The sequence below is a fragment of the Somniosus microcephalus genome, chromosome 1 (assembly GCF_052327205.1).
Source record: "Somniosus microcephalus isolate GS21.2 chromosome 1, FLI_Smic_1.0, whole genome shotgun sequence".
NCBI classification, from domain to species: Eukaryota; Metazoa; Chordata; class Chondrichthyes; order Squaliformes; family Somniosidae; genus Somniosus; species Somniosus microcephalus.
In genome coordinates, this window is record NC_140987.1 from 233,025,310 (window position 1) to 233,097,398 (window position 72,089).

Consider the following 72,089-nt stretch of genomic DNA (forward strand, 5'->3'; position numbering starts at 1 on the left):
AACTAGACAATAGCAGAAAGGGGCAGAAATTAGATCAGAGGACAGAGAGATATAAACAGTATTAAAATTAGAAATATCCCAAAAATTGCAGGAACCAGATTGAGACAAATAACAAAAGTGATGAAGGAGTTGTTAAATTGTATGTACATCAATATCTGTCGTGTAACAAATAAGGTTGGTGAGTTGCAGGCACAAACTACGACATAAGATTATGATGTGGTTGCATTAACAGAGACATGGCTCAAACAAGGCCAGGAATGGGTTCTTAATATTCCTGGTTAATATGTATTCAGGGATTATACAAAAGGAAAAATAGGAGGGGGCAAGGCAGTATTGATTAAGGATGATGTTGCAGTTCTAAATAGAAAGGGTATGCTAGATGAAATTGAAAAAGTTAATACGGTGGCAAAGAAAGGCTAAAAGAAAAGATTAGCAGGCAACATTAAATTCAGCCATAAAACATGATATAAACATATATGTGTAATATGTGTAAGCAGTTTGCTAGGAAAAAAGTTGGGCCTATTACAGAGTCAAATGGAAATCTTCATGTAGAGTGTAAGGGGTTTTCTCTCTCTAGAGATTTGCAGATCGCAGAGGTTTCTCTCTCTCAGAGGCCTCTCTCTCTCTCTCCCTCACTTTTGCACTGTAAAACCTTGAGTGGTTCGACCCACTCGGCCCTTAGATTCTAGACACTGGACTTAGGTGCAGGAACTACAATGTAGAGAATACTCTTATAGACCAGGTTTAATGAAAATGAAATGATATTTTATTGCATAAGGAAAAACAAATCAAATGTAAGCAAATAAGAGGGTACATGGGAGGGAAAAACAAATCATAACAATACAGTGCTAGCTACAATGGATACAGGCATTTTATACTTTACAAGAGTCATCAAGAAATGGGGAAACACACAGAACATCGAGGGACAACAACTCATGTTAATTATACCCAAAATGCCCACCCCCTTAATCCTATCTAGATCTGATTGCAAAGGGCCAGAAACATGCTCACCAGCCCAATTGGAAACGTATAGAGTTTTGAAGTATTGCGTCTTGATCCTTTCAGGCGTCCTGTCTCCATGTGGTTCATGGAGCCCCAGCGAGCTGCGCCACACCTCTCTCCTGAGGTGGAGGTCGGGGACGGCTGGACGCCGGCTGGCCTGGATGTCGGTGGGGTCGGGGATCATCTGCTCGATCCCGGTTAGAGGAGCCTCGGGCTGGCCCCCATTTCAAAGGTTTCTTCTGTAGGCTTTTATTGTCTCTTCAACGGTCCGGGGTTGGTCAATGACCTCCCGACGATTACCCCAGGCCAGGATCCAGACTACCTTCTTGATGGCTGCCTTGTTTTCTTCTTCTTCCTCTCCGATGATGGAGCCACGCTGATCTCTTCAAAGCAGCACCTCTCTATCAAGTTCAAGAAGCTACGTGTCTTCTTTCTTCCTTTCCTTTTCTCTCTACCCCGGGTGTCTCCCAGTTATACTTCTCAATCGAGACCTTATCTCCCGCTAAATCAGGTTAGTCTTTTGTTTTAATTTTGGCAGGCTGGTTGCACAACGGGGTAGTTATTATATTTAAAGTACATTCGGGATGGCCGGTAAAGGGCATCTCTGGTCTGGAATGACCGTCATTGTTTTTAATGCCCTGTTGATGTCCTTAACGGGTCCTTGATGCTCTTCTCATGAATGTGTAGCTGTTTTCCTTTGTCTGGGTAAACATTTAGATGGCCTTTATTTACAGGCCGATCTGTTTGGATCTGCATCCAATCTATATGTATATGTGTTCATGTCTGGTTTCGTTTTCTCAGAAACGGCTTCCAGAACTTACTGTGGGTTGAATCCACAAAGCTCTCTGAGGACTGCAGGAACCATTTTAAAATGCCCCAATAAGTTGTTCACAGGGTCTGGTGGCCATTTTGAATGCCCCTTTTTCTGGGCTTCTTTTAAAACAGTCTTTAAAATCATGGCGTCTTCTGCCATTCGACCCTTATAATACAATATTCAATTTTGCGAATCTTACAAGAGGCAGAGGACATGGTTAAAGTATCAAATGAATACTTTGCATCTGTCTTCACAAAGAAGTTATGGACAGGATATTAATAGATAGAGAAGATGTACTAAAAAGATTAGCATTACTGAAAGTTAGTAAGTCACCTGGTCCAGATGGAATGCATCCTAGGTTTCTGAAAGAAGCAAAGGTGGAAGCATTGGCCACAATCTTTCAATCCTCATTGGATACAGGAGTAATGCCGGAGGACTGGAGGGTTGCTAAAGTTATACCACTATTCAAGAAAAGGAAGAGGGATAAACCAGGAAACTACAGGCTAGTCAGCCTAACATAGATGGTGGGGATATTATTGGAAACCATTATCAGGGGCAAAATAAACTTTCACTTGGAAAGGCATGGGTTAATCAAGGAGAGTCAGCCTGGATTTGTTAAAGGTAAATCGTGCCTGACTAACTTGATTGAATTCTTTGATGAGGTAACTGAGAAGGTTGATCAAGTTAATGCAGTAGATGTTGTATATATGAGGGGATAAATTCGGTATCGCCCCGTTTGGGGCGCAATTATCGGCCGGGCGCAAAGTTTAGCAAATTATCATCTCCGACTGCAAACTTGGCTTCTATCACCCTTGGAGGTGATTGGAGCGCTAAATCAGGTGCTACACACCTGACTTAAGGTGCGAAGGCTGCGGAGCGAGGCGCTAACTCAGAGCGCGGGCGAAGCTCAGGTGAGGTCAGTCAGCAATGGAACACAGACACACTGGCGCTGGCCAGTTCTTAAAGGGGAGGGTCGATGTTGCTCTCCAGCCACACTCTGCTCATTGCAGCCTTGAATATCGGCCTGGACAGACCTCAACCTCAAAGCTGCTGCAAAGAACTATGGCGAGGGGCAGGGAACGAGCTCAGCGCTTCAGCGACTGAGCCTTGGTGGCTTTGGTTGGTGCAGTGGAGCGCCGAAGATTAATACTGTACCCAGAGAGTCGCAGGAGGCCATTGCCTCGCGACTATAGAAGAGTGTGGAGGGAGGTGGCTCCAGGATCATGGTGCCCAGGACCCACATACTATGTCGGAAAAAGTTCAACGACCTCACTCGTGTGGTCAGTGTGAGTGGCTGCTTTTCAATACCTCTCCATCCCTCCATCTCAACTTCATTCTATGGCCAGAGGGTGTAAAAACCCCAGTGCCCAACACTCATCCAAGACCTATGGCCATCTCACGCACATTCCACAACTTGCATACATTAAGGGCTGTTCAACTGTTGGAGGCACATCAGGAAAGCACATGGCAGCATACATTAAGGGCTATTCAACTATGGGAGGCACATCAGGCAAGCACCTGGCTGCAAGCATTAAGGGCTATTCAACTATGGGAGGCACATCAGGCAAGCACATGGCTGCATACATTAAGGGCTATTCAACTATGGGAGGCACATCAGGCAAGCACATGGCTGCATATTTACTCAGACGCCGTCTTTTTTCTTGCAGGCCAAGCTATCTCATAATAGTCAGCAGCAGCAATGGACGGATGGAAGGCGGCCTGAACTGCAAACCCTCAACAATCTGGAGGCATGCGTCCACGGGATCGTCGCAAGCCAGGTGATAGGTTCTGTGGCCGCTGGAGAGGTCGACTCCCTTGGGGACAGCAATGGTAAGTTCATCAGCTTTATCTCCTCTCTCATTCCACTTGTCCCTCACAACACCAGACTTTTACACTTTCAATCCAACTTACTAAATCACTCCAGTCCTTGCTCTCTTACTGCCCCCCTGTCCGGATGCTAAAGCCACTCTTGTACCTCCCTGCTTTCAGGTGGTGATTCACCAGCTGAGGAGATGGACCATCAACCAGCTAGTGGGAGCGAAGCAGCAGGCGAGGAGGAAGAGGAAGCTGGAGCATCACCGTCTGCATTTTCTGAGGGAGCCCATGCCCACACTGGGACCACGTCTTCACTGGAGGGGAGCAGGGGTGAAGGGTCTGATGAGGGTGAAGCTCCGGGACCCAGTGGGCTGCAGCAACGCGAGGGGGGTAGGGAAGCTCAGGGGCCATCTCTCCGGAGGGAGAGTAGGCCAGCGAGTCCTGCTGCACTGAACTCAGAGGAGGAGTGGCTCATCATGGAAATCAACACCCAGGTGGTAGACATGCACATTCAGCTCATGGGTGCATTGATGGACTGGCAAGGAGTGTGGAGCACTCTGCCGCAGCACAGGCGGACACAACACAACTGCTTAGTGCTGCAATTCATTCACTGGCTGCTGTGATCTAATCTCAGACTGCTCTCATGCAGTCTCAGATTGAAGCAACGCAAGCACTGACTGCTGACATCATCGCTGGTTCAGACACATTTCCCCGGGGCTCTCACGGCGCCACAGCAGGCCAGCAATCTGTGCTCGAGCAGATTGCTCCAGATGCTCAGGTGTTGCCCCGTGAGAGTGCCAGTATGTAGGTCGAGTAGGAAGGTGCTGTCCTCTCACAAGATGACAGCATTCCTGTTCCCACCACAACAGGTACACGCAACTAGACGCCTACCCACTACCCCGCATATCAGAAATGGTGAACCAATTCGCCCAATACCGGGTGTTCTCCACCATCGACCTCAAGTCAGCGTACCACCAGCTCCCTATCAGACCAGAGGACCGCCCGTACACCGCCTTCGAGGCGAACGGACGCCTCTACCAATTCCTCAGAGTCCCCTTTGGGGTGACGAATGGGGTCTCGGTCTTCCAAAGGGAGATGGACCGCATGGTCGATGACCACCACTTGCAGGCAACCTTCCCCTACCTCGACAACGTCACCATCTGCGGTCACAACCAGCAGGATCACGACTCGAACCTCGAGAGGTTCCTGAAAACCGCACAAAAACTCAACCTCACCTACAATGAGGACAAGTGCATTTACAACACCACGCGCCTCTGCATACTAGGCAGCGTGGTGGAGAATGGGGAAATCGGACCAGACCCCGACCGATTGCGCCCCCTATGGGAGCTGCCCCTGCCCAACACTCCCAAAGCCCTGAAAAGATGCCTGGGGTTATTTTCTTATTATTCCCAATGGGTCCCCAACTACTCCGTTGGCTGCTGCCGCCCATGCAGAGTTGGTGCAGTCTGCAGCCTGGACCTCCAGGCCCAGAGCTGGTCGAGGGCGTCCTTCAAGGGCATCTGTAGTCTCAGGATCTGACATTCAGCAGCCTTCCGCCAACCTTGCTGCAGCAAATGGGGCCCCATTATGGAGGAGATGTATGGTGGGAAGGGGGGAAATGCGCAAGGGTTGCGATCACCCTCGAAGGGAAAACAGTTGGAGGTTTTAAGATATGTTGGGAATGTTTTTATTAAAGGCCAAGGTTCATCCATTAACTTTTATTCAGCATTTTGGCCATTATCTCCAGCTTGTGAGAACCAGTTATGTTAATTAATGATTTGTTGTGTTTGTTTCTATTAGTTTGTCATGAATAAATGACACACACAGGGTTTATAAAATAAAAAAGTTGTTGTATTCAAAATGTACATGTTTGGCCTTTGGAATCATTTCTGCCTTTGCCGGCTATAGGGGTTGCGGGTTGCTTTCTATGATGTTGTTCTCCATGCCAGAAGCCATCTTCTGAGTCGTGGCCTCGAAGCAGCTTATTATCAGCCGTTGACGGATGGCCCTTGCAGTTTCAACATTGTGGGCCTCCCTCCTGCCTTGGTGCTGCTGCTGATCATCCTCCTCATCTTCCTCCTCCTCTCCCTCCTCCTCTTCCTCCTCCTCCTCCGGTGGTGCACCAATCCCTGGTGGCATTGGCTGGGGGCGGAGGATTGCCAGTTAATGAGGCTTGCAGCACACAACTATGAAGAGGGAGACTCGCTCAGGAGCATACTGCAGGGCTCCTCCTGAGTGGTCCAGAGAGTGGAACCATTGCTTGAGCATGCCGATCGTCTGCTCAATTATGTTCCTGGTGGTGATATGGCTCTCGTTATACCGCAGCTCGGCAGGGGTGTTGGGGTTATGGGGCGGTGTCATCAGCCAGGCGCAGAGTGTATAACCCTTGTCCCCGAGGAGCCAGCCACTTGGTTGATGCGGTGCCTGGAAAAGGCCTGGCATACCAGTCTGGCGCAGGATGAAAGCATCGTGGCTGCTCCCAGGATAGCGGGCATTGACGGCGAGTATCAGCTGTCTGTAGTCACAGACCAACTGGACATTTAAGGAGTGGAACCCCTTGCGGTTTCGGAAAATGTAGTGTATGTGCCTTTAAGAGCCTCATGTGTACTGTAATGCCGGTAATGGCCACTCGGGCTATATAAGCCTGTATATTGTGTTGTATCAGTTAGTTCCCCTCCAGACTTTGTTTAGTAAACACCTGTGAAACCAACTCCTGTCTTCAGTGTCTCTATCAACACACGGACACAACAGTGGCGACAAAGTGGAAACGGACTTACCTGCAATTCGGCAGCAACTCAAGGACATCAATTCCTCTGGCATCCAAAGTTGAAAAGAAATCAAGAAAAAGAAAAAGCTATGGTTTCACCAGCTAGCCAAGCTGGTGGCAGGTACTGCAATAATCCTTCCTGGGCATCGGGCTGGGGCTCCAGCGGCTGGCTCTGCAGCTAGGCCAAGCAGCGAAAGCGGAGGCAAGCAGTAACAGACGGGGAGGGAGCACTCGGGAGACGGCCGGCGCTGCAAGCAGGTCGGCATTCAGACCTAGAGAGAGAGTCCGGCGGGAACGAGTCTCCAACTGTAAATAAATAAATAAAAAGAACGGAAACCGCGGGAAACAGCGTTGTCATCGGCAGCAGTGGCGGGGAAGCGCGGGAAGCGCCATATCTTTTCTGCAGAAAAGAAAGAAAAGCGCGGGAAGCGCCATTTTTTTTCAAGGATGCCTAAGTCTGGCAATATTGATGCTTTTGATCACAAGATAGAGGATTGGACCACATATGTGGAAAGAGTGGAGGTATATTGCACCTCAAATGGAATAGAAGATGAAAAAAAAGCTTCAGTACTTCTAAATCTAATGGGCGCAAAGACATACAAGCTGTTATGAAACTTAATCACTCCAGCTGAACCGATAGACAAGAATTTTAAGGAGATTGTTGATACCCTACACTGCCAATTCGGGGCAGGACTGGCAGATTCTCGACGAGACAAATTCGTCTGCGGTCTCCTAAGTGAAAGAACACAAAAAAGGCTACTTTCTGAGAAAGATTTGACACTGGACAAGGCTTTCAGTGCAAGAGGAGCTGCAGAGATACAGCAAAAGCCACAGGACTTCGGCACCCATGAAATGACACGGGGTTTCGAGAGATGTTATCGCTGCAGCAGATCCACCCATGACCAGAGGGACTGCTGGTTCAAGGACAAAGCATGCAGGCAATGTGGAAAGATGGGACACATTACACGTGTATGCCGATCTGGAAACAAAAAATCCACTAACAGAAAAAAAATCAATAAGGAAAAGCACAGAAAGGTACAAATGATGACGGACAGTAGCTCCGAAGACCAGAAGAGCGATAGCGACTCCGGAAGCAAGAGACTAAGCTCTCTCAAATTACATAATGTAATTGCAAAAGAAGATTACCAGACCATTTGGGTTACCCTCAAAATAGCAGAGTCCCCAGTTAAAATGGAGCTAGATACAGGATCAGCTCTGACCGTCATAAATCGACGGGATTACGAGTGGCTATTTCCGCATATACCTTTAAAAGACACATCCATTATCTTGAAAACATATACGGGGCAGAAAGTATACCCCAAAGGAAAAATAAGGGTGCCTGTTGTATACAACGGCAAGGAAATACAGAAGTTGTATTTATACGTTCTACAAGATGGTGGTCCACCACTGTTGGGACGTGAATGGAACAGGAAAATACGTTTAGACTGGCACTCCATTCAGGCACTGACGGTGACCAGTAAGGAAAAAAATGATGATGACGTCATACCTGAACGATTAAAAGACATCTTGGCCAACGCCAAGGAAGTGTTTCAAGAGAAACTAGGAACCTTGAAAGGCATCACCGCCTCAATAAAAGTGGAAGATGCGGCAATTCCCAAGTTTTTTAAGGCAAGACCGGTGCCATACGCAATTCGTCCAGCAGTCGAGGCAGAGCTGGAGAATTTGGAAAAGGCAGGCGTATTATCCAAAATAGATTGGAGTGAGTGGGCAACACCCATCATGCCAGTCATGAAGAAAACGTTGAATAATGATAAACCTGAAGAACAGAGAAAAATTTTCATCTGTGGAGACTTCAAGGTGACTGTAAACCCGGTCCTTCACATGGTACAGTATCCTCTTCCGAGGATAGAAGATATTTTCGCCTCACTATCCGGAGGGAAACGTTTCACCAAAATTGACTTGGCTCAGGCATATCTACAGATGGAGGTTGAAGAGGCCTCTAAAAAGTATCTCACGATAAATACACACAAAGGCCTGTACCAGTACAATCGACTGGTTTTCGGAGTAGCATCCACTCCAGCTATCTGGCAAAGAGCTATGGAGCAAGTCCTCCAAGGGATTCCAGGGACTCAATGCTACCTAGACAACATCCTTGTAACAGGAGAAAACAACAATGAGCACCTTGCCAATTTGGAGCAGGTGCTCACTAGGCTGAGAGAACGGGGCCTACGAGCAAATCGCCCCAAGTGCGAATTTTTCCAGAATCAAATATCATATTGTGGCCACATAATTAATAAGGAAGGGTTGCATAAGTCACCTGAAAAAATTGAAGCAGTCATAAAAGCCCCAGCACCTGTAAATGTTTCACAATTAAGGTCGTTCCTAGGATTAATAAATTACTATCATAAATTTTTACCGAACTTATCAACTCTTCTACACCCTCTTAATGAAGTGCTACAAACAGGAGTAATTTGGAAATGGAGCGAAGACTGTAAACGTGCCTTCCATAAATGCAAAGACTTAATCACGTCCAAAGAAGTTTTGGCTCATTACAACCCATCACTGCCAATCAGACTGGCGTGCGATGCATCCCCTTATGGCGTAGGAGCAGTATTATCACATAAATTCCCTGATGGCTTGGAATGGCCGATAGCTTTTGCGTCATGCTCATTGAACTCAGCTGAGCGTAACTATGCCCAAATCGACAGGGAAGCACTCAGCCTGGTATGGGGAGTGAAGAAATTCAACCATTACCTACATGGACAAAAATTTACCTTGCTGACTGACCATCAACCACTCATCTCCATATTCAACCCTAAAAAGGGTGTTCCCATTATGACAGCGCAAAGGCTACAGAGGTGGTCCCTTTTTCTAGGGGCACACCAATACAACATAGAATACAAAGGATCAAAACAGCATGGGAATGCTGATGGGTTATCGCGCCTACCGTTGCCAACGGTAGAAGAAGCACCTACCGTAGACCCAGTGGCAATTTTCCACTCTACCATAGTCGAATGTCTACCAGTAACAAATTCTGCCATTGAAAGGGAAACTAGAAATGAACCAACTCTCTCACGAGTCTACGATTTAACAGTGAAGGGATGGCCAGCACATGGCGAACCACTGTTGCCAGTATTCTCGCAAAGAAGAGAACAGCTGTCAGTGTGCCGAGGAATCTTGATGTGTGGATCCAGAGTGGTGATTCCACCCAAACTCCAGGATAAAGTTCTAAAGGAGCTTCACGAGGGGCATCTGGGTGGACTGAAAATGAGGAACCTAGCCAGGGCGTTTGTATGGTGGCCAGGTATCGATGGAGACATCGAAGAAATGACCAAGAGCTGCCTAGGATGCCAGAAGGTCCAAAACGCTCCACCACAAGCCCCTCTACATCCATGGGAGTGGCCCTCATCCCCCTGGCAAAGGGTACACATCGACTTTGCTGATCCATTTATGGACTCAATGTTCTTAATCGCGGTTGATGCACACTCCAATAATAAAGATGTCCTCCACCACCACAGAAAAAACCATCACAGTATTAAGGACCATATTTGCCAGGGATGGGCTGCCGGAACAGATCTGTTCTGATAATGGACCGCAATTTGTGTCCGAAGAATTCAGGAAGTTCTTAAAAAACAATGGGGTTAAGCACTACACGTCCGCCCCATACCATCCCGCCACCAATGGATTGGCTGAAAGGTTTGTCCAGACCTTCAAGAAGGCCATAAAGGCCATGGGTAATGAAGACATAAAACTTCAGCACAGGGTGGATAACTTCTTGTTCGCATACAGGAATGCAACACATATGGTTACAAACCAAACTCCCGCCATGATGTTCTTCAATAGAAACCTAAGATGCCGGCTGGATTTGATCAAGCCAAACATCAGAAGGGACGTGGAGAACTGGCAATTTCAAGGCACGAATGAAAGGCCAACTAGAACCTTCCAGATAGGTCAACAAGTTTTGGCCCGGGACTACCGTACCGAGAAATGGCAGCCTGGAACTATCTGCACACGACTAGGACCGCTGATGTATACCGTAGACATCAGAGAAAGCATAATAAGGCGCCATGCTGACCAAATCATAGAGTCATCCGAAAAGGGACAACCTACACCACAACTCTATACGCCTGATGATGAAGCAGAGATACCCATATCTACCTCCGATCCGGTGATACTGGAACCCGATGAACCCGACACTGGCATTCAAGCCGAATCAGCCTTGCCAAAAGAACCTACTACACCACCAGAAACTACTACACCACCGAGGCGTTATCCGGACCGAGTCAGGAAGCCTCCAGAGAGACTGACTTATAATTAATTAACTGCCGCAATGTGTAGATTATTTTTCTTGTAACATGTAATTAATTATTACTTAAAATATTATGTACTGGTTGGCTAAAAGGGGAGGAATTGTAGTGTATGTGCCTTTAAGAGCCCCATGTGTACTGTAATGCCGGTAATGGCCACTCGGGCTATATAAGCCTGTATATTGTGTTGTATCAGTTAGTTCCCCTCCAGACTTTGTTTAGTAAACACCTGTGAAACCAACTCCTGTCTTCAGTGTCTCTATCAACACACGGACACAACAGAAAACCTCTGCATTTTCATGCGGTGCCCACAATGCCACATGCGTGCAGTCAATGGCACCCTGCACCATGGGGAAGCCCACTATCCTCGCACAGCCACATGCGTGTTCACACTGTTTGGCCCGGGTCATGGGGAAAGAGATGTACTGGTGTCTCCTTTTATACAGGGCAATTGTCATCTCCCGGATACAGCAATGGACAGCGAACTGGGAGATATTGGCGATGTCCCCAGTAGCTGCTTGAAAGGAGCCGGTGGCATAAAAAGTCTGAGCAACTGTCACCTTCACTGCCACTGACAGAGATGTCCTGGTCCTCAGTAGAGGCTGCAGATCTGTTTGCAGCAGGTGGCAGAGCTCAGTGACCACCTCCTTGCTGAAGAACAGCCTGCGCAAACAATGCTCCTCAGACAAATGAAAGTAGGGGAATTGTTCCCGGAATACCCTGGGAGGGTAAGGTCTCCTGTGCAGAGGTCTGTTGGCCCTCCTCCCTCTGGCCATGTTTGCCACTCACTCTCTGCTTCTTTAATGCCTCCGATTCTTCAGGCGCAGGTCAATGCCCCAAATCAGTGCAGTCCCCATCATCTCTTGACAATCGAAGCAATGAGGGTCAAATCCAAAAGAACCTGCAAAGTGCTGCTCAGTAGCCAAAACTACTTCACAAAGTGTTAAATCTCTCCAGATGTCTCTCTCTCTCTCTCTCTCTCAGAATCTCTCTCTTTCTCTCAGAATGCGTGGTGCAAAAATGCTTCCGATAAAAAAAGGCAGGAAGAGGCCACCTTTAAATAGCGCTCCCCCAGCCCCTTCCCGACTGCAAAACGTTCCCCTCTACCTGTCATTGCTAGCGTCGGGCGGAAAGGAGGGGAGCGTCACTCAATATCCAGTTCGGGGCGCTACCGGGGCGTTGCACACTCGACTGATGTCACGATCTGCGGGTGCAGGAGATCGTGGTGGTAGAGTTTAGTGCTGCCACAACAACTCTGGTCAATTTTGCGAGCGGCGCAAATATCGCCGTGCCCGGGCGCTAGTTGCTTTGCACCCTGTTAGCACCCACTTAGGGCGCAAACGGGAGGTGCTAATCAACCAAATTTTTCCCCCGTGGACTTTCAGAAGGCATTTAACAAAGTGCCACACAGGTGGCTTAATGAGAAGATGGTAGCCCATGGAATTAAGAGAAAAGTGGCATTATGGATACAAAATTGTTCAGTGACAGGAAGCAAAGGGTGGTGGTGAATTGATGTTTTTATGACTGGGAAGTGGCTTGCAGTGGTGTTCTCCAAGGATCAGTTTACACTTTTCAATTTTTATAAACATCCTAGACACCGCCGTAAGGAGCAGCATTATAATGTTTGCAGATGATAGGAAATTTCACAAAGTCATAGATCATGATGATAATAGTTATAGGCTTCAGAATGACATTGATAGGATGGTGAAACGAGCAGAAGCATGACAGATGGCGTTCAATGCAGAGAACTGTGAAGTGATGCACACTGGGAGGAGAGCTTCAGGTGCTCGACCTGGGGGTCTATCAACTTCAGATTGCCCGATCTCAATAAAGGCTCAGTTTCTTATAGTTACTTTGTCAGTTCCCTCTGGCAAACGTTTAGTAGGGACTTCTCATCACCATAGAAGTTTTTGAGAAGTTTGGAGGCTTTCAAACAGAAACCAGCAGGATGGGAGGTGCCTTGGATGTTTTTGACATCAGAAGAGGAAGACCATCACCATCGACAGCAGCAATATCGTGCAGTGGTGGGATCAGCAGGTGCATGGGAGAGAGATGCATGGGAGAGAGGTGCATGGGAGAGCGGTGCACGGGAGAGCGGTGCACGGGAGAGAGGTGCATGGGAGAGAGGTGCATGGGAGAGCGGTGCACGGGAGAGAGGTGCACGGGAGAGAGGTGCATGGGAGAGCGGTGCACGGGAGAGAGGTGCACGGGAGAGCGGTGCATGGGAGAGAGGTGCACGGGAGAGAGGTGCATGGGAGAGAGATGCATGGGAGAGAGGTGCACGGGAGAGCGGTGCATGGGAGAGAGGTGCATGGGAGAGAGGTGCATGGGAGAGAGATGCATGGGAGAGAGGTGCACGGGAGAGAGGTGCATGGGAGAGAGGTGCACAGGAGAGAGGTGCATGGGAGAGAGGTGCATGGGAGAGAGGTGCACGGGAGAGCGGTGCACGGGAGAGAGGTGCATGGGAGAGAGGTGCACAGGAGAGAGGTGCATGGGAGAGAGGTGCATGGGAGAGAGGTGCATGGGAGAGAGGTGCACGGGAGAGCGGTGCACGGGAGAGAGGTGCATGGGAGAGCGGTGCACGGGAGAGAGGTGCATGGGAGAGAGGTGCATGGGAGAGAGGTGCACGGGAGAGAGGTGCATGGGAGAGAGGTGCACGGGAGAGAGGTGCACGGGAGAGAGGTGCATGGGAGAGAGGTGCACGGGAGAGCGGTGCACGGGAGAGCGGTGCACAGGAGAGAGGTGCACGGGAGAGCGGTGCACGGGAGAGCGGTGCACGGGAGAGAGGTGCATGGGAGAGCGGTGCATGGGAGAGAGGTGCATGGGAGAGAGGTGCATGGGAGAGAGATGCATGGGAGAGAGGTGCATGGGAGAGAGATGCATGGGAGAGAGGTGCATGGGAGAGAGATGCATGGGAGAGAGATGCATGGGAGAGAGGTGCATGGGAGAGAGGTGCATGGGAGAGAGGTGCACGGGAGAGCGGTGCATGGGAGAGAGGTGCATGGGAGAGAGGTGCATGGGAGAGAGATGCATGGGAGAGAGGTGCATGGGAGAGAGATGCATGGGAGAGAGGTGCATGGGAGAGAGGTGCACGGGAGAGAGGTGCATGGGAGAGAGATGCATGGGAGAGAGGTGCATGGGAGAGAGATGCATGGGAGAGAGGTGCATGGGAGAGAGATGCATGGGAGAGAGGTGCATGGGAGAGAGATGCATGGGAGAGAGGTGCATGGGAGAGAGGTGCACGGGAGAGCGGTGCACGGGAGAGCGGTGCACGGGAGAGAGGTGCACGGGAGAGCGGTGCACGGGAGAGCGATGCACGGGAGAGAGGTGCACGGGAGAGCGGTGCACGGGAGAGAGGTGCACGGGAGCGCGGTGCACGGGAGAGCGGTGCACGGGAGAGCGGTGCACGGGAGAGAGGTGCACGGGAGAGCGGTGCACGGGAGAGCGGTGCACGGGAGAGCGGTGCATGGGAGAGAGGTGCAGGGGAGAGAGGTGCACGGGAGAGCGGTGCACGGGAGAGAGGTGCATGGGAGAGAGGTGCATGGGAGAGAGGTGCACGGGAGAGAGGTGCACGGGAGAGAGGTGCATGGGAGAGAGGTGCATGGGAGAGCGGTGCACGGGAGAGCGGTGCACGGGAGAGAGGTGCATGGGAGTGAGGTGCACGGGTACGAGGGGCACGGGTGTAGGGGGGCATCTTTTAACTGATTTAAGGTAATTTACCTGGTCTTGCAGCCTCTGCCTGCACTCTGACCAATTCCAAACTTTTACCTGGTTTACGGTAATTCACCTGGTCAGGCAGCCTGCTGCTACACTGTAAACCAATTTCCAATAAACCAATTTTCAAACAGCGGTTTTGAATCGCTACCCCACCTTCCAGTTCTGACTGAAGGACTTATAATTAATTATATTAAAATGGACAAATGGTCTGGATGAGAGAAAAATCAAGCTTTATTAACTAAAAGAAACTATACCACACAAACACAGTAATTACAGTAAAATTACTTAAATGGAGGAAGACAGATGGCAAAAATGAGGGGTAAGTGGCTACAATGTTGATTTAACAATCTTAGCAATACCCCCTTAATTACCACCCCTAACTCCTTACTAGGTTGCCTTGCTGAGGAGTCAGAAACTTGCTCACCTGTGGTCCAGCGAAGTAAGAGCTAAGAGAGAGATAGCTTCTCAGCAGCTATCTTTATACCTGGAAAAGTCTGTCTGCAAAATTCGCGCCCAAAGTTCCAATACACAAGAGAAACGCTGATGATTGGTTGACTCAAAGTGGTTGGAATGGGTTAATGTTTCTGCACTGTGGGGCCGAAAACTTCCCGCCCACATCCGGAGCTCACCTGGGCTAAAGCAAAAGGGAATGCAACTGCCCTATTGTCCAGAATGATGGGTGCTTCAAAAACCCATTCAATTCCTAAACTGTTGCATAAAAAATCCATCCCATGGTTTCAGTATCTCATTGTCTGTGAGTGCTTTGAATGGCTGTGTAAACAGAAGCAGTTTCAATCGATTGTCCTGTGGTTAGTCTCAAGTGGGCTAATCTCTTATGTCAATAAGCAACTTCAAGTGCTTCTGAAGGGAACCTCCCTTTGATTGACAGGTCTTTGACTGCCACTGTATCCTTCCACTTTTTCACAGACAACTCGAGCTGCTTTTTTTTCAAGCCCCATTGTTCTTGGCCAATGCTTTCTGTGGACATTTTAAAACCTTTTGTGATTACCCAAACTCCAGGGAACAGTTTTATTAATAAAATTACTGCCTTAAGGTGTGTGAATATTTTCCACAGAGCTCCACGAATCCAGTGTTGTCCACTTTCTTTCCATCTCAGAGCAGTCTTTTGCAGTTCTAGGCACATTTTAAAACATTGTAGACAAGTCACATCACCCAATTCTTCGTCCACGATGTGGACCAATATTTTTCAATCTTCAGGGAAAAATAGGGGAATTTTGCGAAACCCCTACATTCCCACTTTTGATACTCCCAACTTGCTTGTAGTATCAACTCGAAGGAGTGGGCAAAATTTTCAGACCCCCCTCACAAACAACCATCCCCTGTATTTACCTAATAGCTATCTGCCACTGATCCCCTGAACCGTCTATTCCCCTAAAATTCGAGAAAAAACCAAGGTACGGTAGGCATCTTACAGATACATCAGTTTACAATAAGGGGTCTCATACCCCTACACGCTTGTAAAATTACAATGCAATCAAAATTTACAATCACCTTTTTACATTATAACTTATTACAAAATTTTGCAATCTTAGTTACACGATGTAATCAAAATGACCACAAGCACAGAGAGGGTCCTCTGCCTCTGCTCAACTTGGGGCTGTAACACAAAATACAAAAAAATCTTCATTAAACATTTGAAACAACATGCTTAAATAAACCCCGACCATCACGTGCCGATGATGCGTCACGAAAATTCGAGTGGGTATTGCTCCTCCCACCCGAGCAGTAAATGTACCTTCCACCCCCCCTTTGATTGCCTTAAACTTTGAAACAGGCAGAATGGATTTACAGACCAGCCTATTCCGCCAGCCCAGAGCCGTTCCCTTGTCCCTTTGTGGAGGCAGGGTACCCCTCATGTTAAAGATTACCTTGGCACAGACCGAGACCGGGGAGTATGGGATCGCGACTCCCAGTCCCTCCCCCTCCCGTCTACCCTTGACTGGCTGCAGAAAATGATGGGTGCCTGTGTGGTGGCTCTCGCTGGCCCCACACTCAAACTTGGATCCCAGATCCAGCCACCCATTCATCCTCCCCAGCCACACTTACACTAACCTTACCTGTGGACCCCGGGTGAGCTCCTCCCTCCCCCGAACGCACCCACGCAACTGTTGGGCCTCCCCCTCCCTTTTACAATCTTTCCCGGGCCATCACCACCCACTCCCGGGGAACGCATCCTATCTAACAAGGCGCCCGCGCTTCCCCACCATGGCTCCTCAACAGCGAGGTGTCCGGCAAGTGAACTTTGGTCAGGATAGTAGTGGGTTGGGGGCCGTGCCCCACCCAGCTGGGGCCATCTGTTCCGCGTAGGAGGGGTAGGCAAGTTCCTCCGGACCCTGTCCGGTTTCTCCCGAAGGTCGCTGCGAGATTTCCCTCTGGATTCATCCAGTGACGAGGTGATCCCCAACATTCTGTATCCATATCTTCAATCGATGCCCAGCTTTGGCTGGGTGAACAGGGCTGCTTCACGGTCCAATCTCCTGCAAAACTTAAATGGACATGCAGCCAGGTCTCACTGACCTGCTGCCTTAGGTGGAGACATGGTCGGGTCCCTCGACCTCGGATCAAAATACAAACATTTGGCACACTTATAAACTTAAACTTTAAACTTAAACTTACAAAACTAGTTATATCAAACTAAAATACACCTTAATGCATGCTATATTCACACCAAAGCTATAATACAAATGCCGCCCATCTCCAGACGGCCAGGCTAATCTCTGGCACGGTCACAGATTACTGCTGGCTGCAGCGAAGCTGGACTGCCTCCTGTCTCTGGTCCCTTGCAGCTTATGGCCGCTGGTTGGGGACTGTGGGGGACTACCGTCTCCCGCATAAAGAAATAGGCAACACAGCGAACTACAAGAAATAGGTCTTTACTCCAACTCTCACAATACAGTACTGAATTTGTGAAGCCCGCAAACCTGTGATGACTCATGGATTGGTCACCTGCTGGAACCTGATTGGTTTTCCTTCTCTCAGCAGCAGGCAAGTCTGAACGTGCCTTATTCCTCTCAGCTTGCAACTGTCTTGCGGGGGGAGGGGAATACAGCATTTAAAAGGGGATTATACAGGTTTATCTACATACACACAGTGTTTCCCCAATGTGGCAACGCCACATACGTCCCCCCAGAATCCTCGTTAACTGTAAAAGTCAGTCTCTGCGGAGGTTTGACCAAGCGGCCGTAGCGGCTGTAGTAGCCATCTGGCGTGTGAGGAGGGCTGTCTGGGAGGTCGGCCGGTTGGTTCGTCGGCTGGTCTGGCGGCTGGTCTGCCGGTGGGCTGGCTGGACGGGCTGCCGGCGAAGGTGGGGCGGCGGCCGGGAAGTAAGGTTCTGGCATGTCTTGGTCCTCTTGTGGGGCCGCCGCCAACGCGGGAGGTCTGCCCCGCCGTGGGGGAAGAGCCGGCCAAAACGGGACGCTGAGGTCCAGGTGCGCCGGTTTGAGGTGGTCTACTGAAATAAGGTCCGGCTTCCCGCCGACGTCGATAAGAAAAGCTTTGTCCCCCGTCTCCAATACTGGGAAGGGGTCGGTGTATGGTGCCTGCAGCGGGCCTCTGTGCGCGTCCCGGCGCACGAAGATGAACTCCGCATGTCGTAAGTCTCGAGGCACGTAGGATGGCTGCGGGCCGTGTTGCGAAGTGGGCACTGGACGGAATTGCTGGGCCACACCCTGGTGCAGGGAAAGCTGCCTGGTGGCTGACCATGGCTCCGTTGTCAGGTGGAGGAAGTCGCCTGGTACTCTGAGCGGTTGGCCGTAGACCATCTCGGCCGCGGAGGCGCGGAGGTCCTCTTTGGGCGCGGTGCGCAATCCCAGGAGAACCCAGGGTAGTTTGTCGATCCAGCTGGTGTTGGCCAGGCTGGCGCGGAGGGAGGCTTTCAAAGAACGATGAAAGCACTCGCAGAGCCCGTTGGCCTGCAGGTGGTAGGCTGTTGTCCTGTGCAACTTGGTGCCAAGGCCGGCGGTGATGGCATTCCACAAGTGGGAGGTGAACTGGGGGCCTCTGTCCGAGGATATGTCGGTCGGCATGCCAAACCGGGCCACCCATGTCGAGATGAATGCTCACGCGACGTCGGTCGTACTGGTGGAGGCGAGGGGAACCACCTCGGGCCATCTGGTGGTGCGGTCGACGATCGTGAGCAGGTGTGTAAAACCGTGCGACGGCGGCAAGGGGCCTACCAGATCGACATGGACGTGGTTGAAACGCCTCTCGGGCACCGGGAAACACTCCAATGGCGCCTTGGTGTGCTGCTGGACCTTAGCGCGCTGACACGCCACACATGTGTTGGTCCAGTCTCTCACATCCTTGTGGAGTCCAGGCCAGACGAACTTGGCGGACATAAGTTTCTGAGACGCACGCATCCCTGGATGTGAGAGGCCGTGGATGATGTCGAAAACTCGCTTGCGCCAGGCGGATGGGACGACCGGCCTAGGCGAGGGGACTGAGACGTCGCACAGGAGGGTTGTGCCGGCTGCGTGGAAGTGGATGTCGGCCAGTGTGAGGCTGGTAGTTGACGTCCTGAGGGCCTGGATCTCCGCGTCGGCGGCCTGGTCTCTCGCCATGCTGGCGTAGTCGACGCCCAGGTGCACTGCGTGGAGCGAGGGTCTTGAGAGGCAGTTGGCCACCAAATTGTCCTTGCCGGCGATATGGCGGATGTCCGTGGTGAACTCCGAGATGAAGTTGAGTTGGCGCTGTTGGCGCACGGACCAGGGTTCGGTTACTTTGGCCATGGCGAAAGTGAGCGGGTGAGCGGCTTGTGGTCCACGAATGCGGTGAACGGCCGGCCTTCCAGGAGGAAATGGAAGTGCCGGATTGCCAGGAACAGGGCCAGGAGCTCTCTGTCGAACGTGCTGTAGGCCTGCTCGTTCTTGCGCAGCTGTCGGCTGAAAAATGCCAGTGGCTGCCACGCGCCTTCGACCCACTGTTGCTGGACGGCGCCGACGGCGTAATCCGAGGCGTCCGTGGTGAGGGCGGTCTTGGCGCCCGGGATGGGGTGGGCCAGTAGTGTGGCATTGGCCAAGGTGCTTTTGGTCTGGTGGAAGGCTGTCGCCATCTCGCTGGACCAGGTGAGTTGCTCTTTACCCGTTTTGCCCCTGGTGGCTTCGTAGAGGGGGCGCATGAGTGCGGCGGCCTTGGGCATGAACCGGTGATAGAAATTGACCATCCCCAAAAATTCCTGCAGCGCCTTGACCGAGGTGGGCTGGGGAAAGTCCGCCACCGCCTGCACCTTGGAAGGTAGGGGAATGGCTCCCCTTGGCGAGATTCTGTGGCCGAGAAAGCCAATTTGGGCTGCTCCGAACTGGCATTTGGCCGGGTTGATGATTAGCCCGTGTTGGCTGAGGCGCTGGAAAAGGGAGCGCAAATACACGATGTGCTCGGCCTTGCTGGTGCTGGCCACGAGGATATCGTCCAGATAGACGAACAGGAAGCTCAGGTCCCGTAGGACGGAGTCCATGAGCTGTTGGAAGGCCTGTGCGGCATTCTTAAGCCCGAAGGGCATGCGCAGGAACTCAAACAGTCCGAAGGGGGTGATGACCGCCGTCTTCTGGACGTCTGCGTGGTGGACAGGGATCTGATGGTAGCTGCGAATCAGGTCAACCTTGGAAAAGACGGACTTTCCTGCTAGGTGTGCCGAGAAGTCTTGGATGTGTGGAATGGGGTATCTATCGGGTGTGGTGGCGTCGTTGAGCCGTCTGTAGTCGCCGCAGTGGCGCCAGCCACCGCCCGGCTTGGGCACAATATGGAGGGGGGACGACCAAGGGCTGTTCGAGCGGCGGATGATGCCCAGTTTTACCATCGTGGTGTTTCTTCCTTGGCCACCGCCATCTTGGCTGGTTCCAGGCGTCTGGCTCGAGCGAACACTGGTGGTCCCGTAGTGGCGATGTGGTGCTCGACCCCATGCTTGGCTGCCGCGGCTGAGAAAGTCGGTTGTGTGAGCCTCGGGAAATCTGCGAGTAGGCGGGCGTAGTCGTCATGCGCCGGGGCGGAGCAGGACCCGACGAGGGCCGGGCTGTTGCTCTGCTGGCAGGCCAGTGAAGCGAAAGTTGCTGTGTCGATCAGGCGCCTGTCGCGGACGTCGACCAGGAGTCCGTGGGCGCAAAGAAAATCGGCGCCCAGCAAGGGATGTGCCACTGAGGCCGTCACGAAATCCCACGTAAATCGCTGGCCGTTGAAACAAACCTCGGCCCGTCGTTTTCTGAAAGTAGCGATGGCTGCGCCATTTGCCGCCATGAGGGGTGGGCCGCTGCGGCCTGCCTGGATGTCGAGCTGGGAGGCAGGAATTATGCTGCATTGTGCTTCGGTGTCGCAAAGGAATCTGCGCCCTGAAAGAGAGTCGGTTATGTACAGCAGTTTACCTGCGGTGCCGATGGCCATCGTGGCGGCAGGGGTGCGGTCGAGTGGGCCAAGGTGGCGGCGCGAGGCTGGTGCGTTGGTCCGGGCGGCCATCTTGGTTTGATCGAAAGAGCAGGGTGCTCTGCAGCATTGGGCCTTGTGGCCGAAACGTGCGTGGTAGTAGCATAGTTCTGCGGCCTGGCGTGGCGGCGCGTGCTCGGTGGTGTCGGGGAGCATCACGGCTGCACAGCCGAGTTGGGCGACGGCGAAGATTTTGTCCGCGGCGGCTGCCAGTTGTATGCAGTCCGTGATTGGGGACCCCGCGAGGGCAGTCTGTACCTGCTGAGGAAGCAGGCTGAGGAAAAGGGCCCAAAACAAGAAGCACTTCGGTTCAGAGCCCAGGACCGCAAGTATCCGGCTCATCAACTGGGTCGGGGTAGAATCGCCGAGGCCTGGTAGTGAGAGAAGCCTGCGGGCCCTCTCCTCCCCGGACAGGCCATAAGCCTGCAGCAAGCGGCCCTTAATGGTTGAGTACTTGCCGGTCTGTGGTGGGTTCCCCAGCAGGTCGAGAACTTCAGCGGCGGTAGAGCTTGCTAGTGCTGAGACTACGTGGAGGTACCTTTCTGTAAAGTCTGTGGGTTGTGCAGTTAATAAATACACAGACTTCAGAAGTAACAAACAAACAGGTCTTTACTATTCGAAGGTCCGGGCGAATCTGCCCCAGCAATCATGCCACAACACTTATATACTGGTGTGGTCACTATCGGTATTACAGTATACAGAAGCCAAACAAATAGTGCCACCCGAAAGTAGTCCTCTTAAAGGTGAACGGTTACATTCAATAGTTCCCTTAAAGGTAGACGGGTACATACACTACAATCCTCCCTTTTTAGCTTATTACTTACTAAGTCCATAGTGAACATACATTCTAACATATATACAGGTTTATGTAAGACAGTTCATAGATTCAGTCTTTCCGGGGGTTTCCGGATTCTGTCAGGGTAACGCCGCAGTGGTGTCGTCATTTCAGGCGGGCTAGGAGGTGCTTCTGGCAAGGTCGATTCGGCTTGAAAAGCCGTGTCAGGTTCAGCTGACTCCAGTATCACTAGATCGGAAGTAGGTGTTCTGGGTATCTCAGTTTCAACATTACCCGGATAAGGTGGTGAAGTCGGTGGCCCGTTTGTGGTGGACCCTATGATTTGGTCAACATGGCGCCTTATTATATTGTCTCCAATGTCCACGGTGTACATCAATGGCCCCAGCCTTTTCCCAATAGTTCCAGGCTGCCATTTCTCAGTACGGTAGTCCCGGGCCAAAACTCGTTGACCGATCTGGAAAGATCTAGTGACCCTGTCGTTCATGCCCTAGAATTGCCGGTTCTCTACGTCTCTTCTGACGTTTGGTTTTAGTAAATCCAGCCGGCATCTTAGGCGTCTATTACAGAACATCATTGCGGGAGTTTGATTTGTGACCGCATGTGTCGCATTTCGGTATGCCAACAAAAAGCTATCCACCTTATGTTGCAGACCTATATTTTCATTACTCATGGCCTTTACGGCCTTCTTGAAGGTCTGGACAAACCTTTCAGCCAATCCATTGGAGGCGGGATGGTATGGGGCTGACGTGTAATGTTTAACCCCATTGCTCTTTAAGAATTTCTTGAATTCTTCGGACACAAATTGTGGTCCATTATCAGAACAGATCTGTTCCGGCAGGCCATTCCGAGCAAACATAGTCCTTAACACTGCGATGGTTTTTTCCGTCGTGGTGGTGGTCATCTTAATTACTTCCGGCCACTTGGAGTGGGCATCCACCGCTATTAGAAACATCGAGTCCATAAATGGACCAGCAAAGTCGATGTGTACTCTTTGCCAAGGCGATGAGGGCCACTCCCATGGATGCAGAGGAGCCTGGGGTGGCGCGTTCTGAACCCTCTGACATCCTAGGCAGTTCTTCGTGATCTCCTCTATGTCTCCATCAATGCCTGGCCACCACACAAACGCTCTTGCTAGATTTTTCATCTTTACTCCCCCCAGATGTCCTTCGTGCAGCTCCTTTAGCACCTTCTTTTGGAGTTTGGGTGGAATCACCACTCTAGATCCACACATCAGGGTTCCTCGACACACAGACAGTTGTTCTTTCCTCTGTGCAAATGCTTGCAGTGTTGGGTCGCTCTGTGCTGGCCATCCCTCCACCGTTACATCATAGACTCGTGAAAGAGTCGGGTCATTCCTTGTCTCATTCTCAATCATTGAGTTTGTTATCGGTAGACACTCCACTATGGATGAGTGGAACAACTCTACTGGGTCCACTATATTCGCTTCTTCTACCATCGGCAATGGCAAGCGTGACAACCCATCAGCACTTCCATGCTGTTTAGACCTTTTGTACTCAATTTCGTATTGGTGTGCCCCAAGTAACACGGACCACCTTTGTAACCTTTGTGCTGTCATGGTGGAAACGGCCTTATTTGGGTTGAATATGGACACCAACGGCTGGTGGTCTGTCAGCAATGTGAACTTTTTACATTGTAGGTAATGGTTGAATTTCTTCACGCCCCACACAAGACTGAGGGCCTCCCTATCTATTTGGGCGTAATTTCGCTCCGCGGGTGTCAATGATCGGGATGCGAAAGCCACTGGCCTTTCCGAGCCATTTGGTAGCCTGTGCAAGAGTACTGCCCCAATTCCGTACGGGGAAGCATCGCAAGCTAGACGAAGGGGTAATGCTGGGTTGAAATGAGCCAACACTTCTTCAGAGGTAATCAACTCCTTGCTCCTGCGAAAAGCCTTTTTGCATTCTTCACTCCACTTCCATGGTGTTTCTTTCCGCAACAGGTCATTCAGCGGATGCAGTACCGTGGATAAATTCGGCAGAAACTTGTGATAGTAATTAATCAACCCCAAGAATGATCTTAACTGAGATACGTTTCCTGGAGCGGGGGCCTTCACAACCGCTTCAATCTTTTCGGGTGACTTATGCAGTCCCTCTCGGTCAATGACATGACCGCAGTATGAGATCCGTTTTTGGAAGAACTCACACTTCTTGCGATTAACCCGAAGGCCATACTCCTTCAACCTGGTGAGTACCAGTTTCAAATTCGTGAGGTGTTCTTCCTCATCTTTTCCCGTGATTAAAATGTCATCTAAGTAGCACTGCGTGCTTGGAATTCCTTGTAACACCTGTTCCATGGCCCTCTGCCAAATTGCTGGCGCCGAAGCTACCCCAAAGACCAGTCTATTGTAGCGATACAAGCCTCTGTGAGTGTTGATGGTGAGGTACTGGCGTGACTCTTCCTCGACCTCCATCTGTAGATATGCTTGAGCCAGATCTATTTTCGTGAAATGTTTCCCTCCAGCCAACGAAGCAAAGATATCTTCAATCCGCGGAAGCGGGTATTGTACCGTGTGAAGCACCAGATTCACAGTAATCTTGAAATCTCCGCAGATACGGACCTTCCCCGGTCCCCCTGGCTTATTACTCGGTGAGGACTTCATGACGGGAACAATGGGCGTGGCCCACTCACTCCAGTCCACTTTTGACAGAACCCCTGATCGTTCAAGTTCTTCCAGTTCTGCCTCCACAGCTGGTTGTATTGCGTAAGGTACTGATCTGGCCTTAAAAAACTTTGGGCTTGCATTTTCTGCAATCTTAACCTTTGCTTTAATCCCTCGCAGTGTTCCCAGTCCCTGCTGGAATACCTCCTTAGCTTCGTCCAATATTCTGGACAACCGTTCAGCTTTGACATCCTCTTTTTCGGAATCCACCGTCATGGTGTTTAGTGACTGCCAGTCCAATTTTATTTTTCGGATCCACTCCCGTCCCAGAAGTGGTGGTCCTCCCTCAGGCAATACATACAGGTCCAACCGGTGATGATCTTTATCCTTGTATCTCACCTTGACTTCTATCATGCCGATGGGGAATACTTTGTGCCCCGTGTATGTCTGTAGTACTAGTTCCGTATCCCGTAGTGGAATATGCTTGAAAAATTTCTTATAGTCATGCTTATTCATGACCGTCAACGCCGATCCGGTGTCCACTTCCATTTTTACTTGGACCTTTGCAATCTGTAGCGTTATCCAGATAGTTTGTCGGTCAGCTTCATTGCTCACGTTGTGAATTCTCAGACTGTCCAGTCCTTTGCATTTGGAGTGTGAGACCGACTTCTGTTCCCTCAGACTCTTCTTAGTCACCTCTTGTACCTTCCCGTACCATTTTTGTGGTGACTTTTTATTGTTGTACGTTGCTCCTGACCGGCATACCTTAGCTATGTGCCCAATCTTGCCACATTTCCTGCATTCTTGGTTTTTACCCCAGCATTGATTCTGGTCGTGTGTTGTCTTCCCACAACGGTAGCATTTTGTTGTGCTCGAAGTAATTTGGTCCACCCCTAGTGCCGCCGCCTTTAGCTGCATTTCCGCCGTTCCTTTCGCTGCGGCTTCATGCGATGCAGCTATGAGGACAGCCCTGTCCAGTGTGAGGTCATTTTCTTCCAGTAGTCGCTTCTGCGTTCCTTCTTTGGACAATCCGCATACGAACTTGTCACGCAGTGCCTCTGTCAGATTCCCTCCAAACTGGCAGTATTTCGCTATCCTAAGCAGTTCGACCAAGTATTCCGCATTGCTTTCGTCTTTCCTCTGCGTTCTTGCGTAGAATTTGAATCGTTCAGCCAGCATCAACAGTGTGGGGTTCAAGTGATCCTTCAGCACTGCTACAATATCATCGAAAGTCTGATCTGCCGGTTTAGCTGGTGAGAGAAGATTCTTCAACACCCCGAATGTTTTTGCACCCATCATGTTAAGTAAGGTTAAAGCTTTTTCCTCCTTAGCTATTTTGCTAGCCTTACAATGTATCTCAATACGTTCTACGTACGTGGCCCAGTCTTCTATCTCCGAATTGAACTCGTTGATGTCCGCCCGCTTAGGCATCTTTCTTTCCTTGGGTACAACACAAGTATTTCTTCAAGTATTCTTATTTATTTGTTTATTTCTAAGATGGCGGTTTTCCCGCGAAAATGGCGGTTTCCCGCTCTTTCCTTCTCGCCCCGCCCACTTCAATCGTCTTCCCCGCCTAATGGCAGCTTCCCGCGTTTCTTCCCTGGTGGAAGGGGTACGCTTTCCCCACAGCGGACAGGTTCAGCCGCTGGGCTGGCTTCCGCACAGCTCCCCTTACTCGGCTCTGTCTTTTCCTCCCGCCCGCACGGCTCTACCGGCGCTGGGTACACCCCGTTAACGGAGGACAGTTCAGCCGCTGGACTGGCTCTCGCGCAGTCTCTCACCCCGTTTTCGGCTGTGTCTCTCTCTCACTCCCGCACGTTCGGATTTGCCGGCTCTGAGTACCCCGTTGGTGGAGAACAGCTCAGCCGCTGGACTGGCTCCTCGCAGTCTCTCTCTCCGCACCCGGCTCTCACCCGCACGGTTCCCGTTCGCCTCCCCAGCCCTCTCGCAGACCGGTGTTTCCCTCCCCGGCTGCGGCTGGGTTTCTCTTCCTGCGCCTACTCGCAGGCTCAGCGCTTCGTGGCTGCGGTCGCTGCCCGGATTGTTCCCGCCGATCGCGGTCCGGCTGTCACCCGACGCCGTTGGACCCGACTTTTGGCCGGCACAGCTCCCCCTCGACCGAGGTCGAGTGCTCTGCCCTTATCCTCCGGATACTTCTACACCTCCCCCTACTCACAGTCTCTTCGGCCGCCTTGTTTCTTGCTGGTCGGCTCACTCCGCACCGTGGCAGAAGGGTAGTCAGTGCCTGTTGCTGATACGCTTTTGTTGTTAGACTTCCTGCTTTCTGATGTTGCAGCCTCGTGTTTTCTTTTGGTAGCACGACGAGGGCGGTTGTCTCTCTTCGACACTCTTCGTTGCTTTTGGTAGTCTTGCCGCAGGGTACGATCGGACTCGTCGCCACTGTAAAGTCTGTGGGTTGTGCAGTTAATAAATACACAGACTTCAGAAGTAACAAACAAACAGGTCTTTACTATTCGAAGGTCCGGGCGAATCTGCCCCAGCAATCATGCCACAACACTTATATACTGGTGTGGTCACTATCGGTATTACAGTATACAGAAGCCAAACAAATAGTGCCACCCGAAAGTAGTCCTCTTAAAGGTGAACGGTTACATTCAATAGTTCCCTTAAAGGTAGACGGATACATACACTACACTTTCTTCATCATCTTGAACCCTGCGAAGGGTGAATTGGGCCTCCGAGTGCGCGAACCAAGCTGGTGCTTGGTGTTCCCAGAAGGTGGGGAGCTTCAAGGACGCGGCGCCGGCAGACATCAGGCTGCTGCTGGTTGCCATCGGGTTGTTGCTGGCCTCTGTAGGGCTGCGTGAGTCGGGGGCTTCGGCCGCCGATATTTGGGGTCACCAATGTGGGGGACTACGGTCTCCCGCGTAAAGAAATAGGCAACACAGCGAGCTACAAGAAATAGGTCTTTACTCCAACTCTCACAATACAGTACTGAATTCGTGAAGCCCGCGAACCTGTGATGACTCACGGATTGGTCACCTGCTGGAACCTGATTGGTTTTCCTTCTCTCAGCAGCAGGCAAGTCTGAATGTGCCTTATTCCTCTCAGCTTGCAACTGTCTTGCAGGGGGAGGGGAATACAGCAGTTAAAAGGGGATTATACAGGTTTATCTACATACACACAGTGTTTCCCCAATGTGGCAATGCCACAGGACCTCTGTTCTTTGGCTTCTCCCTTGTTCGGGAGACCGCCTTACTCCACTGTAAAGTGGGTGGCCATCTTATCTCGGGCTTGCGGACCCGCTGAGACCTTCTGAGGGGCGTCTCTGTGGGGGAAACTTTGGCTGACAGACCCTGAGCCAGGGTCGCAGCCCTAGCTGGCTGGGAGCCTTCTCCCCCTGGTGCCAACAGCCTGCACTGTATAAGATACCGGGCAGCCTGCTGGTACAAATCTGCCTCTCCCGATCCAAAACCTGGTGTCAACTACCTCCCTGTGTCTCCTGCAAGAGGGATTGCCATCCCTGCCTCCCCAGGATCCCACATCATGGGGGGGACCACTCTGGAAGCGGGCTGGGAAGCTGGTCCCTTTAAACAGGCGATTGCGCCTGCGCAGATCTCCTCCCTGGAGTGCCTCGGCAGAGGCTGTGAAGCCTCTGTATACAAGCAGGCGAGTTCGCCTGCGCAAACCTCCTACTGGGAGTCCCGCGGCAGAGGCTGTGAAGCCTCTAGCTTCAAACAGGCGATTGCGCCTGCGCGGGATAACTTAGAAAGAGCCGCTGGGGTCCCGCAGGCAACTGCGCCTGCACGTTCAGTTACTTTAAACAGGGTTGGGAGAACGGCTGGGTCTTCCAAGTAGGCCTGTGCGCCTGCGTGTACAAACTGAGCAGCAGGGATCTTTAAATGGCCGACTGCGCCTGCGCGCTCGGCCTCACTGTGAGCAAGAGCCGCTGGGGGTTCCGGGTTCGCGACGGCGCCTGTGCGAACCTGGTGTTGAGAAACCCTTTTCCTTGGCCCTCCTGTTGGCAAAACTCTTCCCTCAGGCGCGCGACTGCGCCTGCGCGGGAAAACTGAAAAGGATCCGCTGGGGGTACCGGCTGGGGAACTGCGCCTGCGCAAACCTGGTCTTGGGAAACTTCTCCGCTCAGGCGCGCGATTGCGCCTGCGTGAACCTGCTGTTCAGAAGACTGGGGGATTCCTGTCTCCAGACCAGTGACTGCGCATGCGCGGGCAGTCTCCAAGCGATCTTCTGTGAATGGATGGGCAGCAGCCTGCTGATTTCTGATCCCAGGCTGCTGCTTCTCCATTTCTAAGCCACATAACCTTTTCAAATTTAAACTTAGGTTTGAATTTAAGCTTTTGCCAAAATTTAGGTCCCACTGGGGTGGGGAAGTGTCCCAATTTGTGGGCTGGACAACTTTACTCTGGAAACAAGCCACAACGCCTTTTTTTACAGTCTGTGGATTGAACTTGACTTGTACAATTTTTCTGAATTTCTCTGTGTCCCATCCCTGCCTGTAATCACTGCCACTGGCCCGGACCCATATGTGTCCCAGAAAATGCCTGCACGTGCACCCTCCTTGGCCAGCATACCGGCCAGTCATTGTGGGGAGGCAGACGTGGGCGAGGGGACTGCAGCACCACTGATGGCTGCTACCTTTCCCTGGTTGGTCACGAGAGACCGCATTACCTCCAGTAGCGACTCGACTGAGGCGGGGGAAATTCCTGTCTCTGCCCTTTGGACTGGGGCTGTGGGATTCTTTCCCTTGCTATCCTTCCAGGGATTCTTACAGTCTTTTCTCCAGTGACCATCTTTCCCACACACATAGCAATTTAACCTAGCCTGGGAGGGACTGTTCCCCTCCTGGTGCCACTCTTTCTTATACTGAGCCCCAGGTTTAACCTCGTGGACTTTACCCTTTTGCTGGGGGCTCTTACTATTCCTCCCGTTCCTAAATGCTACCGTGAGCTGGCGGATTACAGTCTCTTCGGTTGCTAGGGGGTCTCAGGAGTCAAACCAGGTATCAGCTTTTACCTTTTGTTTGTGGCAGGCAATTGGACACCAGGCAACGAAGCCATTGGGTCTGCTGCTGTTGGTTCAGTCATGCCCTATCTTGTCCCCCTGCACAGGCACGATTGTAGACTGGCCACAGCCTGTCTGCAAATGCCTGTGGGGTCTCCCCTTCCTTCTGCAGGGTTCTCCCTATGCGATCGAGTGGATTGCCGTCGTTCGCACCCATGGCTTCCATTATTTCCTCCTTCAGGTCCTCAAAACCCTTCTGCCCACTCGTGGCCTCATCCGAAAGGGTCTGATAGAGCTTGCTATCCACAGAGAAAAGCATCAATTTGGCTTTCTCTTCATCATCACAGCCGTTAACGCCGGCTGCCTGGTCTATTTGTTGGAAGTGCATTGAGCCTCCCTTTTCAGAGAGCATGGGAATATGTTTCACCATGCCTCTGAGCTGTGGGCTTTCATAGGGGACCAGATAGGTATTCTGAACAGCCCCTGGGTCATTATTGTTCATGGGCAGACCGTACCTCCGTTGTCGGAGGGGGTACACTGGTCCTTGTCCCCACCTGCCTAGCGGGACCTGCTGGCTTTATCCTACCACCCCATTGTCCACCCCTCCTTGCTGCCAGAGCTCCTCCAAACCCGGAGCTGTGGGCTGCTGTCTTGGGATCTCTAATTCCCTAGCCAGCCTTTCCATGGGTGTTGCCTGTGGGGCGGTTTGATTTGGGCTGCCAGTAAAATTCAGCTGACCTGCCTTTGGGCTGATCACACAAATCGTCCCCTTTGCTGCTTTTAAAGCCATGTTAAGGCTTTCTATCTCTGCTCTACAGGGGCCACGACCTGCTTCATTAAGCCTTTGGGCGCAGGCCAGCTCATAGGCTGCCTTTACTTCCCTAACCTTTTCCTCCTGCTCTGTAACCTCTGACATGAGGTGGACATTCTCTTCCCGCAGTCTCATCTCGCTATCTCTGGCCTCAGTGACTTCCTGCACCAGGCACTCTATAAATACCTGGCATTTTTCAAACTGGGACTCTCGATTCTTGGCCTCTTTAGCCTCCTCCTGTTCCATCATCTCATCCTTCTTAACCCAGCCACCTATACCATGAGAGGTCAGCCTACCCGCTGCCGCTAACATCCACAGGGCTAGCCACATACTGAAAACAAGAGAAACAAGAGCTAATGCTTTCTCCAGATCCAGACCACTTATCCAATCAAAAACGGCCTCCAGTCCTGCCACAGTCACCATTTTGTAGGGGGGCATCTTTTAACTGATTTAAGGTCATTTACCTGGTCTTGCAGCCTTTGCCTGCACTCTGACTAATTCCAAACTTTTACCTGGTTTACGGTAATTCACCTGGTCAGGCAGCCTGCTGCTACACTGTAAACCAATTTTCAATAAACCAATTTTCAAACAGCGGTTTTGAATCGCTACCCCACCTTCCAGTTCTGACTGAAGGACTTATAATTAATGATATTAAAACGGACAAATGGTCTGGATAAGAGAAAAATCAAGCGTTATTAACTAAAAGAAACTATACCACACGAACACAGTAATTACAGTAAAATTGCTTAAATGGAGGAAGACAGATGGCAAAATTGAGGGGTAAGTGGCTACAATGTTGATTTAACAATCTTAGCAATACCCCCTTAATTACCACCCCTAACTCCTTACTAGGTTGCCTTGCTGAGGAGTCAGAAACCCTGCTCACCTGTGGTCCAGCGAAGTAAGAGCTAAGAGAGAGATAGCTTCTCAGGAGCTATCTTTATACCTGGAAAAGTCTGTCTGCAAAATTCGCGCCCAAAGTTCCAATACACAAGAGAAACGCTGATGATTGGTTGATTCAAAGTGATTGGAATGGGTTAATGTGTCTGCACTGTGGGGCCGAAAACTTCCCGGCCACATCCGGAGCTCACCTGGGCTAAAACAAAAGGGAATGCAACTGCCCTATTGTCCAGAATGATGGGTGCTTCAAAAACCCATTCAATTCCTAAACTGTTGCATAAAAAATCCGTCCCATGCTTTCAGTATCTCATTGTCTGTGAGTGCTTTGAATGGCTGTGTAAACAGAAGCAGTTTCAATCGATTGTCCTGCAGTTAGTCTTAGTGGGCTAATCTCTTATGTCAACTTCAAGTGCTTCTGAAGGGAACCTCCCTTTGATTGGCATGTCTTTTACTGCCACTGTATCCTCCCACTTTTTCACAAACAATTCGAGCTGCTTTTTTTTCAAGCCCCATTGTTCTTGGCCAATGCTTTCTGTGGCCATTTTAAAACCTTTTGTGATTGCCCAAACTCCAGGGAACAATTTTATTAATAAAATTACTGCCTTAAGGTGTGTGAATATTTTCCACAGAGCTCCACGAGTCCGGTGTTGTCCACATTCTTTCCATCTCAGAGCAGTCTTTTGTTGTTCTAGGCACATTTTAAAACATTATAGTCAAGTCACATCACCCAATTCTTCGTCCACGATGTGGACCAATATTTTTCAATATTCAGGGAAAAATAGGGGAATTTTGCAAAACCCCTACACGGGAGAGTGGTGCACGGGAGAGAGGTGCACAGGAGGGAAATGCACAGGAAAGAGGTGCACGGGAGAGAGGTGCACGGGTGAGTCATGCACGGGAGAGAGGTGCACGGGTAGAGGTGACCACAGAGAGGCCAAAGTCGCAGGAGGCACTACCCGTGTAACAGGGTCTAGAGACTGAGGCTCAGCTCCCTTGACCTCTCAAAAGAGCAGTGCTTCCACAGGCTGAGATTGTTACCCTCCCCACCACCCCCTGCCGGGAAGCCACCTTCTCCCTAATCTCTTTATTTGAATTGAGTTACTTGCGGGGGGGGGGGGTTGTGGATGTTACCCTAAAAAAATGGGTGTGTTGTGGGTGTGGGAGTAGTTAAAGTGTTAAAAATCAGATTCCCGACCTGAACCCGCCTCCAACCCGCCCACTTCCTGCCACAGACAGGTGAGGGCCTCATAAATATGGGGTGTGATTACATCATTTGGACCCCAATGTGAATTTAATCGGCAGTTGCGTTTGCCACTGATTGCGGACCTTGCCAGCACTTATCTTTTTTGTTTAATTTATTAAAAAGTTTTCTTGTGGTTCATGAGGAACAGGAGTTGTCTCCGGGCCGGCAAGGAAACGTAAGGCCTCCTCTGCACCACTTTCCCTTCCCTTCCCCAATTGTGGTTGCCTGTGAATCCCCCTCCCCCGACGACACATTTACCTTACTGCCGGGGACTGTTCCTGCAGATCCCCGGCGGCAGCCTATTCTGACCCAAAATCCCACTCCTGCCCACTGGCCAGATCCTCATCCCCGGCAAAATTGGGCAGGAGACTCACCTGGGTGATGGAAATCAGGCCCAGGGATTAAAATTGCCTGGGACTCACTCCTGCGTGGCCGGGCGAGCTTGATGCTCCCTCCTCCATCCCCACATCAAACTTGTGTTCCGAGTTAAAATCAGGGCTATAGATTCAGTAGAACTGCTCCATAAGTTCAGAGTGTTGATTCACATGTGCTGTGGAACATAGGTGAAAGTATTTATCATTTAGATTCTGGGACCATGCACACCTGAATAGATGACAGAAGCCATACTAACAAAACAGGTTCATTTGAGCTCTGGAGCACAAGATGAATGGACTTTCACCAGAAACCATCAGCATTAAATGTACTGGCGCATTCAACTACTCCAGGATATCACGATATGTATGGATCCTAGACGAATATGAAATATTTCTTCAGTTTTGCACACATTCATGGTGTCAACTTGGGTGCAAAATGCAACACTAAAATGAATATAATAAAAATTTGGGCTTATAAAATATAGTCCATGATATGTTTTATTTACAACTAGTGTTTGTGTAAGTCACAGAACACATAAATGGTTGTGCTTGGGCGATTTTGTTTTACTTTTTAATTCAAAAGAGCCACGAAGGCACCAGTTTTCTGGTTGTACTGCATACTCAACTAATAATGCACTTTCTGGGGTCGGCCAGCTCCAGATTGACTTTGAGGCCAGTACAAAGACTCTTGGTAAAATGAATTAAGCTGCTCTGGGATACACAAACAGCCAAGGAGTTCTGAAGTGCTAAGTATCCGTTGAGGTAAGAAATTTGATCACATTATTTTTAATAGCTTATTTATTATGGTTATGTTTATGTTAATGTATTACAAGCCAAATGTATGTTGAATGTTTAAATGTCTTAATCTAAATGTACACTCTCGGGAGCCGCAAACCTACATTTCGTTGTACTGCACTTGTGCACTAACAATGACAATAAAAGTTGATTTGATTTGATTTTGATTTGATTAATTGTGTTTGTGTAAGCTTTTACTCCCTCCTAAATTCCCCATCTACTTTAAATGATTACTTTATGTTGGGATTATTTCTTGTTTATGAATTTATGTCTCATAATTTTGTGGTCTAGCAGTAACATTTATGATATAACATAGGAAACATTCTATAATCCATCTACTGAGAACAGTGATAGTCCTATCTATGCATTTTTTTTTACAAGAAACATGTAAACAATTATATTTTCTAAATCCCAACTAACCAGACATTGGCTGTCAATTTGCCACAATACATCTGCAGCTATCAATCTTCTCAACCACTCCCTCACATCCACCTTGATGCCCTTGGATGTCCCCAGCAAACCTTTACTCAATTAATCCCCCTGGTATGCTCCACATCTTCACTCCCTCAAATCAAGTGCGCAGACTTGAGTACATTTGGCCCACAACTGGTTAGTTATCCATTCTGGACCATACCAGTGGGATGGCCTCACTCTCCTCTGCTAAACTGTCCACTGTTCCAGGATCATTCTGGAGACCAATGATAATCCCTGGCTTCTTTACTGTACTACCAACCATCTCCTTAAACCCCTCTTCCCTCTCCATCAATAAGGTCAGCTGTCTCTGTTGCTTCCCCCCTTCCGCTTGCCCACAAATCCACTCCCAGGCTCCCCTCTGCCCAACCCTTAACTCACGTCTTTTTCTAGTTTCTCTCCTAACTCTCTTTATGCCCCCTTCAAGCTCATCTCGTCCATGAGACTCAACTCCTACTTTCTTGATCCTATTACCACTAAACTGCTGAGCATAAAATTTCTTTCCTGCCCCCTTGCTTGCTGATGTTGGAAATGGTTTCCTGTCCTCAGGGACTGTACCCCTCCCTGATCATCACCATCAACCCTGCCACCCCTCAAAAAAAGCACCCTTGATGTCCTTGCAAATTACCTCCCAATCTTCAACCTCTGTTTCCTATCCAAAGTTCTTGAATGTGTTATCATCTTCTAAATTCATGCCTATCTTCCCTTCAACTCCATGTTTGAATTTCTTCAATCAGGTTCACAGAAACAGCACAGTACCAAAATGGTCCTTATCAAAGCCACAAATGACATCCTCTGTGACCATAACCCTGGTGCATTATCCCTCCTCATTCTTACTGCAGCCTTTGACACAGTCGACTACACAATCTTCCATCAACTCCTTTCATCTGTTGTCCAGCTCAGTGGAAGTTCTGTTGCTTGGTTTCAGTTTAACCTATTTAAACATAGCCTAAACATAACATATGGGCAGCACGGTGGCATAGTGGTTAGCACTGTTGCCTCACAGCGCCAGGGACCCGGGTTCGAATCCAGCCTCGGGCGACTGTCTGTGTGGAGTTTGCACATTCTCCCTGTGTTTGCGTGGGTTTACTCCGGGTGCTCCGGTTTCCTCCCACAGTCCAAAGATGTGTGGGTTAGGTTGATTGGCTATGATAAATTGACCCTTAGTGTTAGGGGGATTAAATACGTGGGGATAGGGTGGAATATGTGTTGGTTGCGGGGATCGGGTGGGATATGTGTTGGTGCAGGCTCGATGGGCCGAAATGGCCTCTATCTGCACTGTGTGATTCCTGTGTTTCTGTGTTTTCTGTGTATAACCGGCAAAGCACCATTACCTCAGGAGTCCCCCAAAGATCTATCAATGGCCACCTCCTCTTCCTTATCTACATGTTTCTCCTTGATGGTACCACTTGCAGACATGGAATCAGCTTCCACATGTCAGCTGACAATACCCAGCTCTACCTCTCTGCCACCTCTCTCAACCTCTCCACTGCCTCTTTATAGTCAGACTACTTGTTTGATATTCAGTTATGGATGAGCTGCAATTTCCTCCAGTTAAACATTGAGAAGACTGAAGCCAATGTCTTTGGCCCCTGTTACAAACCCTGTACCCTCACCACCAATTCCACCCCTCTTCCCAACCATTGTCTCAGGCTGAACCAAACTGATCGCAATCTTGACCTCCTATTTGACCCCGATCTGAGTTATGATTCCATATCCTCTCCATCAGAAAGTGCACCTACTTCCATCTCTATAACTATGTCTGCCTTTGCCATTGCCTCAGCCCATCTTTGATTTTGTCACCTCCAGACTTGACTATTAATGCTTTCCTGGTCAGCCACCCATTCTCCATCCTCAGTAAACTTCAGCTCATCTAAAACTCTGCTGCCTGTATCCTATCCCACACCAAGTCCCACTTATCAGTTAACCCTCTTCTTGCTGACCTACATTGCCTCCTGGTCCCCCAATGCCTCAAATGTAAAATTCTCATGCTTATGCTTAAATCCACTCATGGTGTCATCCCTCCCTATTGTTGCAACCTCTTCCAACCCTACAACTCACTCCCAAACTCTCCATCCCTCTTGACTCCAACATTTTCTGCATTCCCCCCTCTATTCACTCTACTTTCAGCTGTCTAGGCCCCACACTCTGCAATTTCCCCCTAAACCTCTGCCTCTCCATCATATTCTCTTCCTTTAAGGCCCTTTTAAAAACCCACCACTTTAGACAAGCTTTTGGTCACCTCTTCTGGTAACTCCTGCTTTGGTTTGGTTCTTGTTTGTTTATGTCTCTGCAAAGCGCCTTGGGTCATTTTTGAGCGTTTTACGCACTATATAAATGCAAGTTGGTTTTGTTCATGAAGATTTTCCGATCTGTTTTCTAGACTTCTAAATGTTTTGATATATTTTCTGCAAATAATGTTGAATTTTTAGAACAAATATAAATTGTGAAAAAACTGCAAAAAAGTACTATATTATAGGAGATCAACAAATCTACATTGTGGTTAGACTAAACTAGCAGCTCTCTAACATTGTTGTTACAATGCACTGCCTGGGAGCACATCAAAGATATTTTTAATTAATAACAGCGCAATAGAAACATTTTCACCTTCAAGAACTACACAGTCAAGTGTTACACTGTCACTATCACATTCAAGAACTACACAGCCAAGTGTTACACTGTCACTATCACATTCAAGAACTACACAGCCAAGTGTTACACTGTCACTATCACCTTCAAGAACTACACAGCCAAGTGTTACACTGTCACTATCACATTCAAGAACTACGCAGCCAAGTGTTACACTGTCACTATCACATTCAAGAACTACACAGCCAAGTGTTACACTGTCACTATCACATTCAAGAACTACACAGCCAAGTGTTACACTGTCACTATCACATTCAAGAACTACACAGCCAAGTGTTACACTGTCACTATCACATTCAAGAACTACACAGCCAAGTATTACACTGTCACTATCACATTCAAGAACTGCATCAAATATTTACCTTAGAAAGAGTATGCATTTTCTAAACAGCTAGTGGAACACGTCTAAACTACTAATCTGCTTTCCCCAGTGTGAACATCCCTTGGATCAAAGATCATAAATCTTTAACTGCATGCTCTGGAGAGCGAACTATGAATTACATTCAGAATATGAATCAACCCCAGTTATTTCAATTAACAAGCACAGTAGGAGCATGGGAACACCATCACTTCCAAGTTCCCATCCAAGCCTCACACCATCCTGATTTGGAAGTATATTGCCATTCCTTCATCGTCGCTGGCTCAAAATCCTGGAACTCCCTTCCTAACAGCACTGTGGGAGTCCCTTCACCACACGGACTGCAGCGGTTCAAGAAGGCAGCTCAGCACCATCTTCCCAAAGGCAATTAGGGATGGGCAATGAATGCTGGCCTTGCCAATGACACCCATGTCCCAAGAATGAATAATAAAAAAAAATCCAACTGTATTAACTAAACTCTACAGTTTCCGAGTTCAGAGGAATCTGATTTGGGTCTGCCTACTTCTTTAAGTAATTGCTGCAAATGTGAACTGTATCTAGCTACTTTCTCTTTTTTCACTGTTCTGCACATACACAACTGAAAATTGGCACGATTAAAAAAACAGTTTGTTTGCTTCCACATTTTGCACATTTCTGATATTGAAAAGAACTGACCAGTAAGTCTATGGCTTTTGCTTGTGTTTTGTTTTAATGTGCTCATCTGATGTATGTATTGGCACTAGCTTATTTGGAGTTGCGCATTGAACAATGTATGAGGCCAGTGATTCAGAATTTCAGTGTAGTCTAAAGGTTCTACATATTCAGTGTTTGGTTCCACAGTGTGATACGGATGTTGCTTGTCTCTCCCACGTCCCCAACCCCAACGCACTTCAACAATTAGTTTTGCTGCCAATTTTATTCTCTATTCGTCTAAAAAGTTAGTTTTTTTTGAAAGTGGGGAACGGAAATGGAAAATTGGAGCTATAATCTCAGATTAAATCATTTCAAATATGTATCCTAGTGTGAAGCACATGATTAGCAACTTTTCAACTCAAACTAAACAAGTTTGAAATATATAAATATGAATGTACTTTTTCACCATAAACCTGCTGATAGAATTGAAGTGTTGCAGTATTTATATGTTTAAAAGGCTGGATGCTTTTATATAACTTTGTTCTTCAATATTGTGTTACACTAGTGTGTTGGCATATATAGGTGTAATTTGTAATCTGCTGATTCTGCATTGCATTTTTTTTCCAATGTACTACGCAGCAAATTTTTGAGCGATGGGGTAGATGTCCCCTCATGCTATAATTGTAGAGAAACCCATTGTTTATAAACATGTTTACGATTTTGCTGCACTTATCCCACAGAGGTCAATTTTCCTACAGGTTTTCAAACTAGATCAGTAAAAGTGTTGAGTCAGAGTGCTCTAAGAACTCCATTGTCATGTGCTATACCACTCCCAGGACAAGTGGAAAACTTGCCTCTGATGACTATTTTTCCCTATGTTAGTACATGGCTGAGATCATAGGAGGAATGTGAGTCAAAAGAACAAAAAGCAGGCAGCAGCTTGGGGAGTCACTGGAAGCATCTAGCAGGACAATGCAGGATGATATTCCCCAAATAAGGTCTTATATGCATATGCAGAAACAAACTACGCAAAGCAAGTCTCATCTGTGGACGGTAACTTCAAATTAACCAAAAAGACCCATCATGCCAAGAGTAAATAGTGTGTCCTCCCACTGCCCCCCTTCCCAGATTAATTTTTTTGTTTTATAACACTCCTGTGAAGCGCCTTGGAATGGTTTATTACATCAAAGGTGCTATGTAAATAAAAGTTGTTGTTGTTGTATATGTGCAAGGGAGAATTTCCCTTGTAGCCACATTTGTCTTCGCAAAAATAATATACTCCAGGCCTGCTCTTTTTTGTATTAGCGACCATAATTTACTGAAGCACTGTGTACATTAAAGCAGCCAAATCAGAGTGCAACATGAAGCCTCCAGCATGGTTTAAGAAAGAACAGGAGCTCCCAATTCAATTGCAATATAATTTCTACCCCTAAACTCTTGAACCTTTCCTCATTAAAATTATAATACTATAAGAGATTTGAAACTCAAACATGGAAGATATACTTTCTCACTTACACATGGGGTGAATCTTTTCATTGCTCCCCTAGGTGTACTAGAAATTAAAGCTCAGACTCTTCAAAACTCTTAAATTGTTCTTTCCAGGTAATGAACAGTCTTTCCAAAAAGTGAGATTTATATTTTGTATACACCAGAAGTGATATCATTCTGAAACTACTAAGCTTTCTTGCAGGAGTTTTAGTTTTAACCTTGAAGAGACTCTTTGGTCCATTCTGCTCATGGGAACACTAAAAATGACAGCCAAGGGTACACAAATCAGCCTTCCGGCCTTCAGCATGCAATTGGAATCTTAATTATTCTACCCAGCAGCAAGAGACAATTGAAATATCACACACAGATGCAAATTGGGTGTAATTCAACACTATGCAAATTTGAAGGCGGAGAACAAAGCCTTATCTTTCCTTCATTGCAGTACTTGAGCTTGATTTTTACTTTTCACTACATGGATATGTATACAATTGCACAAAAGATCTTCAACAATTTGAATACATTTTTCAAAGTAGAGGGTATCTGAAGTTTATTAGCAATTCTTTGATAAGTACAGCTTTAATATAAAATGAGGGACTGGCACAAAATCAGTTGTTGAAGGACCTTGCTGGGTTCAGCCAGTGATCTCGCACTCCAGCTCAGAAGTTGTGAAAACCATTTTTTTGGGGAGCAAAAGCTATGCATTTGTGTTTTACAGTTTGTGTGTACAATGCTTTGGTTCCTTTCAACAGTAGACTCACTATGAGGAGCCATGATGAACTGATCATGAATTATGCTGTTTCCACAGTGATTTACTCCAAAATTATGAACACAGGTCATGAATCATATATATTGGAAGAGATGTCAATGTCGTTTAGTGCGATCACACTCAAATCATATACATTTCAAAGCAAAATAATGCTTTATCCACATAGTGTGATGTATCTGAACTAGTAGCCTTCATCTGAAATTAAAACTGAGTAAATTGCCTTTTAAAAATAAAAAGCTGATATCAGTAAAAGTGACCATGAAGCTGTCTTATTATCGTAAAAACCGAACCCATTCCCTAATGGGGTTGACTCTTCACTGTTAACTGCCCTTTAAAGTTACCTAGTAAGCCACTCAGTCAGGGCAACTAGGGATGGGCAATAAATGTCGATAAGACCCATATCCCAGGAATGAATAATAAAAAATAAAATGAAAAAGATCAATTACATCTTACCTGTGAACATTTATGAATTAAATATATCTTAGGATCTACTGTATAATAAAGTTGAAGACATCTTCAATTTTATTATACATTTACATAATTCAAAGTCTTGTATAGAGCACAATCACACCTTAAATTTGAAAGTCACACATTAAATACATCTGTTTCATGAAAATTCAGCTGTAACTTTTTTTTGATTGAGTCTATTAACCACGATTTGTTATTTTAGCCTTGCTGATTCATTCAAATATGGACAGTTGTAGGTTTTTTTTTGCACAGGCGTGTTCGGGTCAGTCAGCTTTGACTCTGACTACCTTCCTTGAGTGGTTCGAATCGCTCTCCCCTTGGGTTCTGGACACCGGACTTAGATACAGGCAGCGATACAGAGAAGACTCGAGTAGACAGGTGGTTGGATGCAAACAAAACCAAGATTTTATTGAAGAGGAAAACTCGATACAATCTGATGGAAAATTATTAGTGTACACTTCTACAGGCAAAAATTACAAGAGAGTCATAATAATACTATACTTATACAGGGAATGGGGAACACACGGCACATCGAGGGAAAACAACTATCTTAACAATCCCCTTATCCTTAACCCACCCCCTATACCTAACTAGGTTAATCTATGAGGGGTCAGAATTCATGCTCACCAATCAAAAGGGTTTGTTAGACCCAAAACAGCGGTTGGGTTCGGGGTTCGCTCTTGGTGCTCTCTGGAGCCAGCCGCCATCATGTGGGCTCCGGGTGCTGCAAGGGTGTTGTCCAAGTTCGAGTACCCCAAAGGTAAAGTCTCTGCTTCGGTACTTTACCTTGCAGGGATGATTCTTCGCCGACAGCTTGAGTTTGCATGAAGATACTCACTGGTTGGCTGAGGCTGAAGGCCCAATGATTCGAAGCCTACCCTCAGTTGGCCTTCCCCGGGTGGTCTTCCCTCCTCCTCCCCTCGTCGCGTCTCGCTTCGCCTGGCCTGAATTGCCTGTGTTCGCCCGACCCGGTGTCGGGGCGAGTCCAGATGGAGTTGGAGAGGGCACGGGCAAAGGCCAGGGGGTAAGCGTGGGACGGGGGAAGAGCGGCAGACATGAGGGCGAGGGGCCGAAGAACCGGGGAATGGTAGTACCGACAGCAGCAGAGCAGCAGAGCAGGAGTTCCTTCTTCCCTCGATTGCTACCTGGGGGCCTTCAGTTATACCTTCATCGAAAAACCCTTATCCGACCACCAAATCAGGTTAGTTCATTGTTTTAATTTTGGCGGGCTAGTTAAAATAATGGTAGCAATCTATATTGACGTTTTATTTTAAAAAATTCATTGATGGGATGTGGGCGTCACTGGCTAGGCCTGCATTTAGTGCCCATCCCTAATTGCCCTTGAGAAGGTGGTGGTGAGCCGCCTTCTTGAACTGCTGCAGTCCATATGGTGTAGGTACACCCACAATGCTGTTAGGAAGGGAGTTCCAGGATTTTGGCCCAGCGACAGTGAAGGAACGGCGATACAGGTCCAAGTCAGGATGGTGTGTGGCTTAGAGGGGAACTTGTAGGTGGTGATGTTCCCATGCATCTGCTGCCCTTGTCCTTCTAAGTGGTAGAGGTCGCGGGTTTGGAAGGTGCTGTTGAAGGAGCTTTGGCGAGTTGCTGCAGTGCATCTTGTAGATGGTATACACTGCAGCCACAGTGCGCCGGTAGTGGAGGGAGTGAATGTTGAAGGTGGTGGATGGAGTGCCAATCAAGTGGGCTGTTTTATCCTGAATGGTGTCGAGCTTCTTGAGTGTTGTTGGAGCTGCACTCATCCAGGCAAGTGGAGAGTGTTCCATCACACTCCTGACTTGTGCCTTGTAGATGGTGGAAAGGCTTTGTGGAGTCAGGAGGTGAGGCACTCGCCGCAGAATTCCCAGCCTCTGGCCTGCTCTTGTAGCCACAGTATTTATATGGCTGGTCCAGTTCAGTTTCTGATCAATGGTTACCCCCAGCATGTTGATAGTTGGGGGTTCAGCGATGGTAATGCCATTGAATGTCAAGGGGAGATGGTTAGAGTCTCGCTTGTTGGAGATGGTCATTGCCTGGCACTTGTGTGGTGCGAATGTGACTTGCCACTTGTCAGCCCAAGTCTGAATGTTGTCCAGGTCTTGCTGCATATGGACACGGACTGCTTCAGTATCTGACGAGTCTCGAATGGTGCTGAACAATGTGCAATCATCAGCGAACATCCCCACTTCTGACCTTATGATGGAGGGAAGGTCATTGATGAAACAGCTGAAGATAGTTGGGCCTAGTACACTGCCCTGAGGAACTCCTGCAGTGATGTCATGTGATTGAGATGAATGACCTCCAACAACCACAGCCAACTTCCTTTGTGCTCGGTATGATTCCAACCAATGGAGAGTTTTCCCCTTGATTCCCATTGACTTCAGTTTTGCTAGGGCTCCTTGATGCCACACTCGATCAAATGCTGCCTTGATATCAAGGGCAGTCACTCTCACCTCACCTCTTGAGTTCAGCTCTTTTGTCCATGTTTGGACCAAGGCTGTAATGAGGTCAGCAGCTGAGTGGCCCTGGCGGAACCCAAACTGGGCGTCAGTTAGCAGGTTATTGCTGTGTAAGTGCCGCTTGATAGCACTGTTGACGACACCTTCCATCACTTTGCTGATGATTGAGAGTAGACTGATGGCACGGTAATTGGCCGGGTAGGATTTGTCCTGCTTTTTGTAGACAGGACACACTTGGGCGATTTTCCACATTGCCGGGTAGATGTCAGTGTTGTAGCTGTACTGGAACAGCTGTACTGGAACAGATGGACGGCAGTTGCATCTACCGGCCCGATAATTGACTCGTGTTGTCCTGAAAGTCCTTGATGGGCTTGTCCAGCCTCGATGGATGTGTTTAATCTGTTTCCGATTATGTATGCAGATTTTGATGGCTTTAACTGTAGGCCTCATTGAATTTAGATCTGCCTCTAATTCGGCCTAATACATAATTCACAGTTTGTCTGGGTCGCAAAACACAAAGGCCTAGAAATTGGGTATAGCCCCACTTGAGGCGTTAGAACTGGCGATGCGCAAAGTTTATAGCCAGACGAAACTTATCGCCGCCTGGCGCGATATTGGGTTGCATCGCCCCCAAAGGGGATTGAGGCACTAAATCAGCCGTTGCACGGTGCTCTTAAGGCGCAAAAGGTCAGACGCTACTCAATTTCGATGCAGACGGGCGCAGCGCAGGTGAACTCAATTACGGGAAAGCACGAGACCTCCAGGCGCCGGCCGGCTCTTAAAGGGATGGGTCAGTCAGCCTGAGCTTCAACATCCAACGCCCTGTAGGCCTCAGATTCGGCGCTCGCCCTTGTCTGGCGGTACAAACTTATTCATCATGGAGAAGGTTAGGCAGAGAGCAGAGCGCTTCAGCACTGAGGCTCTGGACCACTTGGTGGCTGCAGTTGAACACCGTCGAGAGGTCCTGTATCCAGATAATGGCAAGAGGCCGAATCAGAAGGCTTATCGACGATCTTGGAGGGAGGTTGCTGTGAGGGTGAACTCCAGCAGCATGGCGACCAGGACCCCTGTTCAGTGCAGGAAGAAATTCAACGACCTCACACGGATCGTTAGGGTGAGTGATGGTTTACCAAACTTGTGCTTCCCTCCATCTGCAGCTGACTTCGGGCACCCTGCTGCAATGATGCGCCAATGGCCATCTGTCAGTATGCACCCATGGCCCTTTCTGGGCACACACATGGACAGATGTCTCAAGGCCTCATGTAAGGGCTCTTTCACCATGGGGGGCATGCGATGAGGTCTCAAGGCCTCATGTAAGGGCTCTTGCACTATGGGGGGCATGCGATGACGTCTCAAGGCCTCATGTAAGGGCTCTTGCACCATGGGGGGCATGCGATGAGGTCTCAAGGCATCATGTAACAGAACCTCCTCTTCTTTCCCCTGCAGTCCAAGCTGGCAATGATTCGAAAGGAGCAGCGTCGAACCGGTGGCGGACCTGCACAAGTGGTCACTCTCACGGATCTGGAGGAGAGAGTGCACCAGATACTTGGAGGATGTCTGTCTGGTCCTGTGACCACTGCATCTGCTGACCCCATTACCGACAGCGAGGGTAAGACTCTCAGCTTTTTCACCTGTTGCCTTCCACTTGGTCCCCCCGCCAGCATGCATCCTCAGTGTGCAGCCATGTCAGAGCCTTGCCCCAATCTGGCATGCCTTTCAGCAAAGCTATCCTTTTGCTAAAGCCACTCTTCCACCTCCCACTTTCAGATGAAGCAGCACCAACTCGAGCTCAACGCACTGAAGCTTCCAGTGCCAGTGCCACCGGAGGCGAGGACCAGGAGGAATCTGGACCAGCCGCTGCAGAATCCGGGGAGCTGAGACATCTGCAGACTGGGGATAGTAGTCCCCTGGAGGGGAGGGGGGGTGGCTCTGAGGATGAACCAGTTGCCGGACCAAGCGGCATGCAGCAACGCACGGGGGATAGGCAAGTTCGGCCACCGTCTCCCCGCAGGGCAAGGCAGGTCGTCATGACTGCTGCACAGAGTGCAGATGAGGTCCGTCGCCTGGCTGAGATGAGCAAACAGGCCCGGGTCAGACACACGGAGCTGATGGCTGCAGTGGAGAAGATGCCTGAGTCAATAGATTCATTGGCTAGCAGTATGTTGGACTTTGGGGCAACAATGGAGAGGACTCTGCAGGGCTTTGGGGCAACAATGGAGAGGACTCTCCAGGTGTTCGGGGAAACTATGGACAGGTCTATCCAGGGCTTCGGGGCCACAATGGACAGGACTATCCAGGGCTTCGGCCCAACAATGGAGAGGACTGTCCACGGCTTTGAGTCGGCAATGGAAAGGACTGTTCAGGGCTTCGGACAATCCCTGGAAAGGTCTGTGCAGGGCTTGTCCGAGGCAGTGGAGTGGTCGGCACCTGCCTTGTCCGAAGCCATGGGAAGAACTGTCCAGGCCTTCTCCGAAGCACTGGCACCTGGCACACAGGTCCTCACTGTTGCCACGCAGTCACTTGCTGGGCTCCTCCACAGCCAGATTGACGCTACGCGATCTCTCACTGCAGCCACCCTCTCTGCATCAGGTAGGATCACCCCAGGCCCTTCCACTCCCGTACAAGGCCAGGGAGCAGTGGAGCATGCGATTGTGGCGGATGAGCCGAGCTGCTCCCCTCAGATAGCCAGTGTGTCGTCCGACCATGGTGCAGGTGTCCTCTCTTGGCAGGAGAGCATTGCACATGCCAGCGCTGGGACTCCTGCATTGCAGCTGCCACCATCTGCAGGTCACACTGCTTCCAGCCATGGTCACAGCAAGCATCCTGCGTCCGCACCCTCCAAGCCCAGAGGTCGGCCAGGCCGTCCCTCAGGGGCTTCTGCGCTTCCAAACAGTCAGCAGGCGTCCCCCAGCCTTGAGCCCGCCACTGGGGTCCAATTACGTAGGAGCATCAGGGAGGGAAGGGGCCGGGCGCAGAAGAGAAGTCGTTCTCCCTCAAGGGGCCAGTTGTAGAGGGAGGTGCTGAGACGTTTGTTTGTCCAAATTCAAGGACACCCTCACCTGCTGTTATATTTGCTGAGGTTTGTTGAGTTTTGCGGCTTGGCCGAACAGTTAACAGTTATTTTGAAAGTTATGGTTTGTGCTCACATTACGTTGTTTAGCTGTAAAGAAAGAATTTTGTGTCAATAAACAGAAGTTTCAATGTTGCATGGTGCATGTGACTACTTTCAGTGATGCTGGCATTCAGAGGCCCTCAAACATCCAAAGTGCGCATGAGTTAATACTCTCATCATTCCGCCACAGGAGTGTCGACACGAGTCCAGTGGAGCCTCTGACGTATGGACCTTCCACTTTCAGCAGCCCTTCCATCTTCCTCCTCCTCCTCCTCCGCCTGCTCTTCCTCCTCCTCCTCCTCCTCCTCCTCCTCCTCCTCCGCCTGCTTGTGCAGGGTCCGAGGGAAGGTAATGAATTGACGCGTTCGCCTATAAAGGTCATCTGTCACTTGCCGGATGCAACAGCGGACTGCAGCCTGAGCGACAGTCGCATTGTCCCCAATGGCTGACTGAAAGGATCCGTTGCCATAAAAATGGAGGCCATCAGTCAGTTTAGCCATAACGGACAGAGAGGTTCTGCAGCGTTCACGCGGCTGCAGATGCTGACCAAGCAGGTGGCACAGATCAGTAACAATGTCCCTCCAGATTCGGAGCCTTCGCAAACACTGCTCCTCCGACATGTCAAGGCTTGTCACCTGCTGCCTAAAGACCCTCGCAGCATCCCATCGGATTGGCCGACCTCCATTGCCCCTCCTCATTCTGGCCAATCCCGGCCCTCTCTCCCGCCGTCTCTCTGCCCCTTCACAGTCTTGGGCGATGAGGCCGTCGCCCTCCAAACAAGCTCCCATTCCGATGCCAGTTGGTCAAAAGACTTTTAGTTGTAGTGCTGCAAGTACTTCGGACAGGGTTGAAGTTCCCAAGTACTCTAAAGCTAAATTCCTAGAACTCCGCTCCACATTAGCTCGCCAACTCTCTCTAGCAGCGATCGCAATGAGCCGGCCAAGTGGCAGAAGATTCTGCACTAGAGCTGTCCCCTTTAAATAGCGCTGCCCTACTCCGAGAAGGGCCTGTTAGCCCTCCCTCGAACTGTCACTAATAGCGCTGGGCGCTAAGGCTCCGGGCGCCACCCAATCTGCGCTCAGGCGCTCCTAAAAGGCGTTGCACACTGAAATGACGTCATGAGCTGCTTGCGCTCGCGGGCGCACGCAAACACTTAGCGCAGGCGCTAAATGTATAGTCAATATCTGAGTTGGCACTATCTTCATAGCGCTCGCCCCAACATAGGGCTTCGCCCCAATTCTAGGTCTTTTTAGGCGCTCAGCGCCGGCGCTACCAACCCAATTTCTAGGCCAAAGTTCTTTTCACAGGAAGCCTGCAGCCTTAGTTTCAATTTACCTCAAACTGCCTGGGCTGCAGAATCCATTTTGGAGACCCATAGGCTTTCTGCCACAAGGCACGGACGTCATCTTGGGTACCCTTTTTTTAATTTCAAAAGAAATGTCCACGCAGGGTCCCTTTTATCGATAATAACCTTCGGGGAAATGCACAAATTTTGCAAATCTTACACAGTTGAGAAATTCTGCCAATCAGAAACCTGCAAGTACAAAAACAACCAATCAAGAAAAGTAGCTTTCATGCCCTCAGTACATCCCAAGTGCTACCCAACTAATGTAGTACTTTTGAAGTGTAGTCACCAATGTAATGCAGGAAATGCGGCAGTCAATTTATGCACAGCAAACTTCCCAAAACAGCGATGAGATAATTGACCAGATGAACAGTTTTAGTAATAGGATGAGGGATAAATATTGACCAGGACACCAGTACTCCTGCTCTTCTTCGAAGGTTGCCATTGGATCTTTTACATCCGGCTAAGAGGGCAGACAGGCCTTGGTTTAAAGTGTAATTTGCAAGATGTCAGCCCAGAAATTCAGGTCGGGGGCTTCCCGCGGGTTTACGCCCCTGACCTGCACTTACCTTGTGCGCCGGTCGTTGAGCTGTGGGTCCCCGTGGAATTCCAATCCTGGGCCTGCTCCAACTGCCGGCGTGCAGTGCTTGCATATCCCAGGGGCGCAGTTAGTTTGATGCATCCCCTGGGATCAAGTGGGCCATGGGGAGCCAATCGGAGCAGGGAATGCTTCATTCATATGTTTGACAGGGAGTGCTATCAAAACTTATAAATACTACGAGCCCCAAAACATCACTAAATCTTCAAATACATTTTTTTTTAAATCACATTTTTAAAATCTATATATATAAAGCGGTATGTCTCTCTGTCGCTCTGTCTCTCTGTCTGTCGCTCTGTCTCCCGGTCTCTCTGTCTGTCCAGCTATACAATCAAAAGTTATAGAGTGTACCTACACATATGTTATATCAAAAGAAAGCTTATCATTAGGGGACTCTCATAGGCATACTTACTTTTTGGTCGGACAAAAATTGTGCTGACGGTATCCAAAAAACGTTCAAAATTCCGCTCATTATCCGCTCATTAGCATTGAGTGATGTGAAGGTTGACCAATCGTACAGTCGAGCGACCCAATGGTCGACCAATCGCTGCATCATGGGGGCGGGTTCATTGCATGTGCGGGTGGGCCATCCTAGAGTCGAGTGACGTGATGATTGGCCAATCCTACAGTTCAGTGACCTTACGGTTGACCAATCAGTGCGTGTGTGGGCGGGCCTAATGTTTCTGAGTTGAGGTGAGTGGCCGCCATCTTGATTCCAAACTCTTCATTTCTTTTTCCCACTTTCTGCATGTTTCTTTTCAAATCTAGATTTCCAGCAAAAAAAAAGGTGCTTTTAAAACACAATTTTTTTTTAAAAAAAGTTAATTAATTTGTAAATCTTTTCTCTAACCTCTATAATTTTCCTACCTTTCACCGTTTTTGCAGGCCTCGAAGCCTGGGCGTCTGTTACACAGCCACGCCCGAGCTAGGCACCGCCCCTCCCGCTGGGCCCGCCCCGCGATCGCTGCCATCTTGGTAAAGGCTGGCGGCGCAGCACTGGGCCGAGCGTAGCCATCACCGCCATTTTGATAAAGGCTGGGAGGGTGGGAGGGAGCCTAGCGGGAGGTGAGTTGCAGTCACCGCGGGGCTGGGGCTCAGCTGATCGGGCACTCATCAGGGGTCGGCCCGCAACACATCGACCGGAGGAGTGGCAGCTCTCTCTCTCCTTCCCCCCCGCGGCCCGAGAGCCCGACCCAAAGCCAGCAGGTGAGCGGCCGCGGCGGTCCGTGCCGGGAGCTGCCGTGCACAAAACTTCCCCGCGGCATCAACAGCCCCGCCCCAGAGCCTGATCCAAAGCCACTAGGTGAGCGGCGGCCCACTCTCTCTCTCTCTCTCACTCTCCCAGTCAGCACCAACCAGATCGCTTGCCGCCATCTTTGATCATGGCAGCACTTCAATGTGGGGAAACAACAGCGCCATATTTGATCCTGGTGGCACAACAATTTCCTCATGGCGCCATCTTTGATCATGGCAGCACTTCAAAGTGGGCCCGAACAGCGCCATCTTTGATCATGGCGTCACTTCAATGTGGGCCTGAACAACGCCATCTTTAGTCTGGGCTGCCCGGTTTCTTCCTCCTTCCCTCACTCTCTCCTTCCCTCTGTCTCTGTCTCTCTCTCCCTCTCTCTCTCCCCCTCTCTCTCTCTGTCTCTCTCTCTCCCTCTCTCTCTTTCTCTCTCTCTTCCCCCGTCTCTCTCTCTCCCCCCCAGTCTCTCTCGCTCTCTCTCCCCCCCAGTCTCTCTCTCCCCTCATCTCTCTCTCTCTCTCTTCCCCCCAGTCGCTCTCTCTCTTCCCCCCAGTCGCTCTCTCTCTTCCCCCCGTCGCTCTCTCTCTTCCCCCAGTCGCTCTCTCTCTTCCCCCAGTCGCTCTCGCTCTTCCCCCCAGTTGCTCTCTCTCTTCCCCCCAGTCGCTCTCTCTCTTCCCCAGTCGCTCTCTCTCTTCCCCCCAGTCGCTCTCTCTCTTCCCCCCAGTCGCTCTCTCTCTTCCCCCCCAGTCGCTCTCTCTCTTCCCCCCAGTCGCTCTCTCTCTTCCCCCCAGTCGCTCTCTCTCTCTCTTCCAACAACATGCCCTCAAAAAAGCCTCGGCACCGCCAGGCACTCCAGCTAGTAAACTATAAATTACATGAAATAACTATTTTAAACAATAATTTAAATTTTTGAAAAAAATAATTTTATTTTCTAACGGGGCTAAAAATAAACTTACCTTTCTTTAAAGTATTTAAAAATAATAAACCTGTGGAAAAAATGTTTTAATTTTAATTTATTCACCACTTACCTTGTAAAAAGCAGGCCTTTTAAATGTCTAACTCCTGCAGACTAACCCTCCCGGGAAAACCTGCAAAAAATCCGTAAGTTCGATGCGCACGCGCAGCCTCTCCTGCGTTTGACCTCTTAACCCCTGCTTTCAGGGGAACGGATGTGCCGGTTTCCCACAAATGCGCAGTGCATGCAGGAAACCGGCACTTCCATTGGGCTTACGGGTGAGTACCCCGTGTGTACTCAGCCGTGGAGACCCGAAGTTCTGGGCCCTAGGATTTTGGGCAGTGCAGCACTCCCTCAGTACTACACTGCAGTGTCAGCCTGGATTATCTGCTCAAGTTTCTGGAGTGCGGCTTGAAGCCAAGACCTCCTAACTCAGAGGTGAGAGTGCTACCACTGAACAAAGGGTGACATCCTAGTCACTGAAAATATTTTTTCAACTACATTTCAGCAAGCTTGTTGATTTTCAAGCATTTACCATAAATATACAAATATATAAATATAAGTCGAAACCCAATTATGCCATCAGCGACATAATGTGATTTTAACTTGAAACCTGTCAAAAGGCAGCAGAGTGGACAGCGGAGGCGAGAATTCCTTATGGGTCAAAAAGAGCAAGAATGTCCTGCTGGGCCCCGGAAGGAATACTTGCGCCTCCCAGCCACAGCCTTCTCTCTCTCTCCCACCACTGGCAGCTCTTTGGTGACAACTCCCGCCCCCACTCTCAGCAATAACCTTATGCCAGAGGCTGTTCCCATCGGTCCTCAGTGGCGTCGGTCTCCAGCCCAAATCCACCAGATATGTAATTCCTGCCGGCTTTGGGCAGGAATCAGTGTAGACAAATTTAACTGAGGCCCGGGAGTTCAAATGTCCTGGGTCTCACGCCGAGGAGTAGGTGTGGGAACTCCCTCCGACCCCGCACCCCATCCCAAGTTAAAGTCAGTGCTCCAATTTCTAATTTTGTCCTTGAGTAATGCACTGGAGATCAACTATGTAATAATGCATAGTGCATCACACAGGTAGTATATTTTCCTCTATCTGTTTACATTGATGAGAAAGTCTTTGCTTTGTACTCGATTTTTTGCTATCATTTGTGAATGGGTTCAAAGTATGTTCACGAATCAAAAACAGAAACTACTGGAAATACACAGCAGGTCAATCAGCTTCACATAAAGAGAGAAAGTTGGTTATGACGTTCGGGCTTGTATGCTACATCAGAATATATTTGGGAGCATACTGCAGTGCCCCTACTGATCTATCAAAGCACTGGAAACTTCCCTTCAGTGCCCCAAGGCTCTTCTGAATCACCACTCCAGAAGCTGAATTTGCCTCATTGTACCAATGTTCAGTCGCTGAGGATGGCACTTGAAGTGGAGTCATACGATTGGAAGCAAGGGGAATGCTTTGTCAGCCAGACTGCTTTCCCTGAATAGGACTGGGATGCTGGACTGCCTTTTGACAAAAAGATCATGGCCCAGAAATTGGTATCGGGGGCTTCCCGCGGGTGCAAGCCCCCGACCTACACTTACATAGCACGCCGACAGTTGAAGCCTGGCCCTGCGTGGATTTCCTGTCAGTGGCCCGGTTCAGCTCCCGGCACGCTGTGCTTGCATGATCCAATGGCGTAGTTAGTTCGATGAGCCGGCTGGGATCACGTGAGCACTGGGCAACCAATCGGAGGTTGCAAAAGTTCATTCATGAGTTTGTTTGTAAGAACTGTCAAACTCATGAAAACTCCGGGCGCCCAAAACAGTACTTAAACTTCAAATAAAAGTTTAAAAAATCCCACTAATTAAATGAACTATTAATAACTGTAAAAAAAACTAATTTAAACAATTATTCAAATTTTTGAAAAAAATAATTTTTTTAAAAATCGGGTCTAAAAATACACTTACCTTACTGTAAAGTCTTTAAAAATAATAAACCTGTGGAAAAAAATTTCTAACTTTAATTAATAGACCACTTACCTTTTAAAACTAAGTACTTACGTCTGCTTTTTTCTCGCGTAAACCTGGAGGCCTTATCGCACGGGCAACCCTGTAAAAAAAAAGGAATTTCAGCGCACACGCGCAGACTCCTTGGTTCAGAGGAAAGGAAATGCTGGTCTTCCGCGCATGCGCTGTGCATGCTGAAAACCGGCACTTCCATCGGGCCCACGCTTGAGTACACAGTGCTTACTCACGCGTTGGGACCCGAATTACTGGGCCCATGTCAACTCCCTGCAGATCATGCATTTACACAGATAATCAGTTGCTGCCAATCACAAACTATTTGGATGTTCAGGGAATGGAATCCCTTCCTATTAAACAAATTTCAAAGAGTTAACAGTAGAGGCCTAAAATTCAGCATAATACCCATCTATTCTCTCCTGAACTTTGGGGACTCAATTGTAGAACTGAATTGCCATTGCTGTTCTGATGTGATTCCCCAGCGTTCCTTAGAGAATATTTGTTATCTAGTGAATTTAGGCATCCTGGATAATGTTGCACAACAACAATGACAGCTTGCATTTATTATCCCTAAGGATGAAAAAAAAGGAAATCTGTAGGTAAAGCTGAGATACCAGCAAAGCTTCTCCAGGTTGAGAGCTCCTTTAAATTCGGCACTTCTACCAGCTTATCCCAGTGAGCCGAAACATTTATTTTAGGTTGTTGTTGGTTATAAGGAGTACAGCAAAGTGGTGATGTTAGGACTTTTGTTGAATGATATTACCATTTACTTTGCATGACAACACTGCGACATGTGAAGGATGCTCCTGTTTCTGGATCTGGCAGAGATTTCATCAGATCAACAACTAACTCACTATCAATATCACATTTGAAAGTTAAACCATTTTCCCCTAATTATTTCTGTTGATTTGTTCATTTTTCTGTTGAAACAGGAGGTGATAATGAAAACTAGCTTGACAGAGTAACCAAGTCCAACAGACTGAGGAAATTTAATTATCAAACGCAATTATGCGACTTGTTAAAAGTTGCCTTGACTAATGAGTCTCGTTATATTGATTCAACTTCCTCGCTTTATCAGTCTTGAAAAATTATCCCAGCTGTGTTCCCACAATATGGAACAATAAATAAATGGCATAAATAATGGGCAGCAATGCAAGATGATGTTATACCACTCGTGTGGCAGTCTTTGCAACTTTTTAGTATACCATATCAAATCCTGGTTGACATAGTCATCTATTTTAAAAGCACCAAATTCTTAAACATAATTTCAGCCGGAATCCAAATTGAGCAAGATTTACATTTGCTTGGTGAACTAAATAGGGGCGGGGCAACTGTATCCAGTCTTGTAGGCAGGATCTTGGCAATTGTTTTGTAGTCAGTGTTCATTAGGAATCTGAGTTTATAGTGTGAATAAAGATTAGGGCTTAGAAATTCAGTATCGCCACGTTTGGGGCGCTAGAGCCGGGCGTTCGCTAAATTTAGCGCCCGGCGCAACTTAGCGCCACCTTCGCCGAAATTGAGTTGCATCGCCCCAAGAGGTTGCTGCTGCGCTAAAGCAGGCGATGCACGACTATCATAAGGTGTAAAGCCGGTGAGCCGAGGCGCTAACACCGAGGGTGGGCGCAGCGCAGGTGCGGCGAGTTGCTGATTGAAGGCAGACACGCTGGCGCCAGTCAGCACTTAAAGGGGGAGGGTGGACTTGTTTGGCTGCCACGCCCTGCACACTGCAGCCCTGAAGCAAGGCCTGACCATTGCTGGATCAGCATTTCTATGCCCAGGGCCATGCAGAAGGCTAGGGAGCGAGCGGAGCGCTTCAGCGAGGGTGCCCTGAGGCTACTGGTTGGTGCAGTAGAGTGCAGGCGACCTGTCCTCTTCCCTGACAGTGGGAGGAGGCCGCTTCCCAGCGAATACCGAAAAGCCTGGAGGGAGGTGGCAAACAGGGTGACCATCAACAGCATGGTTGCCAGGACTCCACTTCAATGCAGGAAAAAGTTCAACGACCTCACTCGGGTTGTCAGGGTGAGTACCCTTTCCACTATCCTGTTCATCCCTGCATGTGCACTTCAGTTTCTGGCCAAAGGGACTTGAAAGCCCCAATGCCCAGCCCTCATCCAAGAGCTATGGGACTCTCATGAAAACCACTTGCACATTCAGCACTTTACACACTGTCAAGGCTATTCCACCATGGGAGGCAGTGCAGGCAAGATCAGGGCTTGACACTGTACTTAGAGGCCGTCCTTTCTCTTGCAGGGCAAGCTGGCCCACAATTGCAGGCAGCAGCGATGGACCGGGAGAGGCCATCCTGACCTCAAAGAGCTCAGCGACCTGGAGCAGCATGTGGAGCACATTATGGCAGGCCGGCTGATTGGCCCTGTCGCCAGTGGAGATGCCGACCCTGTTCTGGACAGCAATGGTAAGGTCATCACCTTTTTGACCTCTCTCTTTCCACTTGTGCCTCACACCAGCATCCTTTGCCACTATCAAACCAATACAGTGCATAGCAGCACTCATGCCTCCCTTGTTGCCACCCTGTCCTCACTCTAAAACAACTCTTGTGCCTCCCTGCTTTCAGATGCTGATTCGCCAGGTGAGGAGGCGGGCCCTCAAGCTGCCACTGTCAGTGATTCTGAATTCGAGGAGGAGGACGAGGAAGCCTGCCCATCAGTGCCACCCTCAGCCGAGGCAGCCCATGGCCATGTGTTCCCTGGAGGGGAGCAGGGGGCAAGGGTCTGAGGAGAGTGAAGCTCCGGGGCCCAGCGGGCTGCAGCAACGCGGGAGGGGTGGGGAAGCTCAGCGGCCTTCTCCCCGGAGGGTGAGTGCGGCATTCCTGCAGCCAACACTGTCACTCCTCCACTGCAGCTGCCACCACCCGTAGGACAGACTGCAGCCGCCCAAGCAGAGTTGGAGCAGTCAGCAGCCGGGCCCTCCAGGCCCAGAGCTAGTCCAGGCCGTCCCCCGAGGGCATCTGGCGTCTCACCATCTGATCCTCAGCAGCCTTCCCCCAACCTTGCTGCAGCTACTGGAGTCCTATTGAGGAGGAGCTGCAGGGCGGGAAGGGGCCATTCGCAGAAGCAAGGCGGATCACCCTCACAGGGGAAAAAGTAGAAGGTATGGCCAAATGTTGTGTTTCTTTATGAAGACCTAGAATGTTTTTTTTATATATGAAGGCCGAGACTGTTGTGTTTGTTTTTTATATGAAGGCCGAGGATCATGGTCACTTTTGTTTAACTGTTTTTTTCATTTTCTGAAGGTTGTGAGAGCCAGTTATGTCTCTGATTAATTTTTGGGGCGTTTATCTGAATTAGTTTGTCATGCGGGAAGGGTACAGAGTTTGCACAGTAAAAAAAATTCTTTAATCACATTGTCCATGTTTGCACTTTGAACTATTTGTTGCCTTGACCGGCTGAGGGCTTGCAGAGCGGCTCCATTCATGTTCTTTCATTGGCACAAGCCATTCCCTGAGAGGGGGCCAAGAACCGAGTTGCAATAAGCCGCCGACGGACGGCCCTTGCACTTTGTGCCTCCCTCCCATCTTGGTGTTCCTCCTCCTCCTCCTCCTCCTCCTCCTCCTCCTCCTCTGGTGGTCCTCCAATGTCTGCTGACAGTGGCAGAGTCCTGAGGATAGCCAGGTTGTGCAGCATGCAGCACACTACAACAAAATGGGAGACTCGCTCAGGCAAGTACTGTAGGGCTCCTCCGGAACGGTCCAAACAGCGGAACCGTTGCTTGAGCATGCCGATTGTGTGCTCAATGATGTTCCTGGTAGCTTGATGGCTGTCATTGTATCGCTCTTCAGCAGGGGTGCTTGGCGCACGGAGTGGGGTCATCAGCCAGGTGCACAAAGGTTAGCCTTTGTCCCCGAGAAACCATCCTCGTGGGTGAGCCTGGGCTTCGAAAATGTCTGCCACAGAAGTCTGGCGCAGGATGAAGGCATCGTGGCTGCTGCCTGGAAAGCGGGCATTGACGGCTAGTATGAGCTGCCTGTGGTCACACACCAACTGGACGTTGAGCAAATGGTAGCCCTTCCGGTTGCGGTAATCCTCGGCATTCTCTAGAAGTGCCCGCAAAGCCACATGCATGCAGTCAATGGCGCCTTGGACCATGGGGAAGCCCGCTATTCCTCCAAATCCCATTGCACGCTCTTGCTGCTTGTCCAGGGTCATGGGGAAGGAGATGTGCTGACGTCTCCTTCTGAAAAGGGCATTGGTCACCTGGTGGATGCAGCACTGTACCGCAAACTGGGAGATGTTGGCAATGCCCCAGTAGCGGATTGGAAGGAGCCAGTGGCATAGAAGTTGAGAGCCACCATCACCTTCACTGCCACCGACAGATACGTCCTGCTCCTCAGCTGTGGCTGCAGATCTCTGCGAAGCAGGTGGCAGATCTCAGTGGCCACCTCCCTTCTGAATCGCAGCCTCCGAACACACTGCTCCTCAGACATGTTCAGATATGAGAACTGCTGGCGGTATACCCTGGGTGGGTAAGGCCTCCTGTGCCAACGCCTGTTGGCCCTTCTCTGTCTAGCCATGACTGGCACTCTCTCACGGCGTCTGTGAGCCGTTTGAATGCAATGCAGTAAGCCAACGTTTCCACCCATTGCAGCCCCCATTATATGTGGCGACTCAAGGCTATGACACTGAAAGTTAAATCCAAGTTCAAAGCTCTGGCCTGAAGCCAGAAGTACCTGTGCGAGCACTGAGTCAGACCAGAAAGCTCTCTCCCTTTGTCTCTCTCCAAATATCCATCTCTCACACAGAAGGATTGCCACAAAATGGCTGCCACTTATAATGCAGGAGGAGTCCCCTTTAAATAGCGTCCCCCACGCCCCGCAGCGACTGGGAACCGTTCCCCTCTACCAGTCGCTGGGGGCGCCAGGCGCACAGAAGGGCGGCGCTGTTGTGTATGTACCTTTAAGGGAATAACTGGTCTTAGACTGCAGTGACCACCCTGTATAAAAGGCCCTAGCAGGCTTCTGTTGTTTCAGTTTCAAGCTGCCTCTTGTTCAGTAAAGTACCTGTTAAACTGTTCTCCCGAAGTCCGTGTATGATTGAGGCGCGGACTTTACAGTGGCGACGACTAAGTTCGAACTCACCTGCAGTGTGGCATCATCTCACGGGGATCTCACCTGAAAGGAAGGTCCTGGAAGGTCGTAGTCTGAGCAATGGGCGTCGACTGAGGGCAACCGCCCAAAGAATCCATCGGTGTTTGGAGAATTGCGGGAGAGACTGTGGTTCCAGTGAATCGTGCTGGTAGCAGGTAGCGCGCTGGCCTTTCCGGACTGCGGCGGGCTCAAGCTCGATCGAGCGGCTCTACAAATCGGGCCGCGCAGCGTCGCCGGGAAAAGAAAACAAGAGAGAGAGGGTGGAGCGCACAGGGCGTGGTCGGTGCTCGAGAACAGGACAGCGGAGAGAAACTAAACGGGGGGGAAGGAAAGCGAGACGTGCCGAAGCTGCGGGTCGCCGCCATTACCCCGTAGAATGCTAGGAGCAGCGTGGCAGTAAGGGGAAGAAGCAAAAGAGCGGGAGGCGCCCTTTTATCCCGTTGGGGAAGAAGCAAATGCGCGGCAGGCGCCATTTTATTCCACTGGGGAAGAAGCAAAAGCGCGGGAGGTGCCATTTTAAATCGCCCAAGATGCCGAAAAGTGGCAGTATCACTGCTTTCGACAATGAGGTAGAAGACTGGACCACGTATGTGGAAAGAATTGAAGTGTACTGCAAGGCAAATGAGGTGGCTGATGGAAAGAGGGAGTTGGTATTATTAAATCTGATGGGTGCGAGTACGTACGGCCTATTGCGGAATTTAATTACCCCAGCTAAACCAATGGAGAAAAGTTTTGAGGAGATTGTTCATATCTTACAGGAACATCTAAGCCCTACACCACTGCTAATAGCAAAAAGATTCAAGTTCCATAAAAGAAACCAGCACAAAGACGGGAGCAATGCTGACTATCTTACGGAACTACGCAAGTTATCGAAGCACTGCCAGTTCGGAGCAGGACTGGCAGACACCTTACGGGATAAGTTTGTCTGCGGGCTCCAGAGTGAAGGAACGCAGAAACGACTACTTTCAAAAAAGGACCTGACGCTAGAACAGGCTTTCAGCGTGGCAGTATCCTACGAAGCAGCAGCACGGGGAGCTGTGGAAATACAACAGAAACCACAAGAATACAGCGCTAACGAAATGGCGTATGGAGCCGAAAAGTGCTATCGCTGCGGCAGAACAACCCATGAGCAGAAGGACTGCTGGTTTAAAGACAAAATATGCAGGCAATGCGGGAAAATGGGACATATAGCAAGAGTCTGCAGGTCGGGAAAGAAGACCAACACGACAAGAACTACTAAGGAACAGTACAGGAAAGTAAAGAAACTGACAGATAATAGTTCAGAAGATCAGGAGAGTGATAAGGACTCCGGGAGCAGGCGACTAAGTTGTTTAAAATTACACAACGTGATCGCAAAAGAAGATCACTGAACCATTTGGGTCACCCTCATGATAGCGGGGTCCCCAGTGAAGATGGAATTGGACACAGGATCAGCCCTAGCTGTCATGAACCGACGAGATTATGAGCGGTTATTCTCACACATACCCTTAAAGGACACATCCATTGGATTGAAGACATACACGGGACAAAAGGACTACCCCAGAGGAAAAATAAGGGTGCCAGTTGAATATAACGGAAAGGAAACACAGAAACTATACATGTATATACTACGAGATGGAGGACCACCATTATTGTGACGTGAATGGATCCGAAGACTACAATTGGATTGGCATTCCATTCTGGCGCTAACTGTGACTGACAAATTAGATGATGACGTCGCACCTGGCCGACTGTCACAAATTCTATCTGACACGGAAGAGTTGTTCCAACAAGGACTTGGGACTCTAAAAGGAGTAAAGGCAACCATAAAGATTGAGGATAACGCAACCCCAAAATTTTTCAAGGCCAGACCGGTGCCATACGTGATACGCCCAGCTGTGGAAGCTGAACTGGAGAGTCTGGAGTGTTCGGGGGTGCTGTCTAAGGTGGACTGGAGCGAGTGGGCCACACCCATCGTTCCTGTAATGAAGACAGCATTGAGCAGCATGCCTGGGGAGCCAAGGAAGATTCGCATCTATGGAGACTTCAAGGTGATTGTGAACCCAGTCCTGCACACAGTACAGTATCCGCTTCCGCGGATAGAAGATATTTTCGCCTCACTATCTGGAGGGAAACGTTTTACAAAGATTGACCTGGCTCAAGCGTATCTACAAACGGAGGTGGAAGAAGCATCTAGGAAATACCTCACGATAAACACTCACAAAGGTCTTTACCAGTACAACCGACTGGCATTCGGGGTAGCATCAGCCCCGGCTATTTGGCCCCGAAATTTAATTATCAAACGCAATTATGCGACTTGTTAAAAGTTGCCTTGACTAATGAGTCTCGTTATATTGATTCAACTTCCTCGCTTTATCAGTCTTGAAAAATTATCCCAGCTGTGTTCCCACAATATGGAACAATAAATAAATGGCATAAATAATGGGCAGCAATGCAAGATGATGTTATACCACTCGTGTGGCAGTCTTTGCAACTTTTTAGTATACCATATCAAATCCTGGTTGACATAGTCATCTATTTTAAAAGCACCAAATTCTTAAACATAATTTCAGCCGGAATCCAAATTGAGCAAGATTTACATTTGCTTGGTGAACTAAATAGGGGCGGGGCAACTGTATCCAGTCTTGTAGGCAGGATCTTGGCAATTGTTTTGTAGTCAGTGTTCATTAGGAATCTGAGTTTATAGTGTGAATAAAGATTAGGGCTTAGAAATTCAGTATCGCCACGTTTGGGGCGCTAGAGCCGGGCGTTCGCTAAATTTAGCGCCCGGCGCAACTTAGCGCCACCTTCGCCGAAATTGAGTTGCATCGCCCCAAGAGGTTGCTGCTGCGCTAAAGCAGGCGATGCACGACTATCATAAGGTGTAAAGCCGGTGAGCCGAGGCGCTAACACCGAGGGTGGGCGCAGCGCAGGTGCGGCGAGTTGCTGATTGAAGGCAGACACGCTGGCGCCAGTCAGCACTTAAAGGGGGAGGGTGGACTTGTTTGGCTGCCACGCCCTGCACACTGCAGCCCTGAAGCAAGGCCTGACCATTGCTGGATCAGCATTTCTATGCCCAGGGCCATGCAGAAGGCTAGGGAGCGAGCGGAGCGCTTCAGCGAGGGTGCCCTGAGGCTACTGGTTGGTGCAGTAGAGTGCAGGCGACCTGTCCTCTTCCCTGACAGTGGGAGGAGGCCGCTTCCCAGCGAATACCGAAAAGCCTGGAGGGAGGTGGCAAACAGGGTGACCATCAACAGCATGGTTGCCAGGACTCCACTTCAATGCAGGAAAAAGTTCAACGACCTCACTCGGGTTGTCAGGGTGAGTACCCTTTCCACTATCCTGTTCATCCCTGCATGTGCACTTCAGTTTCTGGCCAAAGGGACTTGAAAGCCCCAATGCCCAGCCCTCATCCAAGAGCTATGGGACTCTCATGAAAACCACTTGCACATTCAGCACTTTACACACTGTCAAGGCTATTCCACCATGGGAGGCAGTGCAGGCAAGATCAGGGCTTGACACTGTACTTAGAGGCCGTCCTTTCTCTTGCAGGGCAAGCTGGCCCACAATTGCAGGCAGCAGCGATGGACCGGGAGAGGCCATCCTGACCTCAAAGAGCTCAGCGACCTGGAGCAGCATGTGGAGCACATTATGGCAGGCCGGCTGATTGGCCCTGTCGCCAGTGGAGATGCCGACCCTGTTCTGGACAGCAATGGTAAGGTCATCACCTTTTTGACCTCTCTCTTTCCACTTGTGCCTCACACCAGCATCCTTTGCCACTATCAAACCAATACAGTGCATAGCAGCACTCATGCCTCCCTTGTTGCCACCCTGTCCTCACTCTAAAACAACTCTTGTGCCTCCCTGCTTTCAGATGCTGATTCGCCAGGTGAGGAGGCGGGCCCTCAAGCTGCCACTGTCAGTGATTCTGAATTCGAGGAGGAGGACGAGGAAGCCTGCCCATCAGTGCCACCCTCAGCCGAGGCAGCCCATGGCCATGTGTTCCCTGGAGGGGAGCAGGGGGCAAGGGTCTGAGGAGAGTGAAGCTCCGGGGCCCAGCGGGCTGCAGCAACGCGGGAGGGGTGGGGAAGCTCAGCGGCCTTCTCCCCGGAGGGTGAGTGCGGCATTCCTGCAGCCAACACTGTCACTCCTCCACTGCAGCTGCCACCACCCGTAGGACAGACTGCAGCCGCCCAAGCAGAGTTGGAGCAGTCAGCAGCCGGGCCCTCCAGGCCCAGAGCTAGTCCAGGCCGTCCCCCGAGGGCATCTGGCGTCTCACCATCTGATCCTCAGCAGCCTTCCCCCAACCTTGCTGCAGCTACTGGAGTCCTATTGAGGAGGAGCTGCAGGGCGGGAAGGGGCCATTCGCAGAAGCAAGGCGGATCACCCTCACAGGGGAAAAAGTAGAAGGTATGGCCAAATGTTGTGTTTCTTTATGAAGACCTAGAATGTTTTTTTTATATATGAAGGCCGAGACTGTTGTGTTTGTTTTTTATATGAAGGCCGAGGATCATGGTCACTTTTGTTTAACTGTTTTTTTCATTTTCTGAAGGTTGTGAGAGCCAGTTATGTCTCTGATTAATTTTTGGGGCGTTTATCTGAATTAGTTTGTCATGCGGGAAGGGTACAGAGTTTGCACAGTAAAAAAATTTCTTTAATCACATTGTCCATGTTTGCACTTTGAACTATTTGTTGCCTTGACCGGCTGAGGGCTTGCAGAGCGGCTCCATTCATGTTCTTTCATTGGCACAAGCCATTCCCTGAGAGGGGGCCAAGAACCGAGTTGCAATAAGCCGCCGACGGACGGCCCTTGCACTTTGTGCCTCCCTCCCATCTTGGTGTTCCTCCTCCTCCTCCTCCTCCTCCTCCTCCTCCTCCTCTGGTGGTCCTCCAATGTCTGCTGACAGTGGCAGAGTCCTGAGGATAGCCAGGTTGTGCAGCATGCAGCACACTACAACAAAATGGGAGACTCGCTCAGGCAAGTACTGTAGGGCTCCTCCGGAACGGTCCAAACAGCGGAACCGTTGCTTGAGCATGCCGATTGTGTGCTCAATGATGTTCCTGGTAGCTTGATGGCTGTCATTGTATCGCTCTTCAGCAGGGGTGCTTGGCGCACGGAGTGGGGTCATCAGCCAGGTGCACAAAGGTTAGCCTTTGTCCCCGAGAAACCATCCTCGTGGGTGAGCCTGGGCTTCGAAAATGTCTGCCACAGAAGTCTGGCGCAGGATGAAGGCATCGTGGCTGCTGCCTGGAAAGCGGGCATTGACGGCTAGTATGAGCTGCCTGTGGTCACACACCAACTGGACGTTGAGCAAATGGTAGCCCTTCCGGTTGCGGTAATCCTCGGCATTCTCTAGAAGTGCCCGCAAAGCCACATGCATGCAGTCAATGGCGCCTTGGACCATGGGGAAGCCCGCTATTCCTCCAAATCCCATTGCACGCTCTTGCTGCTTGTCCAGGGTCATGGGGAAGGAGATGTGCTGACGTCTCCTTCTGAAAAGGGCATTGGTCACCTGGTGGATGCAGCACTGTACCGCAAACTGGGAGATGTTGGCAATGCCCCAGTAGCGGATTGGAAGGAGCCAGTGGCATAGAAGTTGAGAGCCACCATCACCTTCACTGCCACCGACAGATACGTCCTGCTCCTCAGCTGTGGCTGCAGATCTCTGCGAAGCAGGTGGCAGATCTCAGTGGCCACCTCCCTTCTGAATCGCAGCCTCCGAACACACTGCTCCTCAGACATGTTCAGATATGAGAACTGCTGGCGGTATACCCTGGGTGGGTAAGGCCTCCTGTGCCAACGCCTGTTGGCCCTTCTCTGTCTAGCCATGACTGGCACTCTCTCACGGCGTCTGTGAGCCGTTTGAATGCAATGCAGTAAGCCAACGTTTCCACCCATTGCAGCCCCCATTATATGTGGCGACTCAAGGCTATGACACTGAAAGTTAAATCCAAGTTCAAAGCTCTGGCCTGAAGCCAGAAGTACCTGTGCGAGCACTGAGTCAGACCAGAAAGCTCTCTCCCTTTGTCTCTCTCCAAATATCCATCTCTCACACAGAAGGATTGCCACAAAATGGCTGCCACTTATAATGCAGGAGGAGTCCCCTTTAAATAGCGTCCCCCACGCCCCGCAGCGACTGGGAACCGTTCCCCTCTACCAGTCGCTGGGGGCGCCAGGCGCACAGAAGGGCGGCGCTGTTGTGTATGTACCTTTAAGGGAATAACTGGTCTTAGACTGCAGTGACCACCCTGTATAAAAGGCCCTAGCAGGCTTCTGTTGTTTCAGTTTCAAGCTGCCTCTTGTTCAGTAAAGTACCTGTTAAACTGTTCTCCCGAAGTCCGTGTATGATTGAGGCGCGGACTTTACAGTGGCGACGACTAAGTTCGAACTCACCTGCAGTGTGGCATCATCTCACGGGGATCTCACCTGAAAGGAAGGTCCTGGAAGGTCGTAGTCTGAGCAATGGGCGTCGACTGAGGGCAACCGCCCAAAGAATCCATCGGTGTTTGGAGAATTGCGGGAGAGACTGTGGTTCCAGTGAATCGTGCTGGTAGCAGGTAGCGCGCTGGCCTTTCCGGACTGCGGCGGGCTCAAGCTCGATCGAGCGGCTCTACAAATCGGGCCGCGCAGCGTCGCCGGGAAAAGAAAACAAGAGAGAGAGGGTGGAGCGCACAGGGCGTGGTCGGTGCTCGAGAACAGGACAGCGGAGAGAAACTAAACGGGGGGGAAGGAAAGCGAGACGTGCCGAAGCTGCGGGTCGCCGCCATTACCCCGTAGAATGCTAGGAGCAGCGTGGCAGTAAGGGGAAGAAGCAAAAGAGCGGGAGGCGCCCTTTTATCCCGTTGGGGAAGAAGCAAATGCGCGGCAGGCGCCATTTTATTCCACTGGGGAAGAAGCAAAAGCGCGGGAGGTGCCATTTTAAATCGCCCAAGATGCCGAAAAGTGGCAGTATCACTGCTTTCGACAATGAGGTAGAAGACTGGACCACGTATGTGGAAAGAATTGAAGTGTACTGCAAGGCAAATGAGGTGGCTGATGGAAAGAGGGAGTTGGTATTATTAAATCTGATGGGTGCGAGTACGTACGGCCTATTGCGGAATTTAATTACCCCAGCTAAACCAATGGAGAAAAGTTTTGAGGAGATTGTTCATATCTTACAGGAACATCTAAGCCCTACACCACTGCTAATAGCAAAAAGATTCAAGTTCCATAAAAGAAACCAGCACAAAGACGGGAGCAATGCTGACTATCTTACGGAACTACGCAAGTTATCGAAGCACTGCCAGTTCGGAGCAGGACTGGCAGACACCTTACGGGATAAGTTTGTCTGCGGGCTCCAGAGTGAAGGAACGCAGAAACGACTACTTTCAAAAAAGGACCTGACGCTAGAACAGGCTTTCAGCGTGGCAGTATCCTACGAAGCAGCAGCACGGGGAGCTGTGGAAATACAACAGAAACCACAAGAATACAGCGCTAACGAAATGGCGTATGGAGCCGAAAAGTGCTATCGCTGCGGCAGAACAACCCATGAGCAGAAGGACTGCTGGTTTAAAGACAAAATATGCAGGCAATGCGGGAAAATGGGACATATAGCAAGAGTCTGCAGGTCGGGAAAGAAGACCAACACGACAAGAACTACTAAGGAACAGTACAGGAAAGTAAAGAAACTGACAGATAATAGTTCAGAAGATCAGGAGAGTGATAAGGACTCCGGGAGCAGGCGACTAAGTTGTTTAAAGTTACACAACGTGATCGCAAAAGAAGATCACTGAACCATTTGGGTCACCCTCATGATAGCGGGGTCCCCAGTGAAGATGGAATTGGACACAGGATCAGCCCTAGCTGTCATGAACCGACGAGATTATGAGCGGTTATTCTCACACATACCCTTAAAGGACACATCCATTGGATTGAAGACATACACAGGACAAAAGGACTACCCCAGAGGAAAAATAAGGGTGCCAGTTGAATATAACGGAAAGGAAACACAGAAACTATACATGTATATACTACGAGATGGAGGACCACCATTATTGTGACGTGAATGGATCCGAAGACTACAATTGGATTGGCATTCCATTCTGGCGCTAACTGTGACTGACAAATTAGATGATGACGTCGCACCTGGCCGACTGTCACAAATTCTATCTGACACGGAAGAGTTGTTCCAACAAGGACTTGGGACTCTAAAAGGAGTAAAGGCAACCATAAAGATTGAGGATAACGCAACCCCAAAATTTTTCAAGGCCAGACCGGTGCCATACGTGATACGCCCAGCTGTGGAAGCTGAACTGGAGAGTCTGGAGTGTTCGGGGGTACTGTCTAAGGTGGACTGGAGCGAGTGGGCCACACCCATCGTTCCTGTAATGAAGACAGCATTGAGCAGCACGCCTGGGGAGCCAAGGAAGATTCGCATCTATGGAGACTTCAAGGTGATTGTGAACCCAGTCCTGCACACAGTACAGTATCCGCTTCCGCGGATAGAAGATATTTTCGCCTCACTATCTGGAGGGAAACGTTTTACAAAGATTGACCTGGCTCAAGCGTATCTACAAACGGAGGTGGAAGAAGCATCTAGGAAATACCTCACGATAAACACTCACAAAGGTCTTTACCAGTACAACCGACTGGCATTCGGGGTAGCATCAGCCCCGGCTATTTGGCAGAGGGAGATGGAACAAGTCCCCGGGGACCCAGTGTTATTTGGACGACATCCTGGTTACGGGCAAAAATGACAGTGAACACCTTGCCAACCTGGAGCAGGTGCTCACTAGATTACAAGAATATGGGTTACGAGCCAACCGCCCCAAATGAGAGTTCTTCAGGAGACAAATCTCGTATTGTGGCCATATGATTGATGAGGAAGGGTTGCATAAGTCCCCAGACAAGATTGAGGCAGTAGTCAAGGCTCCAGCACCGGAAAATGTATCGCAACTGAGGTCGTTCCTCGGGTTGGTGAACTACTACAATAAGTTCTTGCCGAATTTATCTACAATTCTGCACCCACTGAACGCCATCCTTCAAACTGGTGTAACATGGAAATGGAGTGATGAGTGTAAGCGTGCCTTTCAGGAATGTAAATGCCAAATCACTTCAAAAGAAGTATTGGCCCACTACAACCCAACACTACCGATTCGGTTGGCATGTGATGCATCACCTTACGGCATTGGAGCGGTGCTGTCACACAAATTCCGTGATGGTTCAGAGAGGCCAATAGCCTTTGTATCGCGCTCGCTTACCTCAGCCGAGCGTAACTACGCCCAGATTGACAGGGAGGCCCTCAGCCTGGTGTGGGGGGTGAAGAAGTTCAATCACTATCTGCACGGGCAGAAATTCACACTACTGACTGATCATCAACCCCTGGTCTCAATTTTTAACCCAAAGAAGGGCGTTCCAGTGATGACTGCACAACGGCTGCAAAGATGGTCACTTTTTCTAGGGGCACATCAGTATGACATAGAGTACAAAGGTACGAAACAACATGGAAACGCTGGTGGGCTGTCGCGCCTACCGTTGCCTACGGCGGAAGAAGCACCTGCAGTGGACCCGGTGGAGATATTCCATGCGACCATAGTCGAATGTCTGCCTGTTACAAACGCAAGTATTGAGAAGGAAACCCGAAATGACCCGACACTCTCTCGGGTCTATGATTTGACGGTGAAGGGATGGCCAGCATATGGCGACTCACTGTTGCCAGCATTCTCGCCAAGGAGGGAACAGCTGTCAGTGTGCCGGGGAACCTTGATGTGTGGATCCCGAGTGGTAATTCCACCCAAGTTGAGAGATAGAGTACTCAATGAGCTTCACGAGGGTCATCTGGGAGGGGTAAAAATGAACAGCCTAGCCAGGGCGTTTGTGTGGTGGCCGGGAATCGATAAAGAAATCGAGGATATGACCAAGAGATGCACAGGATGCCAGAAGGTCCAAAACGCTCCACCACAGGCCCCGCTACATCCATTGGAGTGGCCCTCATCTCCATGGCAACGGGTACACATTGATTTCGCTGGTCCATTTATGGACTCAATGTTTCTATTCGCTGTGGACGCCCATTCGAAATGGCCAGAGGTCATTAAAATGTCCTCCACCACCACGGAGAAAACTATTGCAGTCCTAAGGACCATTTTCGCCAGGAATGTGTTCCCAGAACAGATCTATTCCGACAATGGCCCACAGTTTGTGTCTGAGGATTTCCGGACGTTCCTGAAGAATAATGGTGTGAAATATTACACATCTGTCCCATATCATCCAGCCACAAATGGATTGGCTGAGAGGTTTGTTCAGACCTTTAAAAAGGCCATAAAGGCAATGTATAATGACGACATACCACTGCAACACAAGGTGGATAACTTCCTGTTTGCTTACCGGAATGCGACACATGCAGTAACCAACCAAACTCCAGCCGTACTGTTTTTCAACCGGAGGTTAAGATGTCGCTTGGATTTGCTCAAACCAAACATAAGATGAGATGTTGAGGATAAGCAGTTCCAGCACATAAATGAGAAGCCAACCAGGAGCTTCAAGATAGGGCAACCAGTCTTGGGCTGCGATTACCGAACAGAAAAATGGCAGCCAGGCACGATATGCACACAGCAGGGACCACTAATGTACACAGTGGACGTTGGAGAGAGCATCGTGAGACACCATGCTGACCAGATTCTAGAGTCACAGGAACAAGCCAAACCTGTACCACAAGCATGTGCACCTGGTAATGAGCCCGAAGTACAGATTGCGTCTACCTCAGAAGCAGGGGTATTGGAAGCTGACGAACCAACCAATGACAATGAGCCAGAATTGACTCCACCGCCAGAACAGGATACTCGAGAAAGGCACTATCCAGTCCGGATCAGGAAGCCTCCTCAAAGACTGAACTTATAAATGACTATTTCAGTTGATGTATATATTGCTGAGAAAATTGTAATTGTAATTAGTTATTATTTAATTGTTAAATGAATGTTATGTACTGTTTATCTAAAAGGGGAGGAATTGTTGTGTATGTCCCTTTAAGGGAATAACTGGTCTTAGACTGCAGTACCGGCAGTGACCACCCCTGTATAAAAGGCCCTAGCAGGCTTCTGTAGTTTCAGTTTCAAGCTGCCTCTTGTTCAGTAAAGTACCTGTTAAACTTTTCTCCCAAAGTCTGTGTATGATTGAGGCGCGGACTTTACAGGCACCATAGAAGTTCCGGTTCGGGGCACACCAAGAGCGTTGCACCATGAAATGATGTCAGGATCTGCGCGCGCAGCTGAGCGGCGCTGCGGTTTTGCGCCGCCGCTAAATCTTGAATGAAGTTCGCGAGTTGCGCAGATTGCACCGCGCCCGGCTGCTAGCCGCTTAGCGCCCCACTTCTCCTCCTCCTAAGGCGCTAGCGGCTGGCGCTAACAACTGAATTTCTAGGCCTAGAGGTTTTACCCTTTCAGGGATTAGTGTGATTATAGATGCCTTGAAAGTGTCTGGGAGGGAGCGTGGCTGTGCAACATGGTGGAGGAGATTTAGCAGTTGAGGAAGCAGGAGTTTGTAAGACTCAGCTGGGTAGCTGTTGAGTTTGGTAGGTTTTCTGGACAAGAGGTTTTGGCCAGAATTTTGCAGGATGTCAGCGGGCGCGATGGTGGGTCGGGTGTCATAGAGTCATAGAGTCATAGAGTTATACAGCAAAGAAAGAGGCCCTTCGGCGCATCGCATCCACGCCGGCCATCAAGCCCTGTCTAATCTAATCCCATTTTCCAGCATTTGGTCCGTAGCCTTGTATGCTATGGCATTTCAAGTGCTCATCCAAATGCTTCTTGAATTTTGTGAGGGTTCCTGCCTCTACCACCCTTTCAGGCAGTGAGTTCCAGATTCCAACCACCCTCTGGGTGAAAAAGTTCTTCCTCAAATCCCCTCTAAACCTCCTGCCCCTTACCTTGAATCTATGCCTCCTTGTTATTGACCCCTCTATTAAGGGATAAAGTTCCTTTCTATCTACCCTATCTATGGCCCTCATAATTTTGTGCACCTCAATCAGCCCCCTCAGCCTTCTCTGCTCCAAGGAAAACAACTCCAGCCTGTCCAGTCTTTCTTCATAGCTGAAGCGCTCCAGCCCAGGTAACATCCTGGTGAATCTCCTCTGCACCCTCTCCAAAGCAATCACATCCTTCCTATAGTGTGGAGACCAGAACTGCACACAGTATTCCAGCTGTGGCCTAACCAGGGTTTTGTACAGCTCCATCATAACCTCCCTGCTCTTATATTCTATGTGATTTTTTTTTACAGCAGGTCGGGAACCCACTGTTAACCCACCGCCATGCGCCTTTCCTAATGTCGAGTCTGTCAGCGCTGAGCAAACCCGACTGGTAGCAGCGGGCGACCCAATTAATCTAATTATAATATATTTAGCAGACCCTTAAGAGGCTTTTTTACTTTACTTTTTAACTTTAACTTCATGGCTATGGGAACCATGGTATTCGGGGACCACGTCTGTCAACCTGAGGCAGAAGTTCAGTGGCCATTGCTCCAGCGGATTACTTGACAGTACAGTAAAAGATCCCACCTGACAGCTCATCACTTGCCTCAGGCAGAAGCTTTTGCTCAGTCCATTTCCAGCACAGATTCTGCAGGCTTTCCACTTTCCACTCTCCAGCCACTCTTACCTCATCATTTACAAAATGCTTCCATCATCTCTACTTCACCTGCCAGCTATTCCATCAGCATGGGTGCTGTTCATACTGTCTCACCTTGGCCCTCAAAATCTGACCACGATCAACCTTAACACCAGCAGCACCAGGCACACCAGCAGCACAAACATCAACACCAAACTTCTCAGCAATCACCTGATGCTGCACAGGACACAGGGCATCAGCACCTGACCACATTGCTGCCCGTGAGGCCAGCGATGGCCTCACCATGGCCAGATTAACTTCACTTGACGATGTACACCCTGACTGCCGCATGATGCGCCAGGTTGGCACCACCCCACACCAACACCATAAAGCACCCCTACAATGCCCAAGCCAGTCTTTTCATACTCATGACCATTGTGGGGATAACGCTATGTCTCACCTTTCACTGCAACTCACTAAGCCACTTCCAAAGGTGTACACAAATCTGTCCAAGAATGCAAAGTATTGAAAATAAAGGCTTCAATGTTTGACAGCACATTAACGGAAACTTTACATGAACATTGTATAAAACACCCAAGTGCCTACCTTTGTGTGTTGTTAATTGGTATAATTGCATGAGGGTTAGGGTGAGTGTGAGGGGTGGCTAATGAGATGGGGATGTGATAATGTAGATAGAGAGAGAGGGATGGGTGGAGGTGCAAGGTAAGTTGGTGTGAGTAAGGATGTGCAGGAGTAGGGTAGGGAAGGCAGAGTGATGGGGATGTGATGTGAGGCACAGCAGGATGAAAGTGAGTGTGGCTTTGTGCTAATGTTTCATGAATTAATGAGATAATTGGAAGGTTTGCGCCACTGTACCCAGGTCCTCCTGACAACATCCCTGCTTGTGCCCTCCTGTGCAATGTGCAACCAGGCTGCATTGGTCGCCTGGGGAGGCCTCTTCCGCCCTTGGAAGGGAAAAGAACCTCCCTGTGTGCTGTGACTCTTGCCATTAGCATATGGAGGGAGTCATGGGAGAACCTGGGTGCAGCCCTGCACCTCTGTGCTGTGATTGCCAGTTTTTGCAGCACTTCAATGCTATAGAACACTGACAGCACAAATGTCAAAAGTAAGGTGGCCAGGGTCCCTTTAAGGAAACCAGCTACTGACGCATCATGAATGATGTCAGCAGACCCGCTTCCTCTAATTGGGCACACCAATGTAAATTCATTTTCCAGAGCAGGATGGATCCAGCAGCAGGGCCGTAACCCGCCTCCGACATCGACCACACTGGACTCGCCTAGGTGAGCAAAATCCCGGCCTTTATATTGATCTCCCTGGCTGATATTGGGAAGTACAATGATTCTGCCTCTTTTGGGGAGAGCTGGAAGAGAGAGAGAGGTTGACAAGGTGGTGGAATATTGCCTGAGACATGACCTGCAACTCTGAAGTGAGACCGAAGTCTCTAAACGCCTCAATGATCTCCTATGTGCCTGAGCCTAGCTTGCCCTCTGCATCCTTAGTTGACACCACAATTAATACTGTACTTGTTGCTAAATGTATGCTAAGAGCTTCCCTGTTTTGTCCTCGTGTTCATAATACTTTGCCTTGTTGTATTGGAGGAGCTTTTCTTTTCCCTCCGGTCTGAATCAAGGGTTGCCCATTATTCTCCAACACATGCCTTTTTGTGTCGAACTTCCAGCTCAGCTATTTTGTTCAGGTTTTAGAGTTTACAGTGACCTACACATCTTGGTGGAGGAGTAAGTGTTTTGGGTGGGAGTACTGGCTACCCATTCCAAGGCCCGCTTGAAAATTGCATCTGTCAGGCCTTGGACAGCTAGTGGGTGTTGATTTTCTTTTCTAATTTTCAACTGGCAGCTATTTTGCTTACTCCATAAATGTTGGGTCACTGAGGAGTGCGGGGTTTAGGCACCAGGGCTGGGGGTGGGATGATGGTCTAGTTAGGATGAGCTGGAGATTGCTATGGGCCCTATATGGCAGCTCTAGACTCAGGAAAGGTGCATTTTCTTCATGAGTAAATAGTCAATTCTGGAGTATCTTTGTGTGCAGATGTATATAATTCCTCTATTCTAAAATTAGAAACATCCCAAAAATTGCAGGGACAAGATTGAGGAAAATAGCAAAAGTGACAAAGGAGGTATTAAATTCTATGTATGTCATTGTCTGTAGTGTAACTAAAAGGTTGGTGAGCTGCAGGCACAGATTGCTACATGGGATTATGATGTGTTTGCATTACTAGAGCCATGGCTCAAACAAGGCCTATAATTGGTTCTTAATATTCCCAGTTACAAAGCATTCAAGAATGATAGAGAGGGAAAAAGAGGAGGGGCGTGGCAGAATTGATTAAGGATGATTTTACAATTCTAAATAGAAAGGATATTCTAGATGGTTCTAAGACTGATTCTATTTGGCTTGAGTAGAGGAACAGAGGGGGAGCTGTTACACTGTTTGGAGTTTTTTATAGAGCTCCAAACAGTGAGAAGGAGATAGATGAGCAAATTTGTTGGCAAATTTCAAAGGCGTGCAA